Raw genomic sequence first — 72089 nt, forward strand, 5'->3', positions numbered from 1 at the left:
AAAGCAGCTTTCCAATGTGGACACAAGGGAGGCTTAAACGTACCTTTAGTTGCATTTATGCACCGAAAAAAGAACAAAAAAATGTGGTTTAAGCTTAAAATCTAAGTTTGCCATAATTGAAAATTAGGGATACAAAATTAAAGGTGGAGTATATACCGGGTGTGATGCTGTATTTCAGAATGTTTTTTTCTTTTTTCAAATCTGTATCTGTGTGACATCGGTCACGTATGTGGAACTCTGTTCTTTTTGTGTCTCTTGGTTAAAAATCCTAGTAGTAGTTTTTTGAGACATGATTAGAGATAGTCTATATATGGTGGGAGATCCCAATCGGATTTTTGATGAGAGAACTTGTATTTGGGGTTGGTGATCAAGTGTCTCTTTGTGAGAGCTTTAATTGTTTGTCACCATTGTTGCTCTTTGAACAATAGTTCTCTTCACATAGTGGAATCGCCTCTCATTTTTTTGCCCGTGGAGTAGCCTTACAGCCTTACAGTCGTAAGCCGAACTACATATATCTTGGTCTCTCTAATTCATTTTCGTTGTTTGGTTTTTCCGTTTGTTTTGTTGGAATTCACCCATGTACGTGGGTGATGGTGATGGTGATGGCTGGCCAAAGTCAAGAACGGATTTACTTGAGCAGCCACTAATGACTTTTGGCGACTATTGGAGATTCTGGAAACCTCACACATGGAAACAGCATTAATTGCTCTTGGATGTGAGGGAGAGGGTGGGGTCTGAGTGGGGGAGCCGGTTGTGGCTCCCCGGTGGTTAGCCGGAATGTGGCTCTCGGAGAGATTTTTTCAAATTTGTATAAATTGTGTGAGTGTATATATAAATGGAGTTTTTCTTCTGAAATCTGTGTGTTTGGTGTGTGTGTGTGTATGGGCAAACCTGGGGCACAACATGTTTTTCGGATATGTTTTTTTGAAACCAAACCATTTAACTTAGATTAACACAAAAGAGTAACAAGTCTTACCCCACAATGATTGATCTTTACACAAAGGCTCCAACACAAACTCAGGTGCCCTTGAGTTGTTGCAGCGTGCTTGGCTAATGAGTCAGTTACTCTATTAGCCTCGTGATAACAAAACATAACCTGCAGCGAAGAAAAATCAGATGCGAGGACCAGAATCTCCTGCAACACCCTGCAAAGCCGTCTTGCTTGGACCTGCCTCCTACATAAAACATTGAACACAAATGTAGAATCAGTCTTAACAACAATATTAGCAAACCCAAACCGACGGACAACCCGTAACCCATCTCGCACAGCCCACATTTCTGCCATGGTATTGGAGTTGACATGAATCTCTCTTTCGAAACCCAAACCAAAGTCCCCCACACAATTTCGGAATGCACCACCCTACCAGTGTTGGGTTGGGCCTTAGCCGGCACAGCTTCCAATCAAGATGTGGCAAATTGGTTAGCCGCGCACACAACATTTTGGGGGCACAGAGGTTCATTATTGAAGATGGCCTTATTTCTTGCTTGCCACATAAACCATACCATAGCAACAAGTTTGAGATAAACATTTTCATCCAACATATGTTGTACATCTTACAAAGAGACCAACAGATGTTTGCTTGGTTGCAAAAGGGCCAAATTTATATAGAGAACTCCACGCCGAACATTCCCATACAATATGCGACCATGATTCAGTGGAGTGTCCACACAATATACATTGTGTCGGGTTGAGGATGTGACGATGGAATAAGAACACATTAGTTGGCAAAGCATTGTGACAAACAAACCATATAAAGAGTTTTAATTTTGAGGCTAATTTCAGTCGCCATAGCAGCCGCCAAGGAAGGCTAGGCACGTAATTGGGGGATGAGAGTCTGGATAAGGAGCCAATTATATGCCGACTTGAAGGTAAAATCTCCCTGATTATTTGGTTCCCAAACAGGTGTGTCAATGGAAGGGGGCAAGGGGATAGGAATTGATTGAATTGACTCAAGAATTTGGGACGGGAGATAGTCTTTTAGCAGATCCATACGCCAAGACAAAACTACAAGAGTCAAACAAGTCTCTAACTTTAAGATGTACAACGTTGGGTGCAAAATATAGTCATACAATCTGTAAGGTCCTAACCAATGGTCCAACCAAACAGATAAATCACTATTAGCTCCAAGTTGTTTGGTTTGTTCTTGGTATTCCTTTTTGTACTATTCTCTTTTTTTTAATAAAATTCTTCTTCGTGGTTAAAAAAAAAAAACAAAAGAGCTCCAAGTTGCCAAATTACACCCTGATTAAGATATGGTATGATAGAGTAAATTACACCCTGTTTTTCGGATATGTTTGGTTTGTTATTTTCTCAATATCATGGCGATCAATGATCGTCGAGTTGTGGTTGGGTCCTTCAGGACCTGCCGCACAACATCTTTATAAGTTGGAATCTCCAAAAGAAAGCAATAAATTAGAACAGAGGGAGTATGAGATAGAACCTAACACATCACTGCTTTACGTCTACAATTTGACGGAATTAAACAGGAGGAGCCCAATTGATCGATTAAGGTATGTAAATTAAGTTCAGACAGCGCGTTAACATTGAAAAATCTAGGGTTTTCTAACAATCCGTAAAACCCCTAACAGTATGAAAACGAATTGCTATGTAAAACTATTAGCAAAAACTATGCAAAGCAATCAATGGCACAACGTAAAGATATACGTGGAGAACTCCAAAATGAGTAAGGGAAGGAATCAAATCACTATAATTACTGTGTAGTTACAAATATACTTACAAATATATAAATTCTCACAACATTCTAAGTATCACTTGTCGAGTCGCACGTACAATTCCTAACCGGACAACTTATTCCATATCGATATATGTGGAGAACCCCAGAATGGGGTTCTCTTTTTGGATGACCATTCTTTGTGTATGACTATTTTGTTGGAACTTGATACTAGTAGTTACTAGTATCTCTCTCACTTAATTCTCCTTTGACTTTTCCCTGTCCTCGCCTCTCATCTTCCAATCCTAACCGGACAACTTATTCCATATCAAATTTAACTGTCTTTTTCCTCCTATGTTTCCTACTTTTCTTAGGGTATTATTTTGGGCATTGATAATATCAAAATTATTTTTGTTAATTGTTAAAAAACTACAATCTAGTATACGTATTCTACGATTCGTACCCACTTTTTTCAAAAACTATACATTTCGCATCCCGTATCATTTTTCTATTGGAATCCTACGATGGCATATCCTGCGATTACTTTTTGAAAAAAAACGTTATGCATGCCATAATTTAAGAAGCGAAAGCTGCGGAACCCCAGATGCGTTCTAAATGATGTGATCTAATTACGGTGACATTAAACTCAAATTATATTTAAATGCATTATAAATGCCTTTATGAATTTTTTTTTTGTTATATGCCAAGAAAAACCCTTTTATTTTTCTTTTATGTGAATAGCCATGCTGTAAGTTTGAAGAAACAAACTGAAAAAAAGAAGGAAGCAAAGGGCAACTCGGGCCTTAGCTGGCCGGCCGGGACGCGAATCGAATTAAGGGTGACATATTAGAGCATCCGCAATGGTAATAATCAAAATCAATAACCAAAAAACTTAATACCCTCTACCTCCACATTGGATATTTTTGCGCATTCCTAACCAAAAAACCCCCATAATACACAATGGACATTTGTTCAATTGCAAACGAATTCCAGTCACGCACCCGACCACACCAAATTATTCGTCTCAATGAGACGATTTCAATGTGGGGGTGTTTTTGAGTTATTGAGTTTGGTTATTGAGTTTTGGTTATTAGTAAAAGTTGTTAAGTTTGGTTATGGAATGAGTGAAATTTGGTTAGTATTTGTTAAAAGACTTGTAACTTTACTTATTATAATGTGGGGTATTTTTTAACATTGTTGTTAAATTTAGGAAAAATGACGGCCAATGACGTATTTTGATAAGTAATACCCACCAAGAACAAGCTAAGAACATTTGTTAATACTGAAATTGTCCTTAAGGGGTATTAATTATCAAAATACGTCCTGGGCCGTCATTTTCCCTTAAATTTACTCATCCACATCCATTTACTTATTACAATGAGGATGCTCTTATGGTCCATATTTTGTGTTGTTTGTTTGTTAATTGCTTATAGCTTTGACATTTTTCTATTTTGTATTTGACTATAAACTTGAATACGTTTACACTAACTTTGTCGCAATTACTCATTCCGTTCCTAAACTTTAGTCCACTATAAAAAGACGTACAATTTTCGAATCAAACAGTAATGGTCCCGCAATATTAGTTGTCGCAGAGTGCCACCCTTCAATTTCTCTCTCTCTCCCCTTGAACATGCTTCTTCCTCCAATGTTGCTCCCTGTCTAGCCGGGCCTCAAATTCTGGTACTACCTTGCGATCATCTCCTCATTGTCATTGGTCATCTTTGGCCATGGATTTCATCAAGAAAACCGCCCGCCCCGTCTCCGTCTTCCTGATCTCGACGCTCCTTCTCTCATGGCTCACCAGCAACTTCGTGCTTTCCAAATTGTATCTTTCGCTGCAAAGAAATCCAGAAACCGACCGTTTCTTCTGTTGGGAAAAATATGCGGAATTTTCCACAAATAAATCACGATGGAAATAATAAAACTGCAGCGAACGTAATTCAAATGCGCAAACCACAAACCAAACGAACACAAGGAATTTTTGCATGGTTCTCCCAAAGTGTAAGGTACGTTCACGGGACTGGAGTCCGATTCCACTATCAACAAATGTCTTACAAATGTGTTTACAGAGAGATACAAGATCTCACAAACACCTTAAGGTGTATCCAACAAACTCCAAATACAAAGAGAAAAGACCTCACCAAATGGATGAACAAAAACCCTCCAAGAGCAGCTGGAAAAGGAGAGCCGGAAACAGAGCACAAACCAGCTTCAAATGTTGACGAAGAGGATGCTGAATATTGCTTCAAGCAGAAGAGAGAGTGGCTGCCCAAATTGGTTCTCTTACCCACCGAAACACTAACACACAGTGCACTGAGCTTTTCTCTTTCTATCAAAAGGCTACTAAGCCCTATTCCGCTTTCTCCCAAATTTTTTTTTTCAAAAAAAAGGTAATTTCAAATTCAAATATAATGAAAATGAAAAATAATTTTTCAATTTTTTTGCACCGTTTTAAAGATTTCAATGAGACCTATCAAACAACATCCATATTGGTAGAAAAATTATTTGCGTAAATACATGATTTTTGACCTTGAAATTACCTTCTTTTTTCCAAAACCTTCCTTTTTTAAAAGTGGAACGGTATCTAACTTTTCTAATGGATTTTCCCCAAAACAGACGAAAACAAATTAGCTTCCCGGAGAAGCTTTTCTGATCCCAACAAATCATGTGCTCTAAAGTGTGTAGAATATTCCAAAAACTAGCCCACAAAAATATAACTCTTTTGGGCCAAACAAAATTATTACTGGGCTAACAAAATAGTGGGCTTCCACTAAGGAAGGAACCCAACATTCTCCCCCTTCCCGACGTAAGTGGAAGGATCGACCAACCCGACAAAGCTCGAAACTTCTCATGCTTGTCCTTAGACAAAGCCTTAGTCATTATATCCGAAGGATTGTCATCCGTGTGGATTTTCTCAAGTTGCAACAACTTCATGTCAAGTGTGTCCTGAATCCAATGATATCTAACATCAATGTGCATTGGTCAAGAATGGAAATAGAAATTCTTGCTCAAATGCATTGCACTTTGACTATCACAAAAGAGAACATACCTCCCTTGATTCAAACCCAACTCTTGCAAGAACTTCTTCAACCACAACAACTCCTTGCAAACTTCAGTAATTGCAATGAACTCCGCTTCCGTAGTTGATAGAGCGACACATTTTTGCAACCTTGATTTCCAATTGACAGCTCCCCCTGCAAAGGTCATCAAATGCCCCGAAGTAGACTTCCGAGAATCAACATCACCCGCCATGTCAGCATCCGTGAATCCATCCAACACAGTTTTACCATTTTCGATCGAAACACAAACAAACTCTAAAAGTTCCCCGGAGATACCTGAAAATCCATTTCACAGCTGCCCAATGTTCTTTTCTAGGATTTGAAAGAAACCGGCTAACAACTCCAACCGCATGAGCTAAATCCGGCCTAGTACAAACCATAGCATACATTAAAAAACCAACTGATGAAGCATAAGGAAAATTTTCCATCTCTACCTTGTCTTTTTCACTAGCTTGTAGGACATTGTTTCAAACTAAGTTTGAAATGATTCGCAAGCGGACAACTAATAGGCTTTGCCTTACTCATGTTGAACCTTTCAAGTTTCTTTTCAACATAACTTTCTTGAGACAACCAAATCAGTCCCTTCTTTCGATCACGAGTAATTTTCATGCCCAAAATTTGCTTCGCCGGTCCCAAATTTTTCATAGCGAAGGATTTACTCAACTCCAACTTCAAGTTGTTGATCTTCGTAGAATCTTGTCCCACAATTAACATATCATCGACATAGAGCAAGAGAATAATAAAGTTCCCATCCGAAAACTTTTTCACAAACACACAATGATCCGAAGTGGTTCTTGAATAACCCGGATCCACCATAAAAGAATCAAATTTTTTGTACTATTGCCTTGGAGCTTGTTTTAAGCCATACAAGCTCTTCTTCAATTTGCAAACAAGGTTTTCTTTCCCTTTTTCTTTGAAGCCTTCAGGTTGCTCCATATAAATCTTCTCCTCTAAATCACCATGAAGGAACGCAATTTTCACATTAAGTTGTTCGACCTCAAGATTCAAGCTTGTGACCATACTAAGAACAACACGAATGGAGAACATTTTCACAACGAGAGAAAAAATTTCATCAAAATCAATACCATTTTTCTGCCCAATCCCTTTCACCACAAGGCGTGCCTTGTTCCACAAATTTTTCCCATCATGCTTCAATCGGTAAACCCATTTGTTTTTCAAAGTTTTCTTACCCTTAGGTAATTTCACCAAATCATAAGTGCGGTTTTCAAGCAAGGACTTCATTTAATTCCTCTTGCATAGTCTTAGCCCACTCACCTTTCTTATCATGCTCCACGGCTTCTTGGTAGCTCTCGGGCTCCCCCTATTCCATTACTGTCACGAATTCATCAGGAGAGTACTTTCTTGACAGTTGCTTGTCTCTAATAGATCTCCTCAACTCCAGTTGCGGTGGTGGCTCTTGAATTGGTTGCTCCCCCTCATTTTCCAACTCAACATCATTCGAAACATCAACATTTTCACCAACTTCAAGAGGAGGCTGCACATCCTCTTCATTTTCAACATGTGTCAAAGGTGAAGGAGTTGGCTCCAAGTCAACAAGATCACTAACAATTTCCTCCGGTTGATCATCCTTGTCAAAGTCTTTAATTGTTTGATCTTCAAGAAAGACAACATCTCTACTCCGAATGATTTTCTTGCCAACCGGATCCCACAATCTATAGCCAAATTCCTCATGCCCATAGCCAAGAAAAATGCATTGTCTTGCCTTGTCATCAAGCTTGGACCTTTCATTTTTCGGAATGTGAACAAATGCCCGGCAACTGAAAACCCTCAAGTGATCATAAGTGAGATCCTTGCCCAACCAAAATTTTTCCAGAACATCGCCATTCAAAGGAACCGAATAAGACAAATTAATCAAATCAACCGCCATCCCCATTGCCTCAGCCCAAAAAGACCTTGGCAATTTTGCATGTGAAAGCATGCATCGCATCCTTTCCACCATAGTGCGTTTCATCCTCTCCGTGACTCCATTTTGTTGAGGAGTTTTCTTGGCGGTCTTTTGGTATTTAATGCGTTGGTTACGACAATATTCATCAAACGGCCCAAGATACTCACCACCATTGTCGGAACGAACACATTTCAACTTCTTCCCGGTCTCTCTTTCAACTTTGGCCTGAAAATCTTTAAACACATTTAAAACTTGATCTTTAGTTTTCAACGGATAAGCCCATAATTTTCTCGAATGATCATCAATAAAGGTAACAAAATAAAAAGCACCACTATGAGATCTAACTTTCAAGGGACCACAAACATCCGAATGAACCAAGTCCAATACATTAGGTTTTCTAGTAAAAGACTTGAAACGAAATGCAACTCTATTTTGTTTACCGGCTAAGTAATGAACACAAGTTTTAAGAGGGGTACCTTTCATACCGGGTAAGAGCTCTTTCTTGGCAAGAACATGCATCCCCTTTTCACTCATATGCCCAAGCCTCTTGTGCCACAATTTGGTAGAGGAGCCATCGTCAAGTGTATTTACAAACCCCTTGCTAATTTTTCCTTTCATCGTGTAAAGTGAGCAAGTCTTGTTCCCTTTAGCCACCACAAGAGAACCCTTCGTGAGCTTCCATTTTCCATTACCAAAATGGTTGTTGTAGCCTTCATTGTCTAGCTTTTCGGTGGAGATCAAATTGAGACGAATATCTAGTACATGTCTCACATCTTAAGCACCAACTTGCATCCAACACCTGTTTCCAAGCAAATATTACCCATGTCAACAATTTTCGACAAACCTTCATTTCTCATACGAACACACACAAAATCTCCTTCATTGTTGGAAGTGAAGAAATCGGCTCTTGAAATGACATGGAATGAAGCATCGGAATCAATCACCCAATTAGTATCTTGGCTAACCAAATTGACACAACTCTCATCACATACAACCACAAGTTCACCATCGGAAGAGACCGCAGCTGTGTTTTCTTGCTTCTTATCACCATGTTTCGCACGATTTTCCTCCTTGAATTTGAGCTTTAGGCATTCCCGCTTCATGTGGCCTTTCTTTTTACAATAATGGCACTATATATCTTGCTTTGACGGTGATCTTCCCCTCGAACTCCCACGGCTTTGATCATGATTGTGAGGAGTGGTACTTCTACCTCTAGATCTCCCTCTTGATTTAACAACAAGTGCCCCCAAATGAGAAGAACTGGTGGACTTTCTTCTCGTCTCTTCATTCAACAAACTACTAGTAATTTGGCTCATAGAAACAACTCCATCCGGCGCCTAGTTACTAACCATCACAACCAAAGTTTCCCAATTCTCGGGTAGAGAACTAAGAAGCGTCAAAGCCTGCAACTCATCATCAAACACAAACTTCATAGAAGCAAGTTAATTAACAATGCTATTCATTTCATTCAAATGTTCCGCAATAGACTTGCCCTCTTTAAATTTAAAATTCACCAATTTTTTGAACAAGAATGCTTTGTTAGTGGCCGATTTTTTTCATAAAGACTTTCCAATTTCTTCCACAAATCGTAAGCCGAAGTTTCGATGGAGACATGATGAAAAACACTATCGTCAATCCATTGACGAATAAGCCCAATAGCTTTTCGATTCAATGTGGTCCAATCCTCATGTTTCATATCGATGGGTTTAGCTGTGTCACCTTCTACAGGCCCATGTAAATCTTTACAATACAAGAGGTCTTCCATTTTAATTTTCCAAGTCACCCAATTAGTTCCATTGAAACTAATCATCCTACCAACATTTCCTTCCATGATTTACACCAAAAATAATAAACTCCAGCCAACCTTCGGCTCTGATACCAGTTGGGAAAAATATGCGAAATTTCCCACAAGTAAATCCGTTGCCTGCATGCTCACTTTCTTCTTATTCTCCTTTTACTGCCTCTGCAGCCTCCTCTGCATCCAACCGTACATGGATTTCGGCACCCTGGAGTTCCTCCTCAACGCGACTCTGAATCTTTTCGGGCTCCGTTCATCATACACATGGCTCGTCATGGTTGCGTGCATTGGCATAGCGGGGCTCCCACACTGTCTAGAGCCGGTGCATCCCCCCGGAGGAGCAACTAGCGATGAAGCTGATCAACTCGAATCAGGGCAATTACTTCCCACGATTTGTAAAGAAGAACCCCCTCCTCTCGGGGCATAGTTGGCCAACAATGATCCCTCACAATTCGGTTGTATTTGAAAAATCCCTAGCTTGCCTAGGTTTAAAAATATTTGCTATGTTTTAAACGTTTTCAATATCAACCCAATCAATCACCAGAAGGCAATAAATAGAAGAACACCAAGATATACGTGGAAAACCCTAAACGGGAAAAAAAACAACCGGAAGGAATCAAACACTATAAAACATTGTGCGGTTACAAGTAATCTTACCCTGCGATTCTGAATCCTCACAAATCGCTCTAAGACTTACTTGCCGAATCTATGTTCACCACACCCAGTGCTTGACCGCCGCTACCTTGAATCCACAAGCCTTCCGTTTACCTTCCGAAATCCACCGATGGACTTTCTAACTTTGTTGGAATAAAGTTGTAAAATGCTTCCACGTTCCACCAGTTAATTAATTAGCCACTCCAAGATAGCACATCACGTTCTCGCAGTCAATTTGCAAACCCAAGATTAAAGGAGAACATGTTTTTGGATTCGTTTTCGACATCCACGCAATATTCCTTGACTGCCGCGTATCTCTCGTTTTTTTCCGGTCGGAGAAATAATAATAGGAAGCATGTATTTATAAACTCAGCCTATCAAATACAAAATGATTCATTACCTAAAGACTCATCCTATCAAATACAAAAGATTTGATTTCCTTTCACCCCTAAACAAACACTCCAGAATTAAAATAAATAATAAATTACAACTCGATAAATTGAAACACAATTAAATATGTGTTTTTGTCTTGGAATTTGCCAACACAGATAGACTGTGGCCCGTGGTCTTAACAATCTCCCCCTTTAGAACTTCCATGACAAAACATACTCAACACTAAAAACTTATCCCCTAACAGATTGAGGTCACGACTTGAAGCTGCAAAAACACTAAAGGACATAATCTGTTATAAATGAAAAAATTTCTTACCCTTTTTGTCACGGAAGGACAAAGAAAGAGCAAGGATAAATGAACAACATATGCTAGGACAAGCATAGAAATCAATTAAGCGCATATAGAATAGGCATAAATACATATATATCTATAAAACCAAGATACTCCCACTCACCAAACAAAGATATGCTCCCATAGAGAGAGATTTCAAAGAGACAAAAGAATATACCATGAAACATTCAATCACCAAGATATATCACACACAAAAGAAACATCGCATGGTACCCCAAGTAATGATTGCTTTCAAAGGAGCTACCCTAAGAAAATTTCAAAGAACGACCATGGGTATAAAATCATGCAAGGGTACGTGTCATAGTGAGTGTGTGCAATGATAGCCTTAACAATAGAATCAACTCATCCCTATGAGGTCATATCAACCAAGAAGGGACCAATTTACATCATTCTCCACAAGGGCGGCAGACCAACTCCAACCCGCATGAAGTATGATCATATCAAGAACGGGGTTAGGAGAGTATATAACATGATATTCTCCCCCTCAAGAGATGCCAACCTTATACCAAATAATCACACAATATTTTTACACCGTCATGGGCGGCTTTCACACAACTAAGACCGTAGCTTAAATCCATGACGCAAAAAGAGAATACATGATGTGCAAGTCAATGGTAGCTTGCACGTGCACAAAGAGGTAGCCCTTTCCTCAAGTCTCTCAAATTTATATATATATATATATATATATATATTTTAGCCCATCAAACCGAGTCAATCGACCTCACATGGGGTATGCAAGTCAAAGGTCAATACCCAAGGTGAATGACAAAAGGGTGTCCACCACAAGGACAAATACTCACCCAAAGAGATAAGGATCAACTTCTCAAGGCTATCAATGGGCGTGTACAAACACATGCAATGACTGCCATACACATGATTTTTCGATGAAATTCTCATAAAGTAGCTCTCGAGAAGGCATGCATGGCAAGTACGAACCATGAGATGCACTATCAGGAGATATAGCAAGGCATCAAGATGAAACATAGCATGCTCAAAGACATCCCAAACCATGTGGGTCATAGAAACAAATTTTTTTTTTGTTTTTAATAATTATATTTATTGAAAAACACAACCAAAAAAAATGCAAAAACAGCAACGAAACTCATAGAGCTAGGCAATAGATTATTAGTATAAAACATCCTAGTCTATTAATAAGGGCCATGCCTCAAAAAACAAGGTTAACCTTTCCGGATGACCCATTATCATCTAGAGAGATACATGTATGATTCACTTGAGGCCTCACATCCGAACTTCTCACCCAAAGTGTTCGGATTCTCACTTTCTCAACTTTTGCCTTAGCCTTGGGGAAAGGCTTAGATTGGTGAATCACATTGGTCTTATGCGTAGGCATGTGCTTGTGAGTACTACCCCAAAAACTTTTATCATAAATATTAGAGTGAGCATGGGGGTGTCCAATCAATTGATAGCAATGTGGCCTTATGTGACCATTGACACCGCAATGGTGACAAATGGGTATGAAAGCCCTTTGCATAGGGGGGCTAGGAGGAGTAGGCTTTCGAGGTGCATTATTATTTTTCTTGCCACAAATGAAAGATGAAGGATTAGAATGGTTACCTTTATGCTTACCAAATCCATGATTACCTCCGCCTTTAGAAGTTGATGCTTCCTTTTGAAACCCAAGACCGGTTTTATTCGACATTCTCCTTTGCACTCCAATGATCTCTTCTAAAGCCTTTGACCCTGCATTCATTTTCTTAAATGTAGCATTGGCCTTGTCAAGCTCAACTTGCAAATTAGCTAAAGTCAAGAAGCTTGTTAGTTTCATAAGTCGCATGCAAATCAATCCCAAGTTTACCATTCACACTCTTAACATCAACAAGTTCATTAATCAAAGAATCTGTATCATTCTCAACTTGACTCACCCGAGCTTGAGCTTTCAAAAGCTCTTGCTTGAGTTTTACATTGGACTCATCGCTCTTCTTCTCTTCACTAGATAGCTCAATGTTGGTCAACCTCAGGCTTTCTTTGTAGAGTTCATTGTAGGCTTTCTGCAAACTCTCTTCCTCCTCACTCTCGCTGTTGCTCAAATACTCATCATTCACTCTCTCATCTCCTAACTTAGACTCACTCACATGGGGATGCACAGAAGCTCCTAAAGCCATAACTTTACTACTCCCCCCACAATTTTCTTCTTCATTAGAGTCACTATCATCCCAAGTTTTGACATTATAGGATTTGTTTTTCTGTTTGTTAGCACACTCTTGGGCAATATGACCAAACCCCATGCACTCGTAACACTGGAGACCTGATGATTTGCTCTCTTTCCTCTCTTTACCCTTGGAAGACCTACCATTCTTATCTTTCGAATTAGGACCAAAGGTTTTATTCTTTTTAAAAAACTTTCCAAATTTTTTAACAAATAAAGCCATTTCCTCTTGGTCCAATTCATCGTCATCACTATCTGGGACCTTAAAACTATCTTTAAAACTAGAAAAAGCAAAGGAATTTCTCTCGTTTTTGTTCTTCTCTTTTTGAGGTCTGTATTGTGACAATTTAGTTTCAAAAGTTAAGAGGTGACCAACAATTTCCTCAACCTTCATGGAATCAAAATTAGGCATGCATTCAAGAACTTCAACTTTTGTAATAAACCTCTCAGGTAATGAACGCATGATTTTCTTAATAATTTTTTCCGAAGAGATAGGCTCACCTAGGTTAAAGCTTGAGTTCACCACTTCACTCAACCTAGCATAAAACTCACCAAACGTCTCATTATCTTTCATCCTGATCATCTCAAATTTAGTTATGATGCTTTGAAGTTTTTGTTGCCTCACCGGACTATTCCTCTCATGAGTAATGGCTAAAATATCCCATGCACCCTTAGCAATTTCACAAGTGAAAATACGTTGAAACTCAGGCAAAGACACACAACCAAAAATAGCATTAAGAGCACATGAATTATATGTTTCATTCTGATGATCACCGTTGGTCCATGACTCATAAGGCTTTCGAACATTTTTACCATCCACGGTGGAGGTAGGCTCGGTATAACCATTAACCACTGAGAGCCAGACTTGATTATTTTGAGACTTCAAATAAGCCTTCATCCTAGTTTTCCAATATGCATAATTAGACCCATCTAAAATAGGAGGTTTCGCAACAGCAGAGTTATGAATATTAGGATTTTCCATAATAGCAAATTAGAAAAAAATAGGATCCGCTCTAGGAATAAACCCTAATATTACGAGCGACCCGCTTTGATACCAATTGAAAAATCCCTAGCTTGCCTAGGTTTAAAAATATTTGCTATGTTTTAAACGTTTTCAATATCAACCCACAATCAATATATCAACCCAATCAATCACAAGAAGGCAATAAACAGAAGAACACCAAGATATACGTGGAAAACCAAAACAGAAAAAAAAACCGCGGGAAGCAATCAAACACTATAAAACATTGTGCGGTTACAAGTAATCTTACCCTACGATTCTGAATCCTCACAAATCGCCCTAAGACTTACTTGCCGAATCCACGTTCACCACACCCAGTGCTTGACTGCTGTTACCTTGAATCCACAATCCTTCCGTTTGCCTTCTGGAATCCACCGAAGGACTTTCTAACTTTGTTGGAATAAAGTTGTAAAATGCTTCCACGTTCCACCAGCTAATTAGCCACTTCAAGATAGCACATCACGTTCTCCCAGTCAATTTGCAAACCCAAGATTAAAGGAGAACAAATTTCTGGATTGGTTTTCGACACCCACGCAATATTCCTTGACTGCCCTGTATCTCTCGTTTTTTTTGCGGTCGGAGAAATAATAATAGGAAGCATGTACGTATTTATAAGCCCAGCCTATCAAATACAAAAAGATTCATTACCTAAAGACTCATCCTATCAAATACAAAAGATTTGATTTCCTTTCACCCCTTAAACAGACACTCCAGAATTAAAATAGAAAATAAATTACAACTCGATAAATAGGGACACAATTAAATATGTGTTTCTGTCTTGAAATTTGCCAACACAGAGAGACCGTGGCCCGTGGTCCTAACAGTATTATCGAGCTAGCTCTAAGCAGAACGACGAATCCCGTTTTAGAAGGAGATTTCATTGGCCGTTTGAAAATTCCGCCAAAGAGAGGTCCGGTCAAGAAGAAGCTGATCCCAGAATCGTTTACAAGTAGGCTTGCTAGACTGAGAAGTACTAATTAACCTTTCTTGAGTCTAGTTAAGAAATCAAATGCTTGTGATCTTGGTTCCTTTTCTTTTGGGTTTTTTGTTCTATAGTTGATATTGTTTGACTAGCTTCTATGGTTGTGGGAGGGAGGATACGGAGTATTAGATTTGTGAAGTCGGATTGAATTTAACTTACGATTCGCTGGTGTGAGTCATGGATATACTTTTACACAATTTGAGAATCACCTAAAATCTATATGTGTCTTGCGTCCTTTGATTATTTTCTTTATTGTCTTTCAGGCTATGTGTGTTTGTTAATTTGGCCGATTTCTAAACAAGTAGTATTTATTCCATGCAAGCGGCCAGCTCAGCATGGGGCCCTACCTCGTGTTCACGCATCCGAGCTTGAGCGGTACTGTGACACCAGGTTAGCACATGCTGTGTCACGGTTATACAAATGCTAATTTATTCATACAGATTGTGATCAGTTCGAGTTTTTTCCAGCTAAATTATTCGAAAAACTGATTATACACAAGTCCGATATATCATCCCCCAAGTGAAGAAGTGCGTAGAAGTACGAATATTATGAGAGGGGGGTTGCAAATAGGGCTGTAAATGAACCGAGTAGTTCGCGAGCTCAGCTCGGCTCGACTCGTTTAGTAAACGAGTCCAGCGGGGCTCGGTTCGTTCGACAAAAATTCGGCACGATTAAAGAGGATCGTTTTCAGATCGTTAAGGCTCAAGCCGAGCTTGGCTTAAGTTTTTGACTCTTTTAGTAAACGAGTTGAGCTCGAGCTCAACAAAGCTTTACTCGGCTCGTTTGCAGCCTAAAGTCCTGCAAACTATAGAGGTGAGCTTATATGTGACCGGCCTAGTGAGTTTTCCTCTTTTGGGTTGACTTACGTCTTTTATTTTTGCCTAAATTTCATTGGACTGGTTTCTGTACCATACATAGTACATAAGCACTTGAATGAAGTACTCCCTCCGTTTCAATTTGTGAATCCATTTTCGGGAATCCATCTATTTAAGAGACCCTAATAATTGCATTGACAGGTTTTTTAGTTTCTTATTTTGCCTCTTAGGCCTCAGTAGTTTTCAAACAATTCCACTCACTCACAACTCTCAAGGACAAGTCTGACTTCATTTTAAAATATGGGCGCCAATTTGCTGAAAACATACCCTATTTGATGGCCCCCTTCAGTAAATTGAACTTGACTAAAGTGTTGGCACCTCTTTGAGCTTGTCATTTCACTAAGGGAAATCATTATTTAAGGAGTATATATTTAAATTTGAATAAGAAAGGGCAAAATGGGAAAGTTGGGGCTTTTTTTCTTTGACTTTTGAAATGGGAGACTCATTTTGGAACGTCTAAAAAAGGAAAGATGGACTATCAAATTGGAACGGAGGGAGTAGTTCCGTTATTCCAATTAAGTTCATTGTTTGTGGGTGAGAGGAACTTGCCACGAAGCAGCCATGTTTTGGTTCTGTTGGGACTTTGGTGTGTGTTTATAAAACATTGTGTTTGCTTGACATTGTCTAGTTACAAAACTCCTTTCTATCTTAAATAACATTGCACACTAGTGGGTTTGTGAATGAGGAACCAAGGAGAGGTCTCGTGCGCTCGGAAAATGGGCCAAGGCCCAAGGCAATTTGAAAAACTGATTCGGAAACTAGTTAATCAGGTACGCGTCACGGGTTATTCACGCGTAGGGGGTGCAGATCCGGGATTTGAGCCTCGCGCACGTATTAGTTAAGCCCATGTTTTGCTAAAATTCTGAAACGTTTTGGGTTACAAAATTTTCAGTCAATCAAATCTTTTTCAAATGGAAAGTTCTTGCTGATTAAGAAAACGTGTATGATTTCGGTTTGATTAAAATCGTGTGCATGATTAGCGGGATTTGTTTTGTTTTTCCTTCCAAAACCGAGGCCACATCCCGCTCCTCCTGCACCTATGAATTCAGCATTTCATAATTGGTTTTAACGCAGAAAAAGATCATCTCTCTTCCTCCCCAAAAATGCTTTCTGTTGAGTTCGAGTAATAGGTAGAATTGTGTTTTGTTTTCTGTTTTCTTCTATGCAATGAGGCCGAGCAGAGGTGGTGTATTCTATGCTGTTTTATCCTGGGGACGGCGTGGTATTCAATGAACTACTTGCACAATCTAGGCAGAACTGCGAAACGTCTTAAAGAGAGCGACCTAGTCCTTGACTCAACTCAGACGTTGTTCTTCGATTGGTAATCTGTTTTCGATTACAGATTCTTGAGGTAACCCGTTTCTTATTTACAGCAATTATTCCAACAAGTTCGATAGTCAGGTGTGTTCTGGCCAACTTATGCTCACCTCTACAAATTCCTTCTCCAGTCCGGTTAAAGGTGGGTCATCCACGCCGAAACTTGGGGATTCACGTACAAAAAAAAAATTCTTGCAGTCTGACCCCAGAAATTGAACCCTAGTAAATCGTATGGGGAGCAAGAAATCACTATTAAATTAAGCTGATTTATTCATATCTCCATTTGAATTCAGAGACTCCAAACTACAAGCCTCTACAGCTCTAGTGAACTATGGTGCGATTGACAAGTCGTAGAGTTGAAAACAGACAGTGATTTGAAAACCAAAAAAATTAAGTGATCAACGATATATTCATTCTTTGACACTTCAAGACGAATTTTCCTAGTACCGGCCCATGCCATTCCAAGATGCATCCTGCTAGCTACTTCATCCAACTGACCACCATCATCGATACCCGTAACACCGTAAAAGAGAAGTCGGTCCGGGTTGTCTTTAAGACAAAATTAACTTTCGATTGCTCTTGTCGAAATGTATCATTAATCTAATTAAAAAGTTTGACAGCAAATTATACAAAAGACTAGCGAAGGTAAATAATGCCGACCGTCATTAAGAACGAAGACAAGTTGATTTATGCGACTCACCCTAACTAGAGCAATAATCAAATTTTATGGTCACATTGCACTTTCCTCCTTCGTTAGTTGACTGAGGGAAAATGATGATCGCTAGCGAAAGGATTTAGAAATCGGGATAGGCCCGATACGGGACAGTTTTTTGGCCTTGTGATACCATCACACCCCGATATACTAGTAGGAAGGAAAATGGCATGTGTGTCGGGCAGTTTCCATTACACATCGGTCCGTTTCCGATTCACAAACAAATTCTTGGCCGTTACGGCCAGTACTCGACCGTTATGGATGATTTCGGCAATTAATTCTTTTTTCCTTTCTCAAAAAAGATTTTTATAAATTCAAGACCACGACGGCCGATGCCTACTATGTATCCTTCGATACTCCTAACACCGTTACACCACGTTCGTAACAATTACGTGTCCCGATATTGTTATTTAAAATATTGCTTGTAATTGCAATCACCAGTGCCACTCCACCCAGGCGACTGCCCTCTCTTCATCCAACCCGGCAATTACCACTGCCTCTTCATCGTCTTTGTTGGAGGCAAGAGCACACACACACAACTCACAATATGAAGAAGATGATAATTTCAAAGAATGCTTAGAATACTTTTATTCACTCATACTTGAAAACAAGGATTAGATGCAAATTTATACTAAACACAACATGTAACCCACTACTCTCTTAATAGGAACGTTTCACAATCCTAACTCCATTGTTCTTGTAACTCTAATATAACTTTCACTATCAAAACATGGAACGACACAAGGGAAATATAACTCCCTATTTATTTATTAAAACAAGTTTATTTTCCAACACCCCCCTTAAACTTGCTTCTTCATTACTCCAAGCAAACTTCTCAATCTGCGAAAAACATCTTCTTTGAGAGGCTTGGTGAAAAATATCGGCAACTTGATGATCTTGTGACTTCACAAACTTGAACTCCACCTCCTTCTTGGTCACGCATTCTCTAATAAAATGATACCTTGTATCGATGTGCTTGCTTCGATCATAAAACACTGGATTTTTTCCCAATACTAGTGCCGATTTGTTGTCAATGTAAATCTCTGTTGACTCCTCTTGAGACAATTGAAGTTCTTTCAAGAGACAATTGAAGTTCTTTCAACAAACATCTAAGCCAAATAGCTTGACAAACACAAGATGTTGCAGCAACATATTCGGCTTCATAAGTTGAAAGTTTGACAATAGGTTGCTTCTTTGAACTCCATGCAAATGCCGTTGCTACCATGAAAAAAACAATCCGGTAGTACTTTTTCTATCATTCACGTCTCCACACGGCCCAATCGCTATCATAATAACCTACTAGTTTGGAATCGTTAGAAAAAGAATACAACCCAAAATTAAGAGTACCTTTAAGATAACGTAGTATTCTCTTCACCGCTTTGAAATGGGTCATAGTAGGAGCTTCTATATAGCGACTTACAAGTCCAACACCAAAAAGAATATCCGGCCAGCTGCATGTAAGATATCTCAACTCCCAACAAGACTCTTGAATAGAGTAGAATCCACCTTTTCACCATCATCGAGTTTTGTTAATTTTATTCCAACTTCAACGGGTGTGATCACTGGCTTGCAATCTTCCATCTTGAACTTATTTAAAATTTTCTTAGCATAACCTTCTTGAGATATAAAAATACCTTCATCTGTTTGCTTCACCTCAATACCAAGATAATATGCCATGAACCCAATATCCGTCATCTCGAACTCCTTAGCCATTGCTTTCTTCAATTCCTCAAACATCTTGGGATTATTTCCTGTGAAAATCAAATCATCCACATATAAGCAAGCAAAGAGCACATCTCCATTTTCATTCACCTTTGCATAGAGAGCATGTTCATGGGGACACTTGGTGAAACCATGAGCTTGAAAATAGTAATCAAGTCTACTATTTCAAGCTCTTGGTGCTTGCTTCAAAGCATATAATTATAACGCCTTCTTCAACTTCAACACTTCATCTTCATGATTTTTCACAAAATATCCCATGGGTTGATCAATATATACCTCCTCTTCAAGAAAACCATTCAAAAAAGTTGATTTCACATCCATTTGATAAATTTTCCAACCAGTAACAGCGGCAAAAGAAATAATTAAACGAATTGTTTCCAAACGGGCAACCGGAGCAAATACCTCATCATAGTCAATACTTTGTCTTTGTTTGTAACCTTTTGGCGACCAACCTTGCTTTGTACCTTTCATTTTCTCCTTTTGCATTTCTCTTTATCTTATACACCCATTTGACTACAATTGCTTTTTGGCCTTTCGGAAGTGTGGTTAGCTCCCATGTACCGTTCTTTTCAATTGATCATTGTATCTCCTCATCCATTGCATCTCTCCACCTTTTATTTTGTGTCGCTTCCTCAAAATCTATAGGCTCACTATTGGAAAGGAGGCAAAAAAATGTCAAATCACTAATTATTGGAGTTACCTCTTTCGTAGTGTCGTAGATTTCTTGAAGTCCTCTCATGCGAGGCGGTCTTGCACTTGAACCTGATTCGGAAGATGATGGACTGGCTTGTACATGAGTTGGACCTGGTGGTGAAGGTGGGCGAGAAATGGCTGGCTCCATGACATCATTACCTTGCTCTTCTTCCTCCAAGAATGGGAAAAACCATAGTCTTCTTCGGGATTACTCCAATCCCATTCACTTTCTTCATCAAACTTCACATCTCTACTAATGACAATTTTTCCACAGCTTAGATTGTAAAGCTTGTAACCTTTGCTTCTTGAATCATACCCAATGAAAACAAATTTCTCACTCTTTTCATCTAGTTTGGTTCGTTTCTCATCTGGTACATGCGCATATGCAATACTCCAAAAAATGGGCAAATGAGAAACACTTGGCTTGAATTGTCCCCATTCTTCTTGTGGCGTTCTGTTGCCAACACTTCTAGTAGGACACTGATTCAACAAATAGATTGCACAGTCAATGGCTTCCGCCCAAAACTCTTTGGGCATTTTCTTGCTCTTTAACATACTCCCATCCATGTTGAGAATGGTTTGGTTTTTTCTTTCCGCAACCCCATTTTGTTGTGGTGATCTCAGAACCGTTAGAGGATAGCAAATTCCATTTTCTTCGCAAAAAAATTGAATTCATTTGATGTAAATTCACCACCTCTATCGGATCATATTGCATTGACTTCATACCCACTTTGCTTTTCAACGAAGGCCTTAAATTTTTAAAAAACTCCAAGAACTTCAAATTTTTCCTTCAAAAAATACACCCATGTTTTCTTGCTAAAATCATCAATAAATAGCAGAAAATACTGGCTCATACTGAATGAGTGTGGATTGATAGGCCCGCAAACATCGGAGTGAATAAATTAAAGGGGCTTGCTAACTATTGAAATTGCTTCTTTTGGAAAACTTCTTCTTGATTGTTTGCCAAAAAGACATCCTTCACAAAGTTGATGTGGATGGTTAAAGGAAGGTAGTCCATTTACTATCTTTTTCTGAGACAACGCCGTTAGTCCTCTGAAATTCAAGTGCCCAAAACGAAGATGCCACAACCAAGAAGGATCCTTGACTCAACTTTGCGAAGACATAGCCTCATCATTTTGAAGATTGAGCAAAAACATCCGGTTTCTTGTCGTGGGTACTTTTGCACCCAAAGTTCCAACTTCATCTCTTATTGAAAGACTATGGTCTCGCATAGAAATATAATAGCCTTTCTCCGAGAGTTGCCCCAAACTCAAAATATTACTTTTCATGTTGGGCACATAACAAACATTGAAAATTATTTGGTGTCTTCCATCCTTCAAACGAATCAAAATATTCTCTTTTCCTCCAACCGGAATTTGAGAAGAATCTCCAAAAGTGACTTTTCCGATAATGGATTCATCAAGCTCCATGAACATCTTTTCGCTCCCACACATATGGTTGCTTGCACCAATTTCTAGATACCACAAGTTCATGTCTCTCTTTTCTTCTTTCTTGTAAGCCAACAATAAAGTTGGCTCCACCTCTTCATGTTTGTCTTCAACAAAGTTCACTTGCTCTTCAAAAACTTCATTTCGACACTCGCCTGCATAGTGACCATATTGATTACAATTGTAACATTGAACTTGGGATTTATCATATCTTCTTTCTGAAAATCTATAATTATTTCCTCTTCCATGCCCTCTTGGATGAACTGTATTTTGACCTCTTTCATCCTTCTTGTTGGACAAATTTTTGAAATTACTTTCTCCTCTACTACGGCTTCATCCACCACGTCCACCGCGCCTCCACCTCGACCTCTTTGACTTTGCTCTTGCCTTCCTTCTTTTTCCTTAAAGCAAAATTTTGTTTGTAGCACTTGCGCCAACGACCCTTGTTTCTTCTTCTAAAGTCGTTCTTCATGGGTTTGCAACGATCCCATGAGTGTGTCAACTGCCAATGTGTCTAAATCTTTAGACTCTTCAATGGCTACAACAACATAGTAAAACTTCTTGTCTAAGGAACGGAGGATTTTTTCTTCCATGCAATTATCCTTCAAATCATCACCGTACCTTCGCAAATTATTCACAATAGTCAAAACTCTGGTGAAATAATCCGAAACCAATTCGGACTCCTTCATCTTCAAAGCTTCAAATTCACCTCTTAATGTTTGGAGGCGAACTTTCATCACCTTCTCAACTCCACCATGGGAAGTTTGGAGGATCACCCATGCTTCCCAGGAAGTTGTTGCATCGGCAATCTTTTGCAACAAAACATCATCCAAACATTGGTGGATGAGTGAAAGAGCTCTCTAATCCTTCTTCTTCATCACTACCAAAGCATCCCTTTGGACTTGAGTCAAAGCAGCTACATCTTCTGGTTGTGTAAAGCCTGTATCAACAAGCTCCCATAAGTCTTGCGATCCAAGAATCGCTTTCATGCAAATACACCAATTCTCATAATTGTCTTTGGTGAACCGTGGCATTTGAAATGGAATCATTCCATTAGCAGCAGCAATCTCTCCTTCTCTCTTTGACTCTAAGAGCCTAGTTCTGATACCACTTTGTTGGAGGCAAGAGCACACACACACAACTCACAATATGAAGAAGATGATAATTCTAGAGAATGCTTGGAATACTTTTATTCACTCATACTTGAAAACAAGGATTACATGTAAATTTATACTAAACACAACATGTAACCCACTGCTCTCTTAATAGGAACGTTTCACAATCCTAACTCCATTACTCTTGTAACTCTAATATAACTTTCACTATCAAAACATGAAACGACACAAAGGAAATATAACTCCCTATTTATTTATTAAAACGAGTTTATTTTCCAACAGTCTCCCTCACCCATCACCAGAGTCGGCTTTGAAATAAAACTCAAGGTGCGGCTTGCCTTAGGCTCCTGAAAATTTATACAGGTCCCTCCTACTTTTGGATTTCTCATAATAGTAATCCAACAGAAACGGGCTCATATTTTAGTCCCAAAAAGGCAGGCCGGGCATTACCCATCACCCCACGCCACGCACAGCAGGTGTTGCCCTTGAAAACAATTCGCAATGGGAACTTCTTTCACATGGCAATTCAGTCTATTGAGGTAACATTTACATAATTAATCAGTCTAAATTATACTGTAGTTCTTTTATGGAGTATTTCGGAACTGATCCCACCAACCATAATCTTAGGTGGCATAACTACACCGTAAACTACAATCCCCTCTCATAGCTATTTTACACTTGAAGTTTTCACTTACAAAGAGGGTGACCCAAGTTAGTTTGCATGCCGTTAAGTTGCGTTTAATTTTAATTTGAGCTGCATAGGTGTTTACATCCTAAAATATACTACCCAATGAGAAAAATACACATGGCAATGAATAGGATATGAACCAATCAAAACATGTTATAATTGTACCAGAGATGCATGGAATTAAAGGTGGCAGTTATAATGTTATTTTAGTATTATACGGTATCGTTTAGATTGGAACGACCACGTTTTGCCATAAATCAAAAATCAAAGTAATTAATGACAGATGTCAAGCGGAGAACTAAGTATGGCAATTAATTAACTTCTTAATCATCGAACGATGTCATTTAATGACATCTCAGAGGAGTAATCAGTTATACTTGTTCATACATGTTGGAGCCTATTTTGAAGCACTAATTCTTGTTGCACAAGAATAGAAAACCCATGTTTTCCATAAATCAGTCACATCTTACAGCAACAATCGTGGGAAGTTGAAGAATCTGATGAGAAATCAAAGCTAGAAGTAGTTTGATGGCAATTACAACTGTTATTGGAGGGAAACAAGGCATTTCAAAGAAGATTTGAACACAGACTTGGGCGCCAAAATAGAAACATGAAGAACATGCAAGAAGAGTATACAAGCCCTTTGTCTATAAATCGAAGAAATGAAGGAAGAAAGAGGGATCTGACAAATTCGTCATCTGAAAACCCAAACAGAAATGGTTGCTTGGAGATCTAAAGTAGTTTAGGACTTAGGAATTAGTTCGAAATAGTTGTAGTTGTAGCAATAGTTGTAATTTCTTATCTTGCAAGTTGAAGATTTATTTGGATGTAAGTTTACTTTTGATTAAATTCAAATTATCTTACATTGATATGTCTCTTCTCTTGCTGAAATCTTAAGAGTAATCGTGTATAAGCTTGCTTTCGATTAGATTCAAGCTTACTTGTACTCAGTTATCTTTTCTGGTTTCTTGTTTAGAAGTATGTTGATTCAATTTTGGTTAATACCTTTTTAGAAAAATCCTCTTTATTGAGGTAATTGAATGGATAAAACAATTGCCTGATTAAGTTAGCTATTTCTAAGTTAATCTGAAAAAGATAGATTTATAATATTCTTTTCTGGCATGTCTACACACAATTATTTTGCCAAAGATTGTATTGATTTAGCAACAAACAATAGGAAAACCATTTTTCTGAATGGCAACACCAAACTAAAGAAATATGGTAACATTATTCTGAACAAACAAAAATATACGTAGTTCTTCAATGCTAACCTCAATTTAAACTCATCACACCATACCGGCCAGCATCAAAAAAAATAAAAGAAAAGAAACTAATTAATACAAGGACCATGAAAAAAAAAACCACATTACAAGGAATATTTAAACGGAACCAAATAATAGACCGAAAAATATAGCCACAGCCCATGCTTCTAAAACAACCGCAGCTTCTATATCAGCGTCACACAATTTCCTCTCGAAAATTATAGCCAACTGCCGACGAAAACAAAGATCAAACCTAGGATCACATGCAGTAATTCAATTAGATCGAGGCCGGTCACACACCATGCGTGTGCAAATTATTTTTGAACTCTTACTACAATTTGTTTGTGCGGTTTAATAATATATTCCTATATCTTCGAAATGGGTTTCCGTCACAAAAACGAAGTAAAATATCAAGAAAATAGAAGTAGTTTCAATTCAATTAGAAAAAGAACTACTCCATATGTCCCTTATTTAAAGTCCAGTATTTCATTTTGGGTTGTCTCTTAATAAGTGTCCATTTGGTAAAATTAGTAGGTAAAAGTTGGTGCATTGTCTATTTTGTCCCTAAAAGTAGATTCCATTTTGAAAAGTTAGTGAGTAAAAGTGTAATGATGATGGGTAAGTAGGGAAAGTGAAGGAAAAAATTGATGTGAAAGGTATAATGATGATGTCTTTTTAATAAGTTGGAGTTACGAAACAGAACACTTAAAAAGGGACGGATGGAGTAGTGATTAAATTCAACCCTCTCCTCCAAATTAAAAGGGGGGCAAATTAACAAAGAAAATAATAAAACTCACATGTTCCTGTGGGAAAATAGTGCGGAAAAATAGTAAACGATTTTACTAATTTCTGGAACTTACAACATGAACATGAATTCCAAAATCACAGAATATGAAATGTAGATATAAACTGTCAAAGAGTATTAGCAATTCTAAACCGAGACCCGTTTTGAACAACGGTGCCCTTAAGACAAATTCGTCGCCTCACCGATGCTGGAGGTTGTGTCGATGTTCGTCTTCCAGGGTTGACTCGGTTACCACTCAGCCGCCGGAGCACCGCCGTAGACTGCCCGTCGAACCAACTTGTGTCTGTACTCTTTCTCTCTCTCCCTCTCTCTCTCTCTCTCTCCCTCTCTCTCGAAAAGAACAATTGTATTGCAGAAGAATGCTTTGGATTGTTTCTGGCGTGGTTTTGTTGTGTTGAAACCAAAGGAAGAGATCTCCTTTTATAGCTAAAAGAGGAGCCTCTGCCATGAATGCTGCAATGATGGAGGAGCCTCTCAATCAATAGGGGAATTGATTCTGCAATTCAATTCTAAAATAAAACTGATACAGTTATTATTCCTGAAATTGAATACGCAATCATGGGTAATAACTATGGGTAATCAACCCAGCTTTGACCATCCAACCGTGCACTGTTGTTGGTCTAAAACCCACTTTGAGAGACAATTTCTCATTCATCTCTCAATGGAATTTGTTCATTCTTTCACCGGTTTAAACTCCTTGGCAAGGAGTATCTAAAACCACATGGGCCCACCTCACGCGGTGTGGGTCCCACCAAATTCTCTTTGGTTAAAATTTAATTTTTTCAACAATCCCCCACATGAATGAAATTGGCTGAATCCAACTCGGGAGACAAAGTTGACACGAAAGAGAGTACAATGGAAAAATTCTGCATAGGATAGGTAGCTTTTAGCCTTGAACATTCCCTTGTGAATACCTATCAGATTTATTGGTTGACCAGTGAACATGTTGTCTTGAACTGTTGTACCGTTTGTGTAAACCGAGACAACAAGCATCACATGAAACTTCTCCCAACATAGTTCAATTCTCACTGTTGGGTTCGTTTTGGCCATGACACCCATTCCTGGTTTTGCAAGTATTTTCTCGAGAATTTTGCCTTCCTAAATTCTCAAAGAAGCGGCCCCACTTCATACTCACATAGGTGACCTTTTTATACAGGGTATCCTGTTATACCCCGTCTGGCATTCCAGCGCATAATAGTCATTAAAAGCCAACGTTTAACCTATTTCCATTTGCAAGTACCACTGTTTCGCACCATAGGAATGAGCAAGAGAGCATGTCTCTATAGTGATCGTTCTCCGTTACTCGCAAGGAGGTTGTCCCATTGAACCTAGATCTTGGGATCTCCAGTCAGCTAGGTTGGGTTTCCTTCACTGTAACACGAGCGTAGCAGGCTTTAGTCCCATTCCTTTCGATGCTTTCTCAACTAACTCTTTGTTTAACCATTTGGTTAACGGATCCGCAATGTTGTCCTTTGACTTCACATAGTCAATAGTAACAAACCCAGTTGAGAGTAATTGTCTAATAGTATTGTGTCTATCACGGATATGCCTAGACTTACCATTATACATATTACTTTTGTGCCCTTCCTATTGCTGATTGACTATCGCAATGGATGCAAATTGCTGGCATAGGTTTCGACCATCTTGGAATATCTTCTAGAAAATGGCGTAGCCATTCCGCCTCTTCAGTTGCTTTATCTAAAGCAATGAATTCAGATTCCATCATAGAACGTGCTATACACGTCTGTTTTGAAGATTTCTAAGAGACAACTGCACTGCCAAATGTAAAGACATATCCACTCGTGGATTTCGAGTCTTTCATATTTGATATCCAGTTTGCATCACATTACCCTTATAGTACTGCAGGATATCTGGTGTAATGCAATCCCAAATCACGAGTATGCCTTAAATAGCGTAGTACTCTCACTATCGCCTTCTAGTGGTCATGTCCTGGATTACTCGTGTATCTACTCAGTTTACTAACTGAATAGGCTATGTCGGGCCTTGTACAGCTCATCAAGTATATTAGACTCCCAATTATCCGAGAACACTCCAATTGGGATACTCCTCCCCCCACATTCTTGGATAAGTAGAGATTCACATCCACAGGAGTCCTTTCTATACTCGTATCAGACTTACTGAACTTCTCAAGAATCTTATCGACATAATGAGACTGAGATAGTGCAAGTCCATAAGATGTTCTAGTGATTTTAACACCTAGAATTACATTTGCAAGACCTATATCTTTCATGTCAAACTTCGAGTTCAACATCTTCTTGGTAGATTTGATAATCTTGTCATTACTACCAACAATGAGCATGTCATCAACATAGAGACACAAAATGACATACCATTCGTCTGTGTCTTTGACATATACACATTTGTCACACTCGTTGATTGTGATACCACTTGACATCATAGCATTGTCAAATTTCTCATGCTATTGTTTCGATGCTTGTTTTAGACCATACAAAGATCTAACAAGTCTGCAGACTTTCCCTTTTTAACCTAGAGCAGAAAAACCCTCGAGTTGTTCCATGTATATTTCCTCATCTAAATCGCCGTTTAGGAAAGCTATCTTCATATCCATTTGAATGGATGTGATCCTAGTGACAAGAGAATAAGCATCAAAGTAGTCTAGGCCTTCTTTTTGTCTACACCCTTTAATGACAAGCCTAACTTTGTACTTATCTATTGATCCATCTGCCTTCATCTTCCTCTTGAAAATCCACTTGTAGCCCCAAAGGCTTACTACCAGGAGGAAGATCCACCAATTCCCACGTATGGTTTTACATAATGGAATCAATTTCATTCTTAATAGCCTCTCTCCACAAAGGACCCTCAGAAGAGCTCACAACTTTCTTGAATGTCCGAGGCTCACTTTCTAACAGATACGTTAGGAAGTCTGGACTAAAAGATGTTGATGTTCTAGCCCATTTGCTTCATCTAGGCTCAACATCACTCTCTTCCTCTTGGTCTTGACCGCTTTCATATGCAGTCTCCAAAGTCCGCTTTACGAAACTTGACTCTTCTATGGATCTATATGGAAATACGTGTTCAAAGAACGTCGCATTCCTAGATTCCATGATAGTGTTCTTGTGAATATCCAGTATCTCAGATTACACAAGAAATCGATAGGCAGTACAGTTATGTGCGTAACCAATAAACACACAATCAACAGTCCTTGGCCCTATCTTTTTCTTTTTAGGTGGAGGTACAACTACCTTTACGAGACACCCCCACATTCGAAGGTAACTGTAGGTAGGTTTCCTACCTTTCTACATCTCGTAAGGAGTCTTATTGACTTTCTTGCAAGGTACCTTGTTAAGTATATAATTTGCGGAGAGGATAGCATCCCCCCATAAGTTCCGTGGCAACCCAAAACTTATCAACATAGCATTCATCATATCTTTCAAGGTACAATTTTTTCGTTCAGCAATTCCACTTTGCTAAGGGGAATAAGGTGCAGTGGTTTGGTAGATAATTCCGTGTTGTGCACAGAATTCTCCAAGTGGTGATTCATACTCATCACCTCGGTCACTTCTCACCACCTTAATCTTTTTGCTAAGTTGATTCTCAACTTCATTCTAAGAAAGAATGAATTTGTCCAACGCTTCATCCTAGCTATTAAGCAAGTATACATAGCCATATTTGGTGCTATCATCGATGAAAGTAATAAAATACTTTCCACCAATTTGCGTTTGGACATACTTTAGATCACACACATCAGTGTGAACTAAATCCAATGGGCTCAGTGCTTCTTTCAACCGTTTGAAAAGAAGACCTAATCAATTTGGCTTCAACACAAGTCTCACACTTGTGTTTTTTATCAATTTGGAAAGCTGGAATGCGGTCTAAGTTAATTAACCTTCGCAAAGCATCATAATTAACATGACCTAGTCTACCATGCCACAAATTGGAAGACTCAAGCAAGTAAGCAACTGGGGATTTCATTTTATTAATATGTGGAATTACAGTCATTCCATTGAGCTTAAAAGACCACCGATCATATAGCCCTTTCCCACATATACCCCAGCCTTGGTGACAGTCACCCTATCCGCTTCAAACACCATGCGGAAGCCATGCTTGCTTAGTAGAGAACCAGACACCAGGATCTTACGAATGTCCGGCACAAACAGGACATTATTGAGAGTCAGCTCCTTGCCAGATGTCATCTTCAAGATTACCTTGCCGTGACCCTCAACCTCAGAGGTTGCAAAGTTCCCCATGAACAGCTTCTCACCGTTTGTAACCGGCTCGAAGGAGGTGAACAGCTTCTTCTCACAGCAAATGTGGCGGGTAGCTCCAGTATCAACCCACCACTCTTGAGGGTTTGACCCCACCATGTTCACCTTAGAGACCACCGCTGATAGGTTGACATCAGAGCCATCCTCCAGTTCTGCCAAATGCGCTCACGCCCTTGAGTTCGGAGGCTTGGTGCACTTTGAAGCACGGTGCCCAACCTTGTCACAATTGAAGCACTTCCCTTAAAACTGAAACATTTTCTTAGCAACGCCTCCTTTAGGTCCCAGCTTGACCTTTTTGCCTTTCTACATGTCAGATCGCTTTCCATGCTGATGCTTTTTCATTCTCGAAGACTGACCATGTTCCACAACATTAGCCTTAGCGGCGTAGGTGCTCCCTACCCTCCTTTTAGCCATCTTATTGTCCTCCTCAATGCGGAGCCTAACAATAAGATCCTCCATCGTCATAGCCTTTCGCTTGTGCTTCAAGTACAACTTGAAGTTTTTCCAACCAGGGGGCAGCTTTTCTATCATGCATGCCACTTGGAAAGGCTCACACAACAACATTCCAACCAGGGGGTAGATTTTCTTTGATCCGACATCCTTGGTTTTGTACTTTTTGTCTAGGGACTCCCACAGTTCCCTAGCCGACTTCTTCACGCAGTACATGCTGTAAATTAAAGTGCATCGTGCAAGCAATTCAGAACATAGTTCTTGCACAAATAGTCGTTCTCTTTCCAAGTGATTTCGTCCCTCAGGACTTGCATGTCTTGCTCATCTTTAGCAACGACAAGTGCATCCTCACTCAAAAATCTCGCAATGCTCAGAGTCGAGAGGTAAAATAGCATTTTCTGCTGCCACCTCTTGAAATCCACACCAGTGAATTTCTCGGGTTTCTCCCTGTGGTTCACAGGAACCGCATGCACCGCCGTTGGGATTGGAGGATTCTGAGCCAAAGTCACGGGAGGTTGCCCATTGTTGCCATTGGGGGTCCCGTTGCCACTTCCATTTCCAGTTTCGGTCGACATCTTTTCTGAAATTAAGATAAAAAACACAAATAAGTGATAAAGATCTTATTAATCAACCAGAAACCGAAAATTGCTGTGACTAATCGACTAATTAATATAGAAATCAGGATAGTTCCACAAAATCAATAGATATCATTAGCTTCAGAATCTCGGTTTATAGCCCCGTACTGTGAGATACAAGTTAGTCCAGAAACATATACGTAGTAACAGAAATATCAATTAAGTCTGTTGGTCAAAACAATGAATGTGCACTGATGTATAAACAATAACGGAAAACCTTTTCCTGGTACAGAGATAGGCATAACTTTGAAAGTCAAAAGTTTTATATCCATGTGCGTTCAATGCACTAAATAAATAGTAATAGTATTTGCCTTTACTCCTGGAAAAATCCAGTTTTGCAAGTTTGAAAAGTCAAATAAAGTATATCTCACCTAGCAAGTTTATAACAATGAATCTGCTGGTTTTTTTAAAGAAAAACAGGTAACAATTTTTTCCTTTAAACTAATCAAGTCCTACCGTTGCAAAAATTGAAGCACCCAATCATGAACAAATCAAGGCCTTGTAACCCACTGTACCGAGAATCAGAATGTTAGAAAATCTAATTAACTATTCAAGCCAATAAGATTCAAAATATCAAAAACCATGTACTGATCAGTAGAAGACAAATGAGTGAATCAAAACTATGAACACATATAACGAGTCACAACAGCAGTACTAGCATGCAATACATAAGCATATAATAATTTCCCAAAGATGTCAGTAGGAAACAAGTAGTATAAGTCCAAATAAAGACTACTAACTTTTTTAGAATTACACTAGCAATGAAAAGTCAAACCAATTGAACAAAAAACTTTGCTATTAATGAAACTGTTCAAAACCCGTGAGCACAAATTTTTTATTTTATTTTATTTCTTCAAAAGTACTACACTGAGAATGTAAACCAGTTAGCTAGAAACCAAATAGCATGCACGAACTAATCAAACAGGAGCACGTCAAACAGACCCACTACTGTCATTATGCAACAAAACACATGCACTACAGTTCGTGAAGATATCTCGAAACTTTCCCAGAACAGAACACCACTAGGCCAAAAAAACTGTTATGAAAACCGTGGATAAAACAAAACTTGTTTTTTCTGTTTTCGAACCTGTTGGTAAAATTCCAGAAACTGGTTTTCCAAAATAGAACCGAAACTATTTTTCCAAATGAGAAAATTTGTGTTAAGATTGTAGGAAAATAGTACGGTAAAAACAGTAAACGATTTTAATAATTTATGGGACTTACAACATGAACATGAATTACAAAATTACAGAATATGAAATGTAAACATAAACTGTAAAAAAGAGTATTGGCAATTCCAAACCGAGACCCGTTTTGTACAACGGTGCCCTTAAGACAAATTCGCCGCATCACCGGTGCTGGAGGTTGTGTCGGTGTTCGTCTCTCAGGGTTGACTCGGTTACCACTCAGCCGCAGGAGCACCGCCGTAGACTACCCGTCGAACCAACTTGATTGTGTCTATACTTTCTCTCTCTCGAAAAGAACAATTGTATTGCAGAAGAATGCTTTGGATTGTTTTCGGTGTAGTTTTGGTGTGTTGAAACAAAAGGAAGAAGTCTCCTTTTTTAGCTAAAGGAGGAGCCTCTGCCATGAATGCTGCAATGATGGAGGAGCCTCTCAATCAATAGGAGAATTGATTCTGCAATTCAATTCTGAAATAAAATTGATACAGTTATTATTCTTGAAATTGAATACTCAATCATGGATAATAACTATGGGTAATCAACCTAGCTTTGACCATTCAACTGTGCATTGTTGTTGGTCCGAAACCCACTTTGAGAGACAATTTCTCATTCATCTCCCAATGGAATTTGTTCATTCTTTCACCGGTTTAAACTCCTTGGCAAGGAGTATCTAAAACCCACTTGGGCCCACCTCACGCGGTGTGAGTCCCTCCAAATTCTCTTTGGTTAAAATTTTGTTTTTCCAACAGTTCCTTCTAAATATTATCTGTCCACAACCACGAAATGGACGCGAGTAGAAAGGGAGAGTTTTCAGTTAACATTTAGCCCAACAAACTGAAGCAGTTGGCGGAGATAACCAACTGGAGCTTGCTCAATTGGTCAGAATTCTTATATCTCACTAAGAGGTTAGGAGTTTGAGTATTTCCATTTGCGTGAGGGTGTTATTTTCTTTATATTTGTTGGGGTTATTTCTCTCCTTAATTGGGCTTATAGTTGAGTTGGGTTTATGTATCATGTTGGTTTAGTTGTTGGGATTGATTATCTCATAAACTCTCACACAATAGATATAATGTCCCGTGATTTGTACTTTACACTTCATATATGATATAATGATCTCTTCTACCAATTGGCAAACCAAAAAGTTCTGGAGGGGGGAAATTTAATATAGTAATTGTTCTTCCGCTAATGCCCTTACGCCTCGTTTGATTTGCGGATTAATTTCATCCTTAATTTTCTCGATTCTATGTTTAATCCGCGTGGAATTACTTATGGAATAAGGAACACTTTTTTAATAAAAAAGTATTTGAAAAGCGTCGAAAAAAGAAAGCTTTCAAAAATCAAAACATCTTGAACGACGCTTGAAAATTAACTAGAACTGCTTTGGACACCGATGGTGCGTGCACTGACGGTGCACATATCGGAACGCGGGGCCCACTCAAGTCGCAATTAATTGCTATCTTTTCTTAATACGTACCCATTTTGCTATCTTTCATACATACCGGCATGTAGGCCCCACTCCGGATTCCGTATGGAAATGAGTGAAAGTAAAATTACCAAGATAATCATTTGCTTTCATTCACTTCATTTGAATTTTACAAAAGGAACAATTCCAAGCCCACTTGCTGATGAGTAACTACATGTATATATGGGTCACACCAGATGCATGACTCACAAGCAAAGCAGCTTCCTTTTATATATATATATATATATATTCTATCAAATTAATTGTAACTATTTTTAGCTTCTTTCCTTCATCATGCAATAAATTAAGCACTTTGAAACTGAAATACTCCAAAGGTGGTAGAATTAAAGGAGTAGTTTTATGTGAATTATTCTGTCTAAGACTTGTAAGGGTAGAGGCGGATTGGGAGACCATTTTCAAGAGTAGACATGGGATCGACAATCATCTTCTCGTTAGGAATCATCTTTTCCCATTTGAACCTTCTCACCAAGTGATGCATGAACATGAGTATTTCCATGTCGGGCGTATTCTTTTCCGGGGCACATCCTTGCCCTCCACCAAAGGGCACGAATATCTACAGAGCCGGTCCAGACCCCTCAAATCTCGAGCGATCAAATTTCAATGGGTCTGGAAAGAATTCAGCATTCCTGTGGGTTGAATGCACACTTCCGTATATCTGAATATCAATAGAATAGGAAATATAAATATTTATAACAAAATAATTTTCAGCTTTTTAAGTAGACGACATGTTAATTAGTTGAACGAATAAAATTAAGTCAACAAGCCTAGAAATGTTCACATCAAAGTTCGTACCAATCAAAAAAAAAAAAAAGTTCGTACCAATCCTACTTAATTATCACAGAAAAACGAAAACAAAAAGTCTACATGCCAATAGTTCTTGGCTCATTAGAAAGCCAAGATCCCTTTACACAGCAATAACCAACTGGGTATGCCTTTTAATTCTTGTTGACGTATTGATTTCAAAATATACCAAAAATATGTTTTGTAATTCTTGTTGACGTATCAATTTCAAAATACCCCAAAATTGGGTATGCCTTTTAATTCTTCTTGATGTATTAATTTCAAAATATCCCAAAAATGTGCTTTTTAATTCTTGTTGACGTATCAATTTCAAAATACCCCAAAAATTGGGTATGCCTTTTAATTTTTGTTGACATATCAATTTCAAAAGACCTCCAAACTGGTATGCCTTTTAAAGTTATGATTTAACAGCAAAAACACTTGCTAGCAAATTTTATCAATTTAACGGAATTTGACGTAAATGGTATATTTAAATAACGGATGATAACTTCGAGAGTAAAAATGATTTTTTTGAAAGCTTTGGAGTCTATTGGTCATTGAGTGTAAAGTTTGGGGGTATTATGAAATTTTTTCTTGAAACTCTTTTTAATAGAATGAATAAATTTTATTAATTACACAGAGTTTTTTGGGGTTTTGGTGGTATTATGTGGCAGTTTCGGGTTCTCCTTGTTGCAGTTTTTGCTATATCAGTGTTTGGTTTTGTTGGTCTCTTGCCAACTTCCTTTGACCCTTGGGCGGCATACGAATATCGGGATGCGTCCGTGTTTGTTCTCTCCTTGTTGTATTGTGCGCTAGGTCTCTTTTTGTTATCTCCATTTGAATTCACAGACTCCAACTACAACCCTCTATAGCTATAATGAACTATATATATATGGTACGATGGACAAGTCGTGGAGTTGAAAAACAAAGACAGATAACATTTATTTATTTATTTTGGTCATGCGGTATACACTTAGTATATTAGTTAATGGAGGGTTCAGAAGCTATCTATATCTCTGAAACCCAAATATGCTCCCCATGAGACTCGAACTTAGGTTACCACTGGGGAGAGAAATGAGACAACCAACGTGACAAACTTGGTTCCTCACAGATAACAGATTTGAAAACTCAAAAGAATAGAAAACTGAAGCAATTAGCGGAGGAAGGGATATAAAAAAAACTGCAGCAAAGTTCATGGGGTAGTTATAGTATTTGTTCTTCCGCCAATTCCCATAAGCCTGGTTTCATTCGTGGATTAAAACAGATGCCTGGTATTAACAGTCCTCAAAATAGTAGCCCCTGTACTGTTTAAAAGTGTTCTTTTGAAAGGCACTTCAAAACCAGAACTGCTATGGACATCGATGGTGTGTGCACGTACCGGCACGCGGGGCAATCCGGATTCCACACAGATAATATTCTGAGCCGTTCAATAATTTAAAAAAAAAAAAAACAAAAAGAAAAAGAAGAGAGGGCCCGTGAAAAATCAACTTGATTGGATATGTGTACGTGTCCGATCCAATCTTCCAATTTTTCATTCAGATTACATGCGGTTTATTCGTGACATCCGGAGTGGGCCCCATGTGCCGGTATGTGCACCGTCGGTGTCTTCAGTAGCACAAGGACTTGACCCAAAATAGGTATTAAGAAAAGATAGCAATTAATTAAATGCGTCATGCAAAAGAGTGAAAGTAAATTTCCCAAAGATAATCATTTGCTTAATTTCATTCACTTCATTTGAATTTTACAAAATAAAATACATTTCCACTTGCTGCCAGATGACTCACAAGCAAAACAGCTTCCCTTCCAATACTTAACAAACATATATATTCTCTATCAATTTATTCTAACTATTTTTAGCTTCTTTCCTTCATCATGGAATAAAGCACTTTAATTGAAACTGAAATACTACAATAGTGGTAGAATTAAAGGAGTAGTTTTAGCCTTCAAATATATCTGAGTTATTCTGTCTAAGCCTTGTGAGGGTAGAGGCGGATTGGAAGACCTTTTTCAGGAATAGACATGGGAGCGACAATCATCTTCTCGTTAGGAATTACCTTTTCCCACTTGAACCTTCGCACCAAGTGGTGCATGAACACAAGTATTTCCAATCGGGCGTATTCCTTTCCGGGGCACATCCTCGGCCCTCCGCCAAAGGGCACAAATGTGTACGGAGCCGGTCCAGACCCCTCAAATCTTGAGGGATCGAATTTCAGAGGCTCTGGAAAAAATTCAGCATTCCTGTGCGTTGAATGCGCACTCCAATATATCTGCATATCAATATAGAATAGGAAATATATTTAGATATTAATAACAAAATAATTTTCAGCTTTTGAAGTAGACGACATTTTAATTGAGCGAATAATTAAGGCCCCGTTTCGTTAAGGGAAATAATTACTTATTTTTTAAAATAATAACTTGTGTCGTAAAACAAAAAATAAATAATTTAAAAATAAAAACCCTAGCACAACGGAACCTAAGTCAACATGCAGGCCTAGCTAGAATCTTCACATCAAAAGTTCATATCAACGGTCTAGCTCTCATACACAACCAACCAAAGACTTATTGCTCCTCCTATCCTATCAAAAAACGAAAACAAAAAATCAGCAGGCAAATAGTACTTGACTCATTAAAAAGCCAAGATCCCTTTCTAGACAGCAATAACAACCTGGGTATATGCCTCTGTACCGGATTTAAAAATAAGTACTTATTTTTTAAGAAGACAATTTTAATTTTCATCATTGTCGGGTGGGTACCACTTGTTGACGGATCAATTTTCAACTCTTTTTAATACTCCCTCTATCCCCCTTCTTTGGTCCCTTTTCAGGATTCTAACTTATTAAGGGAACATAATAATTTCATGTATGATCACTTGATTTTCCAATTTTATCCTTGAAACATTTAGGCAAAAGTGCTAATTGGGACAAAAGAATGAAGACAACATTTAGGAAGGGTAAAACAGGAAATTCTCTGACTTTTAGCCATTTAGTTCTAAAGTGAGACAAAAAATTTGGAATAGCCAAAAGTGCTAATTGGGACAAAAGAATGGAGACGGAGGGAGTAGATTTTATTATAAACAGAGTTTTTGGGGTTCTAGTGTTAGGATTTGGCAATTTTTCGGGTTCTCCTCGTTGCAGTTTTTGTTGTATGATCAGTGTTTTGGTTTCGTTGATCTCTTGCCAACTTTCTTTGGGCCTTAGGCGGCATAAGATTATCGGGATGTGTTCGTGTCCGTTCGTTCGCTCCTTGTTATGATGTTGTTGTGTCCTGGGTCCCTTATTCGTCTTCAACGATTCAATTTTGTTCATTAATATGCTTATAATAATAATAATTACCTTCCAACCCTTTGGAATTGAGAAACCATTGTACATGAAATCATTGATGGCATCTCCGAAAGCACCTTGGACTGGTGGAGCAAGCCTCATCACTTCACATGCCACGTTCCATGAATACTTCATCTTCTGAATATCATCCCAATTCAACAATTCTCCTGCTGATTTTGATGTTGCAATTTCCATTTGCTCTGTTCTCACAAAGTCAAAAATAATTCCTATTCTCAATTTCGTACAGAAAACCCACCATGCAAGTATAATAAGCTGTGAAAATCAGCTTTTAAATAAAAGTCGTTACATCTCTTATTGGTCGTTATGTTGCGGGATTTCAGACATCCAATATCGTGATTTACTTACATGTATCCAATGTATAGTTGTATCACCGTACCTATACGTCTCATGATACTGCGATTTAAAACCGCGGTGAAAACATAGGTAGACCGTAGACAAGCACAAATTCAAATAGAGGGCTTTGAGAGAAGACAGGAATGAGAATTACCTCTGTAGACTCCTTCGTAAACCTCAGGCAACTCAGCAAGAAACTTAACAATGGAAGCACAAGAGGAGCTAGCGGTGTCATGGCCACCAATCAACAGCCCCAAGATCTTATCAGCAATGTCGGCCTCGTGCATGAACTTTCCATTTTCGTCACTTGTCAAAAGCATGTGTGACAAAATGTCTTGCGTGGGCGACGCTTTTCCCTCGGCCAAATCCAACTTCCTCTGCTTGATAATGGCTACCAATTCGGTCCTAATGAAATTAGAGGCCTTGATTGCCCGATTAAACGGGGTTCCGGGCAAGTCTATGGGTACAGATAATATCCCCGCTACCAAACCACCAAAGGGGTCTTCGAACTTGGCCGCATGGCTAGGATCTTCGACACTGACAAACAATCGACAGGCGATCCAGAACGTGTAGTGCTTCGTTAGAGGGAATACCACCACTTGGTCTTTGTTCTACCAATCAGTGGCAAAGTGTCGCTGAGCGATCCCGTCCATGATTCCTATGTACCTCTGCAACGCCTCCGCCTTGAGGAAGTTGGGGAGCATTTTTCGCAACCGGATGGCCTCTTCTTTTGATGAGGTTTGGGTTGATGTCGGGAAAATTTTGTCGACGGAGCTAGGCCACCATGCCTGGACGAGCTTGTTCTCGTTAGAGAACAAGAATTTGTTACCGGCTGCCCCGCAGAACATAACTGTGGGAGAGCCCAAAAGGCTCGTCTTGAATACGGAAGACGAGTACCTGGCTATGCGATCGAACACGAATTTCTCAGGGTGACCTTTCCATCCGGTGGAGAGAAACTCGAGGCTCTCGCCCACCATTGGGAACCCGGTGCTACCGGGTGGGAGGTTACTGAGAAGGGAGCCGGATTTTTTGCTGTATAAAAGGAAGTAGAAAGATAGGGTGACAGAGAGAACAAAGAAGGCCAGGAGAGAGGCATAGAATAGCTCCATGATTGCTACTTCTTGTGTTCTCTGATTGTTGAGTGTGTGTATTTTGCAAGGGGAAGAAGCAAATTTATAGGCAAAAAGCAGCTTTCCAATCAGGGCCGGCCCTGAGCTGAAGCCCGAGATGTGGCCGCTTTAGACCTCCAAAATTCGATCGAAAATTAGGCCTCATTTTTCATATAAGACAGCAATATATTATATATTAGTTATTTCGAATTCTAGCTCAAGTAGAGTTCTAGTATCAAAGGTTTGTGCATAATGCTTAAACCAACGGGTACTTGTTTCGAGTCCCAGGAGGCCCATTTTGCAAATTATCTTTTCTAGATGTTTTTTGGTTGGATCTAGGTAAGACTGTAACTCCTTGCATCTCTTGTACTATATAATAGTTGTGCTTCAGTTGTTTTAAATGTTACTCAAGACTTTCAAATCTTTTGCACACTACTATAAATGTTTGGATAAATTTTCTTTTTTAATTTAGTTTATTTTATTTGAATTTTATTTTTAACTTTTAATATCTAATTCACAAAAAAAAAAAAAAACACACTTTTGACTATATAAAAGTAATATAATTACTTTAAACTCAACAAAATTTGATTAAAAAAAAAGGTTAAAAATAATTAATTCTCTTAATATTAATAATGGCATTCTTGCAATTAAAGTTAATAATATAATTAGTCAAAGAAAACTCAATGTATGAGTGATACGTTTGATTCATTTTTTTCTAATGATATAAATTGTTTTAAAATTTTATTTTAGTTAAATTACGAAGCTAAAAGTTTAATCTTTTAACCTTATATGAGACACCTACATTAAATTTTTTCGTTAAAAATATAGGGCCTCATTTTAGAATTCACTTTAGGCCTCCAAAATCTCAGGGTCGGTCATGTTTCCAATGTGGACACAAGGGAGGTTTAAACGTACCTGCAGTTGCATTTATGCACCGAAAAAAGAACAAAAAAAAAAGTGGTTTAAGCTTGAAATGTTTAAAGTCTAAGTTTGCCGTAATTGAAAATTTGGGATACAAAATTAAAGGTGGAGTATGTACCGAGTGTCATGCTGTATTTCAGATTTAATTTTTCTTTTTTCAAATATGTATCTATGTGACATCGGTCACGTATGTGGAACTCTGTCCTTTCTATTTCTCTTGGTTAAAAATCCTAGTAGTAATTTTGTGAGACTTGATTAGAGAACTTGTATTTGGGGTTGGTGATCAAGTGTCTCTTTGTGAGAGCTTTGTTTTTTTGTCACCATTGTTGCTCTTCGGACAATAGCTCTCTTCACATTGTGGAATCGTCTCTCATTTTCTTACCCGTGGAGTAGGTTTACAGTCATAAGCCGAACTACGTATATCTTGGTCTCTCTAATTCGTTTTTGTTGTTTGGTTTTGGTTTGGTTTCTCCATTTGTTTTTTTGGAATTCACCCATGTGGGTGATGGTGATGGCTGGCCAAAGTCATGAACGGATTCGCTTGAGTAGCCACTGAGACTTTTGGCAACTATTGGACATCTTGGAAATCTCACGCATGAAAAGAGCATTAATTGCTCTTGGATGTTTCTCCCATGTTTTTTCCCAATAAATACAGGTTGTATTTGTGAGGTTGAGTGTGTGGTAGCACAAATGAGAGGGAGAGGGTTGTGGCTCCTTGGCGGTGAGCCAGAATGTGGCTCCCGGAGAGGTTTTTTCAAATTTGTATATATTGTATGAGTATATATATATAAATGGAGTTTTTCCTCTGAAATCTGTGTATTTGGTGTGTGTGAGTGTATGGACAAACCTGGGGCACAACATGTTTTTTGGATATGTTTTTTTTTGAAACCAAACCACTTAACATAGATTAACACGAAAGTGTAACTAGTCTTACCCCACACTGATCTTTACAGAAAGGCTTCAACACAAACTCAGGTGCACTACTATATAGCACAAAAAGCCCTTGAGTTGGTGCAACGTGCTTGGCTAATGAGTCAATTACTCCATCAGCCTCGCGATAACAAAACATAACCTGCAGCAAAGAAAAATGAGACGTGAGGACCAGAATCTCCTGCAATACCCTGCAAAGCCGTCCTGCTTGCACCTGCCTCCTACATAAAACATTGAACACAAATGTAGAATCAGTCTCAACAACAATATTAGCAAACCCAAACTGACGGACAACCCATAACCCATCTTGCACAGCCCACATTTCTGCCATGATATTGGAGTTGACATGAATCTCTCTTTCGAAACCCAAAACAAAGTGCCCCACACAATTTCGGAATGCACCTTCCAACCCTGCATATCCTGGATTTTGAATAGAGGAGCCGTCGACATTTAATTTTAAGCAACCAGAGCTTGGAGGAACCCAAGATATCCATAGCAAAAAATTTGGAGTGTTGGGTTGGGCCTTAGCCGGCACAGCTTCCAACCAAGATGTGGCAAATTGGTTAGCCGCGCACACAACATTTTGGGGGCACAGAGGTTCATTATTGAAGATGGCCTTATTTCTGGCTTGCCACATAAACCATAACATAGCAACAAGTTTGAGATAAACATTTTCATCCAACAAGTGTCGTACCTCTGCCAAAGAGACCAACAGATGTTTGCTTGGTTGCAAAAGGGCCAAATTTATACACTGCAGTAGAGAACTCCACGCCTAACATTCCCATACAATATGCAACCATGATGGTGGAATAAGAACTCATTGGTTGGCAAAGCATTGTGACAAACAAACCATAGAAAGAGATTTAATTTTGAGGGTAATTTCAGCCGCCATAGCAGCCGCCAAGGAAGGCTAGGCATGCCATTGGGGGGATTAGAGTCTGGATAAGGAGCCAATTATATGCTGACTTGAAAATAAAATCTCCCTGATTATTTGGTTCCCAAACAGGTGTGTCAATGGAAGGGGGCAAGGGGATAGGAATTGATTGAATTGACTCAAGAATTTGGGACGGGAGATAGTCTTTTAGCAGATCCATAAGCCAAGACAAAACTAATAGAGTCAAACAAGTCTTTAACTTTAAGATGTACAACGTTGGGTGCAAAATATAGTCACGCAATCTGTAAGGTCCTACCCAATGGTCCAACCAAATAGATAAATCACTATTAGCTCCAAGTTGTTTGGTTTGATCTTGGTATTCCTTTTTGTACTATCCTCTCTCATTTTAATAAAATTCTTCTTCGCTGTTCAAAAAAAAACAAAAAAAAACAAAAGATGTCCAAGTTGCCAAATTACACCTTGATTAAGATACGGTATGATAGAGTAAATTACACCCTGTTTTTCGGATATGTTTGGTTTGTTGTTTTCTCAATATCATGGCGATCATTGATCGTCGGGTTGTGGTTGAGTCCTTCAGGACCCACCACACAACATCTTTATAAGTTGCAATCTCCAAAAGAAAGCAATAAATTAGAACAAAGGAGTATTAGATGGAAGGAGTGGCGCAGTAAGGATTTCAATGCTAGAAGTTCCTGGTGCTGAGTTACTCCAGTACTCCTCCACTCTAAAAGGTCTCTAAATTGGCAATGAAACAATTTGATATGAAGAATGGTGGTGAGATTGGGAAGGTGAGAAGTGATAGAGCCATAGATTAACTTCTTTTTATTTTTCAATTTATTGTGGTGACTTCATGGCTTCATTTTATTGTGGTTGATCATCATGGCAAAGGATGGATGGGAGAGGGTGGAGCTAGAAGATGGTGGTAGTGGATAGCAGTTGTGTTCTAGTGGATGGAGTTGTTAAAAAAAAAAAAAATTAATGTATTATTGATTGTATCTAAAACATAATCCAACAATACTTTTATATAGGGTATAAGACTTGACCATCATTGATTCACTGGCCTCTATGGAATAAAGCAAGCTCCCCGTGCGTGGTTTGACCGGCTCAGCATATTTCTTCTCAACTTAGGTTTTTGCTATAGTTCGGCTGATCCATCCTTGTTTATTTATCAGTCTAACAGAAGGATACTACTTCTAATATACGTACACGACATGATACTCACTGGAAGCAACTCAGAGTTGATTGATTGGTGTGTTTGATCAGCAGCTTCGTTCATGAATTTGCCATCAAGGACCTTGGCCAGCTCAACTACTTTTTGGGAGTTGAAGTGCATAACACAGATTTTGGGCTCGTCCTTTGTCAATCCAAGTACGCCTGTGAGTTACTTACTAAAGCTCAAATGGTTCGATGCAAGCCAATATCCCCTCCCATGGCAATCAATGTCCGGTCTAATCTAATTCAGCCCCTTACCTGGATCCTACTTATTATCGGAGCTTTGTTGGAGCTTTACAATATCTTACATTTACCAGACTAGATATTGCTTATGCTGTTAATTATGTACGTGGCCCAATTTATGCATTGTCCCACATTGGGCACTATCAAGCTGTTAAACGCATCATTCGTTATGTGGGTGCGACCATGCGCATACTCCGCCACAGTTCTTTGGATCTATATGCCTTTTCTGATGCTGATTGGGCAGGTTGTTTTATTACACGAAGGTCCACAACTGGTTTTGTACGTTTTTAGGTAGCACATGTATCTCATGGTGTGCAAAGAAGCAAGCTACAGTGGCGTGATCAAGTGCAGAAGCTGAGTACCGTTCCATGGCCTCCACTGCCACAGCGGCTGAACTTACATGGATCACCTCACTTCTTCGCGATATTGGCATTCATCTTTTTCAGCCACCCATTCTCCATTGTGATAATTTAACTGCAGCAACGTAGTATCAAAGAACAAAAGTCTCCATCATCTACTACATATGCAAAAGCTGAGAATGAACCAATAAGTAAATGAACACTACCACCTCCAAACAGACAACCACTCAAGAAATACACCCAGAAAGACACCTCCATCATTATAAACACTCCCACTCCCACTCCCACACGCACCAAACCAAACCCAGGTACTCAAAAAGCAAATGAACTCGACAACCTAACAGAAACACTAAGAGGAAGTATTACTCCACAAGATTTCTCCTTACCTTCAGTTTCCTAATGCCTTGGATACATCTCTTGACATCTTCTACCGAGTAATCTTCATTCAGATTGTAGAAAGATTTAAGCCACACTGCAACCTTTGTCTTTATGTTCTCCACAAGTAGCCCCTCCTCAAAAGCTTTATTCCTAAAGATGATCTGATTTCTTTCCAACCAAATGGACCGGACACCTGCAAAAAAGCAAATTTCCCAGCAACCTTCCTCCACATATTTGAATCTATTAGAAAACCACCATCATAGAAGGTCAACTAAATTAGCAGGACACACCTAAACTATTCCCCACCATTCTAAAATTTCAGACCATACCTTCCAAATTTTTGAACAATGTAAAAATAAATGAGCCACAGTTTCCAATTCCAAGTTACAAAAGGGACACAGCCCCAATTGACCATTCTCAGGATCCGATTGAGGATATTCCTCCTCATCAATTCAGAACCAGTAGCTACTTTTCCCTGCTCAGCTTGCCACAAAACACCTCAACTTTGAATGGACATATGTTTTTCCAAATCCTTTTACATATCGGGCCAATGAAATTCTGAGAATTAAACTCCAACTCCCATTTCCCATAGCAAGATTTCACAGAGATTGCAATCGATTTACTATCCCACCTCCATCTCAGTGAGTCCTCCTCAATAGATTGCAAAGAAATAGAATTAAGTCTTAACCTTAATTCATTAACCTGTTCAACTTCCCAGTCATGTAGTTGTCTTCTGAAGGTGAGATCCCAAAACAAATTGGAGTGATTGAAAATTTCCCCAACCCTTGAATTCTTTTGGTTCCACTTAATAAAAAGTCTAGGGAAAACAAACTTAAGGGGTTGATTGCCAATCCAGATATCTTCCCAAAAAAGAAGTATTCATACCTGAACCAGCTTTAATCCAAAATACCTCATCAGTGATCATCTCAAAATTAGACCCTTCTCTACCAACATTACATATATCACCCCAAATTTTGGAGAACTTGGTTTGATTAGGGATTTGAGATGGAAGCCACTTCGAACCAGATACACCATACTTACCATTGATTGCTTTTACCCAAAGGGAGTCTTTTTACACCCCATGCCTCCACCACCATTTGCATAATAGTGATGCATTCTGAATTAGTAACTTTTTAATCCCCAAACAACGCCCGCCCACCCACCCCCCATTTATTGCTTTTAGTCACCCTATCCCCCCACCATATGTAATCTTCTTTTCTCCTCAGTATCACCCCACAAAAATTGCCTTTGTAACTTTTCCAACTTCCTTGCAACTGAAATAGGCATCTTGAAGAGAGACATGTAGAATAGAGGTAAATTTCCTAAATTAGAGTTAATCATCGTTTGCTGGCCTCCAAGAGTTATATTCTTCCTATTCAAACTGGATAATTTCTTCTCAAATCTCTCAATTACTGAATTCCATGTAGACCACCTTCTAGGATTGGCACCCAAAGGTAATCCCAAATATTTAGTTGGAAGTTTAATCACTTTGCACCCCAGAATTTCAGCATATGATTCGACAATCTCTTCAGGGATGCCAATACCACAAAGCTGGCTCTTAGCAAAGTTGATTTTCAAACCTGATATTAGCTGAAAGGTGCATAAGATTCCCATGATAGATTGAACTTCTTGTCTGTCATTTTTGCAGAAAATTATAGTGTAATCAGCAAATTTAAGGTGAGAAATGACTGGACCATCATTTCCCATTTTAATCCCTGATATCACATTCTCAGATTTAGCTCTTTCAAATAAGATGTTGAGACCTTCAGCAACAGTGTTGAATAGCAAGGAGACAAGTGATGTAGGACAAATTTAGAACACTCAAAATATTGCCGCCTACAACAAGAATCATGGTGGTTTTGGGTGGAGAAATAAGAATGTTATTTGGATAAGTGCACTTAGAAGAAGAAAGGGAGGAATGAGAAGGAGAAGAGTATACGCAAAGAAGAGGGAGGTGTGTCCGTTGATCCGGGGAAGATATAGTCCGTTATGAATTGGCAACGACCGAAGAACGTATTTGAGATCTAAAGTTTTCTGGAGTTGGCCGGTTACTACCATCGTTTGGAATGACTTGTTTGAGGCGGCTTTTGAGGAATTGAAGAGGAGGTTGACTATTGCACTAGTTTTGACTGTACCCGAATGTGGAGTTGACTACTCCGTTTATTGCAATGCGTCTAAGGAGGGATTGGGGTGCGTGTTGATGCAATCCGGGTGAGTGGTCCCACTTTGGGTGCCATTTGCGGGGCGGGGCGTGACAGGTGGAGTATGGGTCGAGGCAATTAAAAACTCACGAACCAAACTATCCTACCCATGACTTAGAACTCGCGGATGTCGTCATTGCCTTGAAGAATTGGCGTCACTATCTTTATGGTGAAAAATTTGAAGTCTTTTCCAATCATAAGAGCCTAAAGTACCTCTTCTCCCAAAAAGAGCTTAACCTACATCAACGTTGTTGGATGGAACACTTAGAAGATTATGACTTCGAATTGCAATGTCATCTGGGTAAGGCGAACGTTGTGGCGGACGCATTGAGTAGAAAACCAACACACCTAGCAAGTCTAGCTATTCACGAATGGAAAATGATGAATGATTTGAGCTTTTATGCTTTGCACTTTGAGGAAGTTCGGGAAAGGGTCACGTTATGCAACTTGACGGTGCAATCAAAATTATCGACTCGAATAATTGAAGCTCAACAACACGGTGAGGAAATGGAGGAACTTCGTGCTAAATTTCTCAGTCGAAACGCTCAAGAAGGGTGGATGATTCACGCCGATCAAAGCTTGCGTTATCATGGAAAGTTGTTCATACCCGTTTCGTGTCTGGAAGAAATCTTGCGAGAGTTCCACCATTCACCGTTAGCCATTCATCCAAGAGGAACGAAAATGTATCATGACTTACGTAGGCAATTTTGGTGGTCCTGAATGAAAAGGGTCGTCGTGATTTTCGTATCCAAGTGTCTTACATGTAAATAAGTGAAAGCCGAACATCAACGACCCGCAGGGGAGTTACAACCATTGCCTGTGGGCGAGTGGAAGTGGAAAAATGTGACCATGGATTTTGTTACAGGTTTACCAAGGTCGCCAAGGGGGCTTGACGCTATTTGAATAATCGTGGATCGTTTGACCAAAACTTCTCATTTCTTGCCTATTCAGGTTACCGATTCAGTAGATACGCTTAGCCGTTTGTATATTCGAGAGATTATCCGACTTCATGGGATTCCCGTATCTATCGTGTCTGATCGAGATCCAAGATTTACCGCGCATTTTTGGCAGAGTTTGCAAGTCGCTTTGGGCATGAATCTTTTGTTTAGTACCGTGTATCACCCTCAAACAGATGGGCAATCTGAGAGAACGATTTAGATTTTGGAAGACATGTTTCGGGCTTGCACGATGGATTTCCGGGGTAGTTGGGAGGACCATTTACAGTTGGTAGAATTCACGTACAACAATAGCTATCAATCTAGTATCGAAATGGCACCGTATGAGGCTTTGTATGGGAGACCATGTCGATCACCTGTGTGTTGGACAGAATTGGGAGAGGCTACATTAGTGGGGCTGGATATGATTAAGGAGACCTCCGAGAGTATGAAATTAATTCGTCAACGCCTTAAGGAAGCTCAAGAGAGGACACCTGAACAAGTTAAAGTGATTCACCAAAGATTGTTGACCGCACAAAGTAGGCAAAAGAACTATGCTGATCGTCGTCATCGCTTGAAGAAGGGGATCACATATTCCTTAAAGTATCGCCGCATAGAGGTTTATCACGTTTTGGGAAAAAGGGGAAGCTTTCGCCGCATTATATTAGGTCGTTTGATATCATCGAGAAGATTGGGGAGGTTGCATAACGTTTGGCCTTGCCACCGAAGCTACCAGGTGTACATGACGTATTCCACATGTCAATGTTGAGAAAGTATGAACCGGATCCGTCTCACGTGCTAGAGTGGTCCGAACTTAAGTTGGATGCCGATGCGTCTTATGGGGAGGAACCGATACGTATCCTAAATTCGCATGATCAAGTGTTGAGGGGTAAGACGACACCATTGGTGCGAGTATTGTGGAAGAGTTAGGGTAGCAAGGAGTCGACATGGGAAAGGGAAGATAAAGTTAGAGAGAAGTATCCACATTTATTTTCGGAATGAACCAATGTGAGTGTTTCATATTTAAATATCATGATATATGACTTGTTGCATAATATTGATGGTTATAAGTGTCACGCCCTCGATTTTCAACATAATTAAGTAATACATTTCAATAAAAGAGAAACCTCGCATATCATGTACGTTACCCAAATGAGTTTCCCACCTGTTTAATTTACAAACAAGTCCTTAAGTTTAGATAATTACAACTTTAGTCAAAAGAAAATTTAGTAATAATAAGTTACAAAACCACCTTTAACAAAATGAGATCTTCACAAAGATGACGAAATAACCAGTGATGTCAGCTTCCAAAAGACTTTTACTGTCAAGCACACAATGCATGCAATCTATTGCCCGGCATCAGAACCTGAAAAGAAAGATTTGGTTGAGCTACACTAGCCCAGTAGAGAATTCTAAGCTCAAGCTATATGTAGTTTGAATGAATCATGCACCGAGAATGAATGAGTACTGACAGATACGCCTATACCGCACATGACTACCAACAAGCTGCGAATTATCGCCTAAGAGTCCTAGACTTCAGATCAATGTCACTATCCGTTTACTTCTTTAACTAGTTATGTTATTAAACTCACGTCATTCCACATTTGTCTATAATCAAATCAAAATATCTTATTATTCTTCGTATGGTAGTACAATCTTTCTCGTGTCCACATTGATCTACATTAAATCCCTTTATTGCAAAACCTTTCCTTTCTTTTAATCCGGTATTTCCCATCAATCATCACTAGGGTCACCTCGGGTCTAGTTCCCTCGAGCGCAGGGTCACCCCGAGTCTTTTCCCTTAATAATAATAATTAGTTGGGGTCACCTCGGGTCTAGTTCCCTCGAGCGTAGGGTCACCCCGAGTCTTTTCCTCCAATAATATGAATCAGTTGGGTCACCTCGGGTCTAGTTCCCTCGAGCGTAGGGTCACCCCGAGTCTTTTCCCTCAATAACGACCACTTGGGTCACCTTTCACGCCTTTCATAATCGACATCATTTCATAATCAATTTCATCATCCCTTTGACGGTTATACCACTGAATTTTAATTAATCATTACGTGACTCCACAAATATACGTGTTCATGCCTTTTCATTAATTTAGCCACTCACGTTTGACATAGCATACTAAGCCCGTACATATAATCCTACCATACTTTATCCGTTAGTTTCTACACTTGAGCCTCATAGAGAGAGTGTCAAAGGATTAAAAGGCTTGACGAGTCGAGAGGACACGAGTTATTTCCTCATTTCAAACAATTCTTTCTCACATCAATTTTCACTTCAAGCATTCCAAACAATCTACCAATCTACCACGTTGACTACATCTCAAACCGTTCCTAACTGTCATCCATATCAAGACTCGGACTAATTAATTATTACACGCCTATTCCTTTAAGTACACCATAACCTCACGCGTCCTCACCGTACCTCTAAGTACATTTCCCGTACCTTCACACGCCACATATTAACCCATGACTAGACTTTACGATGCCTGATCATCTAGTTTCTATACTTGGAGTCCGTAAAAGCATGTACTAAACGAATCTAAGAAATTTACGAATCGAGAGAGGGAACGGATTGCAACACTACTCATCGAATCCCTAGACATGTTCACTCTAGTCCATTGGATGCCACTCTAAGTGAGAAATGAGTAATACTCATCAAAACACTTGGAAGAATACACAAACAAGCTCATTAGAGTCGATGAGAGGCTTTGACATGCAAGTTGAAAGATATAGGAAAGCAGCTGAAAGATACTGCAGCAGCTCAAATAAGCAGGTGAAAGCAGGTGAAACTTCTAGTCTCCTACCGGTAGGCAAGCAAGTCCTACCGGTAGAACTTGAAAACAGAAAGGCTAACATTCCGATAAAACCTAGACCTACCGGTAGGTGAACAAGTCCTACCGGTAGAAACTCCAATTCACGCAACCTACCGGTAGGCAAGCAAGTCCTACCGGTAGAACTTGGAAACAGAAAGGTCAACATTCAAATTCGAGCGTGACCTACCGGTAGGCAGGAAATTCCTACCGGTAGAAGTTCGATACATTGAGCAGCTTTTGAGCTGCTGCTGTACGTTTGAGCTGGTTGACAAAATTTCTCAATCGTTCTACCGGTAGGGTAAAAGCTCCTACCGGTAGGAGGAGTTACTTACAGACGATTTCAACAGATTTCGACAGAAAATTTTAAGTTTCGATCCAATCTCAACGACAACCAATACCAGCTCGAATAAGGCATAAAAACACTCAAATAGCATATAAAGTGAGGTAGAATTCCCTACCTCGAAGTCGGAGCACGAAACCCAAGAAGTTACAAGCCCTAGCTTTCCGAAAACCTTGTTCCAACCGGAATACAACTTCTCCGAGCTCGAACCGGAGCGATACGGACCACAATACACGAGTAGAAGATGGAATGGAGGTTATTTGTTGTGGGTTTTGAATTTAGAGGTGAGTTTTTGGGTGAGGGAGTGAGAGAGGTAGAGAGAGCCGAGAGAGAGAACGGGAGAGAGAATGGGATGGGGTTTTGGGAATTATTTTCCCCTGGCACACACACACTTATACACACATGCACCTTATCACACTAACACCCACATATTTTAAACTCTTGCACATTGACCCACAATTAAAATAAACTCAATCAATTTCACATTTTATTTTATTATTATTTTTTTTTTTTTATAAAATGTTCAAATAATATCCGAAAAAATACGGGTCCTTACACCCTACCCTCCTTAAAAAAAAATTTCGTCCTCGAAATTAGATAAGGCAAGCCTAATCATGCCAAGCATCACATCAACATACTCCAACTGTAACACTATCCATTATACAACAATTCAATAACCATCAAAGTCTATGTCTAGATTCATATCAAGCAGACCACAACAAACACGCGTATATCCTTTGAACTTCGTACCCCCATTTCCACGTAACCATGCACTAACAACATCGGCTTACCCTTCAACAATGGATTACACGAGTCTACGGTACGCATCGGTTTCTCATCATAGGACACTTGAGCTCCTAATTCAATTTCGGACCTCTCTAACACATGCAATGGATTTATTTCATACCTCCTCAATCTCCGTATACAGAATGCGTCACATATTTTGAAAAAGTTAGGCGGCAACGTCAAACGATTCACAGTTTCTAAACTTTTCTTTATTATACAAATCCTATACACAATTATCTATCTCACCATAGAGATCTTACCTCCTAAGTATAATCAGATAATCCATTTGACTTCCCGAGACTTCCATCTAGAATGGGCGGTGATCAAGCGCCTCTTCCAAGTGGATTTCACCGGTTGTCGCCTGGGTATCCCAAAACATGCACATAGTGTCCGACACTTAGACTATCCTTCTTACGGTGAACGCTTCCTTTCTGCCAGAACGAGACAAACCCCAACGCAACTATGCTTTACGAAATTCATGATTCTCCTTCTTCAAATAACATTAGGTGACGTCGACGGTCAACACAATCCTTTGGTCAACCCTCCGCAGTTAGCAATCTTTGACGATCTTTACCTTTCTCTTTTCGGTCATTCTCCCTCGAGCTTCCAACTATCGTTGGCGAATCGAATTAATTGTTTTAGCGGGTCCATAACACAAGCCAATCCTTCTAAAGGCCGCACCAAATTTTCACTCTAGGTTGGGTCATTCTATATTACGAGAAGGATTCGATTCGTCATCTCAAATGAAACGAATAAGCTACAAAACTCAAGCAGCATTAATCAAGAATTTGAAGAACAGCAATAGGGCATCTGAAATTTAGAGAGCACTTGGAATCTTTACGGCGGTTCGGCAACAAACTCGAAGTACCTATTTATGCCAACTCACGAAATTTGAAGTGACAGGTCATAACTCTCTTATTGCTTTACAAGTCAGAGGAGTCAACGGATAACATTTTTCAAACGAAAGATTTCGATATTATGAATAAGTTCCAGGTAATGAGACTGATCTCGCGCAAACCAATTGATCCAAAATAGGAAATTTTCCATACTAGAAATGAGTAGAACTTTCAACAATTTGAGACTAAGCATCACAAGATGAATCATGTGCCTCCAGAATCGAGGAACCACGACAGAGTAAAATACCATTGAAAGTAATTTCCACAATTGAATTTGTATTGAACGGTGTCAATGAATAGACATCAATAGATATGTCACCACAAGATTTGACTCCAACAATGGAAATTCGAACCAACCAAATAGGCAAGGGCAAACAAATAGATACAAAGAGGATATGAGTTCAAATCATATGACTTCTTAGTCATGGGACCACAATGAATGATGGCCCAAGCAGGCAATGATGGGTACAAGGTCTAAATTTTGATAGTGTTAACGAATTTGTATTTCATACGGTACATAGCTAAAGGTTGGGTTCAACAGATTGATGTTGCAAATTAAATACTCATATGGAATAACGGTTATAAGCAAACGACGAAAATGATAATCGCATCAAGGAAATCTAAACTGACCAATGAAAACTTATCTCAAGCAGGATGATGTCAAATAAGACCTCGAATAGGGAACGAGAAACACTTTTCAAATTTGATAGCAACAGTGTCATAAGATACTTCGCTACAAGAATTTAAATATGTCCAAGAAAAGCTAGGAAGGGATCGTATGACAATTGACTTAAATACTGAGAATTATAACGGGTCATCCACCCACTGGACTTCACGGAAGAATAAATTACGATACAATTCTAACAATATTTAGCTTGACCAACGAAAGATGGTAATAAAAGAAACAACTCTTCTAAAATCACATTTGAGATGTCACCAATCATCATGGATACAAACAATCCCTGTCCAAATCAAACCAAATCTCGATATAAACAATTTAAAGAGGTCAAGGACAACACTTCAATATGGAATGATTAACCTCTAATCTGGGCAAATATGATCTATCGATATTTCTCAACACGCGTGGACTAAGATTTCTTATTTTCTATTCCAAACATGGACAAGAATAGGATTCTCAATGAGTGAAATGCTTCCAAATCAAAAGTATTGTAAAGAATGAGTAAAACAACTAGAAAAAGACAATACCTCAACAAGCGACGTTTCTAAGAGCTAGAGAATATGAGGAAGTGGTAGTTTAGCTACGGAACTGCATCTGTTGTTGTTTCGACGTATATGTATCCTGCTGCATTGAGCTCGACTCACCAGGTACTCCCAATTCCCGAAGACAATTCCTTGCCATGTGGCCACGTTCACCGCAAGTATAACAAGATCCCCCACGCCATGGGCATTGAGAACGAATATGACCAAGCTGACGACATCGATAACACACAGTCTGACACTTGAGAAGAGCTCTTGGAGTCCCGATATAAAAAGGTGGCTTAAAGCCCTGCTGGTCCTGAATAAAGTGATCTGATACTCTAGGTTTCTTCCTTCCTGAACTCTCAACACTCTCTGAAGATGATCTTGTGGTAACGACTCGATGCCTAGTTTCTCCCACATTCACACCACCTTGCGCACCTTCCAGTGTCTCGACACCTTTCCCACACTCAACAATCTCAGGAAACATCACTTCATCCTTGGCACATTGACTCACTTCATTCTCTCCGTTTGCACTACAGCCCTGGTGCTCACTATCCCTGGTTTCACCACACCTATCTCCACGTCTTGAAGACATCCTACTATGGAAGCATAAGAAATGAAATCATCAACATTAGCCACCTAATTATGTGCTACAGGTCTCCAACCTTTCCAACCGAAGTCAACAACTTTGTGCCACTCTATGTGATATATATATGCAATGTCACATCGACATACTGACTCTTCATGCAAGCACACATGTGATTTTTGTAAAAAGATGCATCGATTTTTTTGAACCCATGAGACCAAAAGTCTCCCCACGGTCTCGAGGTGTTCTAAACTTATGCTCTGATACCAAGTTGTCACGCCCTCGATTTTCAACATAATTAAGTAATACATTTCAATAAAAGAGAAACCTCGCATATCATGTACGTTACCCAAATGAGTTTCCCACCTGTTTAATTTACAAACAAGTCCTTAAGTTTAGATAATTACAACTTTAGTCAAAAGAAAATTTAGTAATAATAAGTTACAAAACCACCTTTAACAAAATGAGATCTTCACAAAGATGACGAAATAACCAGTGATGTCAGCTTCCAAAAGACTTTTACTGTCAAGCACACAATGCATGCAATCTATTGCCCGGCATCAGAACCTGAAAAGAAAGATTTGGTTGAGCTACACTAGCCCAGTAGAGAATTCTAAGCTCAAGCTATATGTAGTTTGAATGAATCATGCACCGAGAATGAATGAGTACTGACAGATACGCCTATACCGCACATGACTACCAACAAGCTGCGAATTATCGCCTAAGAGTCCTAGACTTCAGATCAATGTCACTATCCGTTTACTTCTTTAACTAGTTATGTTATTAAACTCACGTCATTCCACATTTGTCTATAATCAAATCAAAATATCTTATTATTCTTCGTATGGTAGTACAATCTTTCTCGTGTCCACATTGATCTACATTAAATCCCTTTATTGCAAAACCTTTCCTTTCTTTTAATCCGGTATTTCCCATCAATCATCACTAGGGTCACCTCGGGTCTAGTTCCCTCGAGCGCAGGGTCACCCCGAGTCTTTTCCCTTAATAATAATAATTAGTTGGGGTCACCTCGGGTCTAGTTCCCTCGAGCGTAGGGTCACCCCGAGTCTTTTCCTCCAATAATATGAATCAGTTGGGTCACCTCGGGTCTAGTTCCCTCGAGCGTAGGGTCACCCCGAGTCTTTTCCCTCAATAACGACCACTTGGGTCACCTTTCACGCCTTTCATAATCGACATCATTTCATAATCAATTTCATCATCCCTTTGACGGTTATACCACTGAATTTTAATTAATCATTACGTGACTCCACAAATATACGTGTTCATGCCTTTTCATTAATTTAGCCACTCACGTTTGACATAGCATACTAAGCCCGTACATATAATCCTACCATACTTTATCCGTTAGTTTCTACACTTGAGCCTCATAGAGAGAGTGTCAAAGGATTAAAAGGCTTGACGAGTCGAGAGGACACGAGTTATTTCCTCATTTCAAACAATTCTTTCTCACATCAATTTTCACTTCAAGCATTCCAAACAATCTACCAATCTACCACGTTGACTACATCTCAAACCGTTCCTAACTGTCATCCATATCAAGACTCGGACTAATTAATTATTACACGCCTATTCCTTTAAGTACACCATAACCTCACGCGTCCTCACCGTACCTCTAAGTACATTTCCCGTACCTTCACACGCCACATATTAACCCATGACTAGACTTTACGATGCCTGATCATCTAGTTTCTATACTTGGAGTCCGTAAAAGCATGTACTAAACGAATCTAAGAAATTTACGAATCGAGAGAGGGAACGGATTGCAACACTACTCATCGAATCCCTAGACATGTTCACTCTAGTCCATTGGATGCCACTCTAAGTGAGAAATGAGTAATACTCATCAAAACACTTGGAAGAATACACAAACAAGCTCATTAGAGTCGATGAGAGGCTTTGACATGCAAGTTGAAAGATATAGGAAAGCAGCTGAAAGATACTGCAGCAGCTCAAATAAGCAGGTGAAAGCAGGTGAAACTTCTAGTCTCCTACCGGTAGGCAAGCAAGTCCTACCGGTAGAACTTGAAAACAGAAAGGCTAACATTCCGATAAAACCTAGACCTACCGGTAGGTGAACAAGTCCTACCGGTAGAAACTCCAATTCACGCAACCTACCGGTAGGCAAGCAAGTCCTACCGGTAGAACTTGGAAACAGAAAGGTCAACATTCAAATTCGAGCGTGACCTACCGGTAGGCAGGAAATTCCTACCGGTAGAAGTTCGATACATTGAGCAGCTTTTGAGCTGCTGCTGTACGTTTGAGCTGGTTGACAAAATTTCTCAATCGTTCTACCGGTAGGGTAAAAGCTCCTACCGGTAGGAGGAGTTACTTACAGACGATTTCAACAGATTTCGACAGAAAATTTTAAGTTTCGATCCAATCTCAACGACAACCAATACCAGCTCGAATAAGGCATAAAAACACTCAAATAGCATATAAAGTGAGGTAGAATTCCCTACCTCGAAGTCGGAGCACGAAACCCAAGAAGTTACAAGCCCTAGCTTTCCGAAAACCTTGTTCCAACCGGAATACAACTTCTCCGAGCTCGAACCGGAGCGATACGGACCACAATACACGAGTAGAAGATGGAATGGAGGTTATTTGTTGTGGGTTTTGAATTTAGAGGTGAGTTTTTGGGTGAGGGAGTGAGAGAGGTAGAGAGAGCCGAGAGAGAGAACGGGAGAGAGAATGGGATGGGGTTTTGGGAATTATTTTCCCCTGGCACACACACACTTATACACACATGCACCTTATCACACTAACACCCACATATTTTAAACTCTTGCACATTGACCCACAATTAAAATAAACTCAATCAATTTCACATTTTATTTTATTATTATTTTTTTTTTTTTATAAAATGTTCAAATAATATCCGAAAAAATACGGGTCCTTACAATAAGTGTTGCATGCATACGTGGTGTTCATGTTAGCTAGAATTGGCATGGAAAATTTCGAGCACGAAATTTCTTTAAGGATGGTAGAATGTAGAGACCCGTAATTTCGTTTAATAAAGTCAAATTGTCTCGTAAATGAAAATTGATGATATTATGTGGATATTTGTTCGAAGGGTTTGATGTGCAAGAGTTTGGAAGATTTGGGTGATAGTATAGTATGTATTTGTGTGAGTATATATAGGGAGGAGTGTGAGAAACACACTCACACCCCTCACTCCCTCTCTCCCGTCCATCTCTCTCCCCTCTCGGCATTCTCTCTCTTCTCTCTCTCAAAATTTCACCCAATAACCCACCAAAACAACCATAAATCCTTCATCTCTATGCGTATTGGAGCTTGTGCTTGGTGAGGCGTATTTGGCTCAGTGTAGACTTTGGAGTCTAAGGCTCGATCTCTCTTTCTTGGAAATCATGCTTCGGCCTCGAGGTAAGGATTCTACCTCTCAACATATGTAAAGGGAGTGTTTTTTTTTTTGCCTTGAAATTGTGCCTATAGTTGTTGTCGTTGTTGTTGTAGTTGAATCCTCGAAAATCTGCTCGTAACGTCACTAAATCAATACGGGCTTTTTGCCATATCGATACCATTTCAAAACCGTAACTTCAGAATTTCTGATTTGAATGTTGTATCGTACGTCCATTTTTGCTGTATCGTTACCAGAACCTTATGGACAAATTTCTTGCATTTGTTCTGTACTTCATCGTTTTGACCCCCACCCACTTTTAACTTGTTCTAAGCACCTCCAAACCACCCCATAGCATGATTAATCATATTCGTTGAGTACATGAAGTATCCTTGCATCTCTCGCCTTGGTTTGGTGGAAATTTTACATTGTTTACTTCTTGGACTTCGGTTGAATTGAAATGACACAATATGAGGTTATGTGACACTTGAACACCTTTGGACACATCGAGAACATTTTGGACCCATCGACAGGTGGGTGCCTGGCAGGGGATATCGGGATCCCTTAATTGGCTCGGCAGGAGCAAAGGCTCATAATTGTTACATTCAGGACCTATCGATGGGTATGGTGTCTGGCAGGGGGTATCGAGATCTCTTAATTGGCCCGGCAGGAGCTTCGGCTCATGACACATACTACGAAAAGACGTTAGACACATGAAAGATGGAAATGGTTCAAGTTTGAGTTGCACGATGAGCGTTAAATGGTTGTTGAGCTTATTGAACTAAGATTGTTGGTTAACCTGTGGTCTCGTTCATGTTCCTATCTTGAGATCATCCTAGCATTTCATTTGCATATAATGTTAGCGTAGAATTTCCTATTGGGCGAGTGCAGCTCAAATCTTACATCAATTTCAGGTAATAACTCAAGGCAGTAGCTAGCATGACTCAATGCTTGGATGTGGACACACTTTAAAAGCTAACGATGAGAAGTTACATGTCCATCTTTGTAAATCTCTTTTGGAAAATGTATTTGTAACTTTAATTTTGTAAATCTTTAAGTATGACATATTGTAACCCTTAACTCTTTCTATACCATGTACTTATGTTAATTTGGGCTGTTGATATAATCTTTTGGAAACTAATGGATGTTGAAGTGTGATTATGGAAATGGGAATGCTATATTATTTTGGGTATCGTACGAATTGTTGTGAGGTTTTAATTATGGAAATCCTTTATAATTATATTTAAAATCGAGGGCGTGAAATTTCAAGCTGCCCTCAAGGTCCTACTAGACTACCCCCGATTAAAATAGGGTCCTGTCAAGCCGCCCCTGAGATCCTGCTAAGCCCACAATCTTTCATCTGTTTTCCTTTTCCTTTAACCATAACATTAATTGCACGTACAATGTTATTCATCAAAAAAAACTAATTTAGAGCATAGTACATTTTTATTAGATAACAAGTAAATCAATTAATACTGTATGAATAAATCGCATAATATTTTATGATTGGTCGATGCCTTTACGTTATTAAAATGTGTGAATTAATATTTAAACACGTAAATTATCAATTTTGTAATCTTAGCAATATTTTTAACAACTCTAATCGTGACTTATTTTTTTATTGTTACACCAGCAATAATTACACTCATGTATATATTTAGCTATATCCAATTTTACAAATGAATATAATCATAATATTTTTTGTTAACCCTAATAATTAATTGAATGCCTACATTAAAATAATAATAGTAATATAAGATGATAGGCCGAAACATGATCGGTTAATAAACTAAGGACTAGTTGTAATAAGTCATTAGTTCTTTTGGGTCGAAATCATATGTTAAATAACCTCAGGGGTGTAACTGTAATAAAAGTATCTTTTTATCAAAATCGTAACCTTCATGTACAGTGGGCGGAAAAACAGGGGAGAAGACCTCCGCGACTCCGGGATCGTTTTGCTTCACTCCGGAACCTTCGAAACCAATATGTAAACATTTATTATACTTAGGAGAGAGTAGGGGAAACATTTTATCTACCTCAAATTCGGTCAGAAAGCGAGAAGCTGGTCCCGGATGGTTTCGGAAAAATTGGAGGAGATGACGGAGCACGAGACACCGGGGCTGACTTCGGGTGACTGGAACTAGGCTCTGTGATGCCGAGGCACGGGTTAGGAGAGGCGTAGGTCGAATTGGCGTTCGGAGTGTGGGACTGCGACCCTCTTTGTTTTGTTTCTTTAGATTTTCACCATGGACGAATTTCCTTTCATGTCCTTCTCTTCTACTGTTGGTAGTGGTGGTGTTTTTTTTTTTTTTAAGGAACGAAGCAGTGTATTTATTTTTTTTTTAGGAACGAAGCAGTGTATTTATAAGGGGAAGTGGAGAGAAGAGTGGGGTGCAAGAAATGGGGTTGGGGAGGTGGCTGCCGAAAATGGGAAAGGGGGATGGTTCGGCTTGGTGTGGGGAACAGGTAAAGAGAAAGAGGGAGAGAGACGGCAAAGAGAGATGAGATATGGCTGGAGCACATTTTGGTGGTGGAAAAGTTTTATAGTACATTATGGCACAAGGTATTAATACATATATCCACATTTACACAATTACACAATTAAAGGATTAATTTAATACAAAACAAATACTAATCACAATTACCAATAAAATATATTTTGAAATCACATGAATAGTTAGTAGAATAATTAGTTAATAAAATTTGGAACAATAATAAAAAAAAATTTTGAACTGTAATTTTTTTTTATTGGAAAAAAAATAGGGCCAAAAATCCGGATCGTTACAAATATAGCAATTGTTCTTCTGCTAATGCCCTTAGACCTTATTTGATTCACGGATTATTTTCATCCTTAATTTTTCCAATTCCATGTTTAATTCGCTTGGAATTACTGATGGGATAAGGAACACTTTTTTAATAAAAAAGCATTTGAAAAGCTTTGGTCAAAAAAGGAGAGCTTTCAAGAATCAAAACAGCTTGAACGACACTTCAAAACCAGAACTTCTATGGACATTGATGGTGCGTGCACCGACGGTGCACATACCAACACGTGGGGCCACTCCGATCGCATTTAATCAATTACCATATTTTCTTAATACCCATTTTGCTATCTTTGCATACATACCGGCATGTAGAACACTTTTTTAATAAAAAAGTATTTAATATTGTAATTGTTCTTCCGCTAATGCCCTTAGGCCTCGTTTGATTCGCGGATTAATTTCATTCTTAATTTTTCCGATCCCATATTTAATTCGCGTGGAATTACTTATGGGATAAGAACACTTTTTTAATAAAAAAGTATTTGAAAAGCTTTGGTCGAAAAAAGAAAGCTTTCAGGAATCAAAATAGCTTGAACGACACTTCAAAACCAGAACTGCTATAGACACCGATGGTGCACATACCGGCATGCGGGGCCCACTCCGGTCGCATTTAATTAATTGCTATTTTTTCTTAATACCCATTTTGCTATCTTTACATACATACCGGCATGTAGGGTCCGCTCTGAGTTCCGCATGGAAATGATTGAAAGTAAAATTACCAAAGATATACATAATCATTTGTTTTCATTCACTTCATTTGAATTTTACAAAAGGAACAATTCCATTTCCACTTGCTGATGAGTTACTACATGTATATATGGGTCACACCAGATGCATGACGCACAAGCAAAACAGTTTCCTTTTATATATATACTAGTTTTTGCTCGTACCTACGGCACTACGCGTCTTAGTTGGAATTGTCTGTGCCTAAGGCTCTTGCTAGCTAGTGGCTTAAACACTAAATCGATTCATTAGTATGTAGTATGTGATCATCTTCTTAGTGGCACGAAAGAGAATAACTTGTGCTTACACCACTCTCTAACTAAACTTTTAAGCTAGCTACAAAAAACTACTCCTTCCGTTCATTTTTTAGAGTCCAGTATTCCATTTTGGGCCGTCCCTTAATAAGTGTCCATTTTGTAAAGTTAGTGGGTAAAAGTTGGTAAATTTTCCATTTTACCCCTAAAAGTAGATTCCATTTTGAAAAGTTAGTGAGTAAAAATGTAATTATGATATTTCCATAGAAGGTAATGAGGGAAAATTGAGGTAAAAATTGATGTGAAAGATGTAACGATAACGCCTTTTTAATAAGTTGGAATTACAAAGCAGGACACTATAAAAAGGGATGGAGGGAGTATTAATTTGCGTATACGGTTTTGGAATTGGAAGATCGGTGGTATTTGTGCAATTACTACAAAGAATGTGGGCACTTACATTACACTTGCAAAGTTTCTTTGCACAATTACTACAAAAAATGTGGGGACTTACATTACATTTGCAAAGTTCATTGTCAATCCTTGGATCAAATGAACTAGCCCTTCTTTCAACTTGTAATTGTGTGATCCCCACACTCTTGTGTTTTATTAGGTAGAGATATATATTCTATCAAATTAATTGTAGCTATTTTTAGCTTCTTTCCTTCATCATGGAATAAATTAATTAAGCACTTTGAAACTGAAATACACCAAAGGTGGTTGAATTAAAGGAGTAGTTTTAGCCTTAAATTATATGTGAATTATTCTGTCTAAGACTTGTGTGTGAGGGTAGAGGCGGATTGGGAGACCATTTTCAGGAGTAGACATGGGATCGACAATCATCTTCTCGTTAGGAATCGTCTTTTCCCATTTTTTTGTCAAGCAGAAAATCATGCATTAACTTAGACGATCAAAGTCTACAAGCCAGATAAACGACATTCATAAAGGTTCAAAAAAACTACGATAGTCGTAGACTAGATCCTAAGATGGCCAAAACCCATAGCATCGGCCAAGGCGATTTCCCTAGCTGCAAAAGGAATGGAGCTAGAGACTACTAAATTTTGATTCTGCTGCGATCCAAGTCTGGCCAGGCAATCGGCAATTTGGTTGGCTTGATGATAGATGTGGATGACGGATGAATTTGTCCGGGCAGCAATTCTTCGAGCTCTTCAACTATGTGACGGTGAGGGTGATCAACAGGTGGTCCTTCATTGTAAAAACCAACTGCCATGCTCGAATCAGACTATATGGTAACATTTGACATGCCCTTTTCCAAAATGATCGTGAGACCTCTGTAAATAGCCCATATCTCTACTTCCAAGCTGCTGGTGCAGGTTGCTTTGCCATAATAACCTAGGATCCAGTTCCCCGAGCTATCTCTGATCACTCCTCCAAAGCCAGCCGTATTGGTGGACTCGTAGAAGCAGCCATCCGTGTTCAACTTTAGATGTCTTGGTGAGGGTAAAACCCAAAATATCAGAGTCCCATGATGTTTATCATTAGCATGCGAAGCCTTAAAAGCAATAAAAATTTCCTTAGCGTAGATATATATTAACTTGCCTTAAGCACATAATTGATGTTGTTTCAAAATTGTCAAAGCTCATCTTGTTGCGAGCTTTCCACAGTTGCCAAAGTGGAACCACAAAAACCATGGCCCAGGGCATGTTAACATCCAAACGAAAAGGAGTTTTTTTAACATCCAAACGAAAAGGAGTTTTCTTTTTGGCGTTGAAAATAATCCAATCTTTGACTGGTAAATTAAGGCTCACACTTAACCAATGATGATGCCGGAGGCACTTCCAAAAACTCACCAAGTGCTGCATGAACACGAGTATTTCCATGTCGGCCGGGCATATTCCTTTCTGGGGCACATCCTTGCCCTCCACCAAAGGGCACGAACGTCTACGGAATCAGTCCAGACCCCTCAAATCTCGAGCGATCAAATTTCAGTGGGTCTGAAAAGAATTCAGCATTCTTGTGTGTTGAATGCACACTCCAGTATAGCTGAATATCAATAGAATAGGAAATATAAATATTTATAACAAAATAATTTTCAACTTTTTAAGTAGACGACATGTTAATTAGTTGAACGAATAAAATTATGTCAACAGGCCTAGAAATCTTCACATCAAAGTTCGTATCAACTGTCTAGCTAGCTCTCGTATATATCAATCCTACTTAATCTATACTACTTCTTTAAAATGTATGAAGGTGTTTCCTACTTTTTGTTTTCCAAAATTGCCCCAAGCACTTACAATTATTAACACACTTGCCCCAAGTTTATTCACGCCAGTTCAGACTTCAGAGCATACACGACTATTGGAGGCAACCTTCCCATCCTAAACCGAAAAGACACAACCCTTCCAATCTATCTACAGATTATAAAAGACTCCAAGTCCACCGATAAAACACAACCCTTCCAATCTATCTACTGATTATAAAAGACTCCAAGTCCACCGATAAAACACAACCCTTCCAATCTATCTACTGATTATAAAAGACTCCAAGTCCACCGACAAAACACAACCCTTCCAATCTATTGATTATTAAAGACTCCAAGCCTGCCGCCGCTTCGCCACCAGACTTCGAGTTCCAAACCACCATTATAGGCGCCTGACTCCTCAAGCCCTAGCAATCAGACTTCGAGTTCCAAACCACCATTATAGGCGCCTGACTCTCAAGCCGACCATTATAGGCGCCTAACTCTCAAACCATAGCGATAATTGCTCAAGTAATCCATCCGAATTTCTAGAGTTGGCTATGATTGGAAGTTTTGTTCATGTCAAAAAGAGTCAGTTGGCTCGGTGCCGCCATGGAGGATGGAGTTCGTGGTGCGTGCTATGAATCCTAACAATGGTGTTGAAGGAAGGAAGTAAGTTTTGTTTCATGGGTCTGGAAGAAATGAATTCAATTTATGTTATATTTTGGAGCAATTAATTAAACACCCTGCTTGGGTATCACTTATGACTGATTACCCATATATGCAATAGTTTGTTTCTCCGTTGCTGTAGGAATAAACATACAGGAAGAATACTTCTCACAACAATGTTTGAAGACGAACAAGTGTACGATCAGTTAATACCAATGTTTATATGTCCTTAAAGGGATTATCTCACGAATTAACCTTGTTTCGAAACTATTTTGTCCAAACACTTTACGAATATGCTTGAACCTGTTTTGAATTCCAAAAGGATTGGCAAATTATGTACTACTCACTGTGAAGAGATATGCATGTTTAGAAAAAGGTGGATCATCTTTATGTGATAAAGCCAGGTTGAAGTATTGGCTACATTAACAATCTCTTAAAATCTACGCCTTGTTTCTAAATACATGAAACATTGTCACTGGTCTCACAAGATTTAAGAGAGGCCTGCCGAATCCAGTTTTAAAATCCTATGAACCTGATCCTAAAGTTGTGTTCTCTCAAGTTTAGCCTATTTGAGGCAGCAATGCCCATCTCTTCTAAAAAATAGTACGGAGTAATTAACTATTGGATCATATCCCATGTGTGGAAGTGTATTCTCACAATCCCTTGCGCCTGTATTAATCATAACATCACTTGTGAAACCATATTCCATTGTGAAATCAGGTTATCAATTGGTTAGGAAGCGCTAGAAGAGAACCCGAGAAAGTTGGTATGGGAGGGGTATTACGATCCTGCTGGATAGTATTGGTAGCAAAGTATTTTGCCTGAGAAAGTTGTACTATGTAATAGTACGTCAACATTGCTTTTTGGACCAAGTTGTGTGGTTGGCAAGCAAGAAAAGAGTATCAAAGATGCTACTCACACAACAACTTACACAACCTCTCACATGCATGTGGACTCCACGCACACTACTATGTGTGGGCCCCATATATATGTGAGAGATTGTGTAAGTTGTTGTATTTGAATTGTTGTGTGAGTATCATTTTTGAAAGAATATATTTGCAGTTGTGGAGAGGAGGAAACAATGGAACATGCTTTGATGAAATATTGGTGGATTGAGGCACTGTTGAGATTGGGCAAAAAGTAAAATATCTCCCTAGACCATGAGCGCGTTCTATTTCGGGTATCATTTGCACACCGGACACCAGAATTGGTTACTCCCATTAATTTTAAGCTTGAATCAAGCCTTGTTGATTTGGTAACTTCGGGTATTTTAGTTTTAGTAGTGGCCGGAAAGAAAAATAGGATAATGATTGAAGAGAGGGATAATGAATGTAGAGAGATAATGAGATAAATGAAATTAATAATTGAAGAAATAAGGTAATAGTTGGAGAAAGATATATATAGGGTAATGGTTGAAAAACAAATTTAAAACAAAGTAAAATTTGGAAACGAACAAGGCCAATATTTTTGTTTCTTTTTCTAATTCCGAGAACATAATGTGCAAGCTATAACCAATGGTGAGAGGTAAAAGCTGGGTTGAACTCTTGCCTAATTAACATCCTTCGAAATGTCTCGTGCTCTATATTGGTTCAACTCATTTGGGTATTTTGAACATTTATGTACAAGATCTTTTTCTTTTATACCTAGGTGTCTAGGTCAACTTAAACTCACATCGACTGATGCTGTAGTCCCGAACACACTATTCATTAGCAGGAGGTCTAATTTAAGTCAAGGCAAACTCAATACAATGTCGTAGTAAATTATCACGTGCACGCACGTGCACTTTTGATAGTCATCACAAAAAAACGAAAACAAAAAGTCCACAAGCCAATAGTACTTTACTCATTAGAAAGCCAAGATCCCTTTGTACACAGCAATAACCAACTGGGTATGCCTTTTAATTCTTGTTGACGTATCAATTTCAAAAAACTCTCCAAAACTGTGTATGCCTTTAAATTCTTCTTGATGTATTAATTTCAAAATATACCAAAAATATGCTTTTTAATTCTTGTTGACGTATCAATTTCAAAATACCCAAAAATTGGATACGCCTTTTAATTCTTGTTTTTTTTTTCTAAGTAAAAGAATTATTAATCTTTATAAAGGATTACAAAGATTAAAAGGATTAAAGGCACACCGACAAATTAAAAGCCACCCGAGACCTAAAACAAGGCAAGACGCCAACTAAAGCCCAGAAATAACCACCGAAATCCAAATGAAAAGCAACCAAGGACCCAAACGAGCCTCAACCCCAAAACCTAAAACTCCACCAACAACAACAAAAACACAAAGAAAAAGCCACAACCAAAACCAAATAGCCGCCAAGCAAAACCAAAAAAGAAGCAAGACACCTCAAACTTACCCAAACTCGAGATCCAAAAGCCATAGAAAGGGATGCATCCTCCACGAAATTAACATCGTCCTCTGAGATATCCTCTTCCTCAAAATCATCTAAAGCATGTATCATTTCTTTTAATTCTTCCTCTTCCATTTCAACAAATCTCCTCAAATTATAATTCCTCCCTCCTTTAATTTCAATACCCAAAGTTTTACCAATGTCCAACATCTTGCGAGCTTCCTTAAAGAACATTGAGGAATAAGGGCCTTTCTTATTTCTATGATCCACTTTATCGAATTTAGCCTCAATCTTTGTGAGATGCTTTTTTTTTTTTTTTTAATTTTCCTTCTTCTCACTCCCCTTCTCATTTTAATTATGGCATCAACGGACGAACTAATGCCGGGAAAGTTACTCCCATCTTTAGAGTACCGCCTAGGTAACCCTTCAACTGCTTCTACTCCCCCACTGGAAATAACATAATCCTCTCCATGAAAGGCCTCTCTTCTTTGGCGGTACTCCTCAAAAGACTGAGTAATACAACGTGAAGCACCTTCCTTTTGGTTCAAATCTACAAGTAAGTTAATTCCCTCCACTTGAGCAGCGAGCTTTGAGATTAATCCTGAATATCTTCCACTATCTCTAACCCTTTATCCGAAGCCTCCAGAGGACTCTCAGTCTCAGCATATGCTATTCCAGTTAGCTGATTATTGAGATTCTCATGAGCTTCAAAAAAGCAATCTGTACCCCTTTTAATTCTTGTTGACGTATCAATTTCAAAATACTCCCAAAACAGGTATGCCTTTTAAAGTCATGATTTAACAAAAATAACACCTGCTAGCAAATTTTGTTATCAATTTAACAGAATTTCAAAATACTCCCAAAACAGGTATGCCTTTTAAAGTCATGATTTAACAAAAATAACACATGCTAACAAATTTTGTTATCAATTTAACAGAATTTGATGTAAATGGTCTATTTAAATAACGGAAGATAACTTCGAAAGTAAAATTGATTTTTTTTTGAAAGTTTGAGAGTCTATTAGTCGTTGAGTGGAGGTATTATGAATTTTTTTCTTCAAACTATATTTAATAGAATAAATAAAATTTACTACACAGTTTTTTGGGGTTCTGGTGGTAGGATGTGGCAATTTTGGGTTCTCCTTGTTGCTATATCAGTGTTTGGTTTTGTTGGTTTCTTGCCAACTTCCTTCGACCCTTGGGCGGCATATGATTATCGGGATGTGTTCGTATTTGTTTGCTCCTTATTGTGTTGTGCGCTCCGTCCCTTTTTCATATCTCCATTTGAATTCACAGACTCCAACTACAAGCCTCTACTGCTCTTGTACATGAACTATATATGGCACGATTGACAAGTTGTGGAGTTGAAAAACCACAGACAGATAACAGTTTTTATTTTTTTTGGTCATACAGTATACATCAGCGGGGGTTAACGGGGTGTTAGTATGTTAGTAAACGGGGGGTTCAGAAGCTATCCGTATCTCTGAAATCTAAACCTGCTCCCCGTGAGTCTCGAACTCAGGTCACCATTGAAGAGAGAAATGAGACAACTAACTTGACAAACTTGGTTTCTCACAAATAGCAGATTTGAAAACTCAAAAGAGTGATCAACTATATATTCATCCAACTGACCACCCTCTCCTCCAAATTAAAATGGGCGATGGTGTGTGCACGTGCTGGCATGCGGGGCAATCCGGATTCCGCACAGATAATCTGAACTGTTCAATAATTTAAAAAAAGAAAAGAAAAAGAAGAGAGGGCCCGTGAAAAATCAGCTTGATTGGATATGTGTACGTGCTCGATCCAATCTTCTAATTTTTCATTCAGATTACATGCGGATTATTCGTGTGACATCCGGAGTGGGCCCCACGTACTGGTATGTGCACCGTTGGTGTCTTTAGTAGCACAAGGACTTGACCCAAAATGGGTATTAAGAAAAGATAGCAATTAATTAAATGTGTCACGGAAAAGAGTGAAAGTAAATTTCCCAATGATTATCATTTGCTTAATTTCATTCACTTCATTTGAATTTTACAAAATAAAATACATTTCCACTTGCTGCCAGATGACTCACAAGCAAAACAGCTTATTCTGTATCAATTTATTGTAACTATTTTTAGCTTTCTTTCCTTCATCATGGAATAAAGCACTTTAATTGAAACTGAAATACTCCAAAAGTGGTGGAATTAGAGTAGTTTTAGCCTTCAAATATATCTGAGTTATTCTGTCTAAGCCTTGTGAGGGTACAGGCGGATTGGAAGACCTTTTTCAGGAATAGACATGGGATCGACAATCATCTTCTCGTTAGGAATCACCTTTTCCCACTTGAACCTTCTCACCAAGTTGTGCATGAACACAAGTATTTCCAATTGGGCGTATTCTTGTCCGGGGCACATCCTCGGCCCTCCTCCAAAGGGCACAAATGTGTACGGAGCCGGTCCAGACCCCTCAAATCTCGAGGGATTGAATTTCAGTAGCTCTGGAAAGAATTCAGCGTTCCTGTGCGTTGAATGCGCACTCCAATATATTTGCATATCAATATAGAATAGGAAATATATTTAGATATTAACAACAAAATAATTTTCAGCTTTTGAAGTAGACATGTTAATTGAGGGAATAATTATGGCCCCGTTTCGTTAAGGGAAATAATTACTTATTTTTTGAATTAAATGTGATGCCTTGTAAAAGAATGACCTATCTCGTAAAACGAAAAATAAATAATTTAAAAATAAGAACCTTAGCACACCAGAGCCTAAGTGAACAGGCCTGGGGGGAATCTTCACATCAAAGTTGATATCAACTGTCTAGCTCTCAAATACAACCATCCAAGACTTATTGCTCCTCCTATCGAAGAATTTTTCATTGCTGAGTGGGTATCAATCTGAGAGAGAGTGGTGGGATGAGAGGAGAGAGAAGGTTTCAATCTGAGCCGTCCAAAAGTGCATTGGACGGCCCAGATGTACCGCGCGGACACCACGTGCGATATACCCACCAGCACCGAAAAATTTCTCCCTCCTATCAGATCTTCACGTCAATTACATATCACAAAAAACGAAAACAAAAAGTCTGCAGGCCAATAGTTGACTCATTAAAAAGCCAAGATCCCTCGCTAGACAGCAAAAACAACCTGGGTATGCCTTTTAATTCTTGTTGACGGATTAATTTTCATCAACTTTTATTGATAGAATTAATAGATTTTAGTGTTAGGATTTGGCAATTTTTCGGGTTCTCCTCGTTGCAGTTTTTGCTATATGATCAGTGTTTTGGTTTCGTTGGTCTCTTGCCGACTTCCTTTGGGCCTTAGGCGGCATATGATTATCGGGATTCGTTCGTGTTTTGGTTTCGGTTGTCTCTTGCCGACTTTCTTTGGGCGTTAGGCGGCATACGATTATCGGGATGTGTTCGTGTCCGTTCATTCACTCCTTATTATGATGCCATTGTGTCCTGGGTCCCTTATTCGTCTTCAACGATTCAATTTTATGCATTAATAATAATTACCTTCCAACCCTTTGGAATTGAGACACCATTGTACATGAAATCATTGATGGCATCTCTGAAAGAACCTTGGACTGGTGGAGCAAGCCTCATCACTTCACATGCCACGTTCCACGAATACTTCATCTTCTGAATATCATCCCAATTCAACATTTCACCTGCTGCTTTTGAGTTTGCAATTTCCATTTGCTCTGTTCTCACGAAGTAAAAAAAGTACCTCAAATCACAATAAGCTACTTTCCCTTGATTATTCTTCAAACAAAATACTGCTATATGTTAATAATTTTTTTTCATAGGCTCCAGGTCTTGTATATGACAAAATTCATGTGATACCAAAAAAAAAAAAAAAATCCTATTCTCAATTTCGTACAGAAAACCCACCATGCAAGTATAATAAGCTGTGAAAATCAGCTTTTAAATAAAAGTCGTTACATCTCTTATTGGTCGTTATGTTGCGAGATTTTATACATCCGATATTGTTATATACTTACATGTATCCGATATATGGCTGTAACACCGATACCTATATGTCTCCTGATACTGCAATTTAAAACCGCGGTGAAAACTTAGGTAGACTGTAGGCAAGCACAAATTAAAAAAAGAGAACTTTGAGAGAAGACAGGAAATGAGAATTACCTCTGTAGACGCCTTCGTAAACCTCAGGCAACTCAGCAAGAAACTTAACAACGGAAGCACAAGAGGAGCTAGCGGTGTCATGGCCACCGATCAACAGCCCCAAGATCTTATCAGCAATGTCGGCCTCGTGCATGAACTTTCCATTTTCGTCGCTCGTCGAAAGCATGTGCGACAAGATATCCTGCGCGGGCGACGCCTTTCCCTCTGCAAAATCCAGCTTCCTCTGCTTGATAATCGCCACCAGTTCCGTCCTGATGAGATGAGCCGCCTTGATCGCCCTGTTAAACGGGGTTCCGGGCAAGTCTATGGGGACAGATAATATCCCCGCTGCAAAAGCGGTGAAGGGGTCTTCGAACCTGGCCACATGGCCGGGATCCTCGACGCTGACGAACAATCGACAGGCGATCCAGAACGTGTAGTGCTTGGTGAGAGGGTACACCTCCACCTGGTCTTTATTCTTCCAGTCAGCCGCAAAGTGTCGCTGGGCGATCCCGTCCATGATTCCCACGTACCTCTGCAATGCCTCCGCCTTGAGGAAGTTGGGGAGCATTTTTTGCAACCGGATGGCCTCTTCCTTCGACGAGGTTTGAGTCGAGGCCGGGAAAATCTCGTCGACGGAGCTGGGCCACAAGGCCTGGACGAGCTTGTTCTCGTTGGAGAACAGGAACTTGTTGCCGGCCGCCCCGCAGAACACGACCGTGGGAGAGCCCAAGAGTCTCGCAGAACGAGTACTTGGCTATGCGATCGAAGACGAATTTCTCGGGGTGACCTTTCCATCCGGCGGAGAGAAACTCGTGACTCTCGCCCACTATCGGGAACCCGGCACTGCCGGGTGGGAGGTTACTGAGACCGGAGCCGGTTTTTTTGCCGTAGAAAAGGAAGTGGAGAGATAGGGTGACAGAGAGAACAAAGAAGGCCAGGAGAGAGGCATAGAATAGCTCCATGATTGCTATTTCTTGTGTTCTCTGATTGGTGTGTGTGTGTGTGTTTTGTAAGGGGAAGAAGCAAATTTATAGGCAAAAAGCAGCTTTCCAATGTGGTTGCATTTATGCACTGAAAAAAGAAGAAAAAAAAAGTGGTTTAAGCTTGAAATGTTTAAAGTCTAAGTTTGCCGTAATTGAAAATTTGGGATACAAAATTAAAGGTGGAGTATACAAAATTAAAGGTGGAGTATGTACCGGGTGTGATGCTGTATTTCAGATTTTTTTTTTCCATTTTTCGAATCTGTATCTGTGTGATATCGGTCATGTATGTGGAACTCTGTTCTTTCTGTGTCTCTTGTTTAAAAATCCTATTAGTAGTTTTGTGAGATTTAGTTTTGTGAGACTTGATTAGAGATAAAGTGTCTCTTTGTGAGAGCTTTGTTTGTTTGTCACCATTGTTACTCTTCGGACAATAGTTCTCTTCACATAGTGGAATCGTTTCTCATTTTCTTGCCCATGGAGTAGGTTTACAGCTGTAACTTGAACTTCGTATATCTCGGTCTCTCTAATTCGTTTTTGTTGTTTGGTTTTGGTTTGGTTTCTCCGTTTGTTTTGTTGGAATTCACCCATGTGGGTGACGGTGATGTCTGGCCCAAAGTCAAGAACGGATTTGCTTGAGCAGCCACTGATAACTTTTGGCAGCTATTGGAGATCCGGAAAATCTCATGCATGAAAAT

The 72089-nt window shown here is 39.1% G+C and overlaps 6 protein-coding genes and 1 pseudogene across 6 annotated transcripts; 1 reads left to right on the top strand and 6 right to left on the bottom strand.

Moving 5' to 3' along the window:
• Positions 1-11998: 11998 nt before the first annotated feature.
• On the bottom strand, positions 11999-13982 carry LOC131328504 (uncharacterized). The gene is made up of 2 exons (XM_058361446.1): positions 12650-13982; positions 11999-12591 (listed from the first exon to the last, which is right to left on the bottom strand). The coding sequence occupies exons 1-2, from the start codon at positions 13980-13982 to the stop codon at positions 11999-12001; spliced, it is 1926 nt and encodes a 641-aa protein (XP_058217429.1).
• A 15635-nt stretch (positions 13983-29617) lies between these two features.
• LOC131328512 (uncharacterized) lies at positions 29618-30553 on the bottom strand. Its single transcript, XM_058361453.1, has 2 exons — positions 30244-30553; positions 29618-30039 (listed from the first exon to the last, which is right to left on the bottom strand). Exons 1-2 carry the CDS (start codon positions 30551-30553, stop codon positions 29618-29620), a joined length of 732 nt encoding a protein of 243 aa, XP_058217436.1.
• Positions 30554-36112: 5559 nt separating this feature from the next.
• LOC131324873 (beta-amyrin 28-monooxygenase-like) lies at positions 36113-39088 on the bottom strand. The gene is made up of 3 exons (XM_058357056.1): positions 38248-39088; positions 37752-37939; positions 36113-36686 (listed from the first exon to the last, which is right to left on the bottom strand). The coding sequence occupies exons 1-3, from the start codon at positions 38411-38413 to the stop codon at positions 36387-36389; spliced, it is 654 nt and encodes a 217-aa protein (XP_058213039.1). The 5' UTR covers positions 38414-39088; the 3' UTR covers positions 36113-36386.
• LOC131324881 (beta-amyrin 28-monooxygenase-like) lies at positions 38705-39202 on the bottom strand. The gene has a single exon (XM_058357066.1). It carries the CDS (start codon positions 39200-39202, stop codon positions 38705-38707), a length of 498 nt encoding a protein of 165 aa, XP_058213049.1.
• Positions 39203-42716: 3514 nt separating this feature from the next.
• On the top strand, positions 42717-43694 carry LOC131328524 (uncharacterized mitochondrial protein AtMg00810-like). The gene is made up of 3 exons (XM_058361464.1): positions 42717-42736; positions 43215-43394; positions 43478-43694. Exons 1-3 carry the CDS (start codon positions 42717-42719, stop codon positions 43692-43694), a joined length of 417 nt encoding a protein of 138 aa, XP_058217447.1.
• A 1634-nt stretch (positions 43695-45328) lies between these two features.
• Positions 45329-46198, bottom strand: LOC131328533 (uncharacterized). The gene is made up of 2 exons (XM_058361471.1): positions 46039-46198; positions 45329-45903 (listed from the first exon to the last, which is right to left on the bottom strand). Exons 1-2 carry the CDS (start codon positions 46196-46198, stop codon positions 45329-45331), a joined length of 735 nt encoding a protein of 244 aa, XP_058217454.1.
• Positions 46199-68526: 22328 nt separating this feature from the next.
• LOC131336313 (beta-amyrin 28-monooxygenase-like) lies at positions 68527-71418 on the bottom strand (annotated as a pseudogene).
• Positions 71419-72089: the final 671 nt, after the last annotated feature.

Source organism: Rhododendron vialii, chromosome 1a, assembly GCF_030253575.1.
Source record: "Rhododendron vialii isolate Sample 1 chromosome 1a, ASM3025357v1".
Classification (NCBI taxonomy): Eukaryota; Viridiplantae; Streptophyta; class Magnoliopsida; order Ericales; family Ericaceae; genus Rhododendron; species Rhododendron vialii.

Excerpts from the sequence above, each read along its gene's own strand:
- LOC131328504 (XM_058361446.1), bottom strand. The coding sequence starts at position 13,982 with ATGGAAAATCCTAATATTCATAACTCTGCTGTTGCGAAACCTCCTATT. Across the intron at positions 12,592-12,649 it reads TGATGTTAAGAGTGTGAATG|CTAATTTGCAAGTTGAGCTT; the intron begins GTAAACTTGGGA and ends TCTTGACTTTAG.
- LOC131328512 (XM_058361453.1), bottom strand. The coding sequence starts at position 30,553 with ATGTACTGCGTGAAGAAGTCGGCTAGGGAACTGTGGGAGTCCCTAGAC. Across the intron at positions 30,040-30,243 it reads GGCTAATGTTGTGGAACATG|AACTGGAGGATGGCTCTGAT; the intron begins GTCAGTCTTCGA and ends CGCATTTGGCAG.
- LOC131324873 (XM_058357056.1), bottom strand. The coding sequence starts at position 38,413 with ATGCTTTTGACAAGTGACGAAAATGGAAAGTTCATGCACGAGGCCGAC. Across the intron at positions 37,940-38,247 it reads TTACGAAGGAGTCTACAGAG|AGCAAATGGAAATTGCAACA; the intron begins GTAATTCTCATT and ends TTGTGAGAACAG. Across the intron at positions 36,687-37,751 it reads CAATTCCAAAGGGTTGGAAG|ATATATTGGAGTGCGCATTC; the intron begins GTAATTATTATT and ends ATTGATATGCAG.
- LOC131324881 (XM_058357066.1), bottom strand. The coding sequence starts at position 39,202 with ATGGAGCTATTCTATGCCTCTCTCCTGGCCTTCTTTGTTCTCTCTGTC.
- LOC131328524 (XM_058361464.1), top strand. The coding sequence starts at position 42,717 with ATGGTGGTGAGATTGGGAAG. Across the intron at positions 42,737-43,214 it reads ATGGTGGTGAGATTGGGAAG|CTTCGTTCATGAATTTGCCA; the intron begins GTGAGAAGTGAT and ends TTTGATCAGCAG. Across the intron at positions 43,395-43,477 it reads CCCATGGCAATCAATGTCCG|ACTAGATATTGCTTATGCTG; the intron begins GTCTAATCTAAT and ends TACATTTACCAG.
- LOC131328533 (XM_058361471.1), bottom strand. The coding sequence starts at position 46,198 with ATGGTAGTAACCGGCCAACTCCAGAAAACTTTAGATCTCAAATACGTT. Across the intron at positions 45,904-46,038 it reads TCCTCCCTTTCTTCTTCTAA|GTCTCAACATCTTATTTGAA; the intron begins GTGCACTTATCC and ends CTGTTGCTGAAG.